This window comes from Amaranthus tricolor, chromosome 3 (assembly GCF_026212465.1).
Source record: "Amaranthus tricolor cultivar Red isolate AtriRed21 chromosome 3, ASM2621246v1, whole genome shotgun sequence".
In the NCBI taxonomy this organism is placed as follows: domain Eukaryota; kingdom Viridiplantae; phylum Streptophyta; class Magnoliopsida; order Caryophyllales; family Amaranthaceae; genus Amaranthus; species Amaranthus tricolor.
The window spans coordinates 7,534,569-7,606,657 of NC_080049.1; the positions used below are offsets into that span (position 1 = coordinate 7,534,569).

Consider the following 72,089-nt stretch of genomic DNA (forward strand, 5'->3'; position numbering starts at 1 on the left):
TTAATTTATAGTGGATTTATTTATATTATGTATCCTTATATATATTTTTCAATTGACGTACGCTTTCGTATATGCTCATTCACCCCTTTAACATTCTTTTATCACCATTGCGAACAAATGTCAGGTCCTTGCAACCTTTTGCGAAACTGTAGCAAAAATGTTGCAGTTCAGATGCAGTTTCTGGCACCTCCTCAATTATTTTACTCTTATAAGTACTAGTAGTCCGAAAGCGCTTTGACCGCGAAACAAGTATTATCGCAATCATATTATAAAATATTTTGAATTTACCATCACTAAAATATAAGTTATGTTGACCGTAAAAGTCAAACCGTGAAATCTGGTTCACGGTCATTACCGCAATCGTGACTGAAACCGTATTTTCATGAATCATTATACTCTTCTTAAGGCCAAATTAATAACAAGTCTTGATCGAATTGATCATATCAGCATAATTGAATATCTTATTATCTTCCTTTTTTTGAGCCAATATTTTCATTTTCTTTTGAAGGTTGACTTCAATAATGGAGAAAACTAAACATGTGCATCAGTGTCAGCAAAACTTGAACATGAATGAAAGGGTCATTTTTTTTTTATTTCAAATAAATATTCAAGTAGATCTCATGCCAGCTTTACTGCAGTTGTTAGAAATCAAAATCATATTTTAATTATTTTCTTTCTTTCTGTGAATGTTAAGAGAAATACATAATTGAGGTGCAATTACAACCCATTTCTGAAGAGCTTTTCTAAAATCTTTTTAGCTCCCAAAATTATGGCTTCAAAACTTGTTATAATTGTGGTTTTGCTCCTTAATATCATTGCTTTTGGCCTTGCTGTCAATGCTGAACGAAGACGAAATACTGTAAGTCTATCTATTTCTTGTCCTTCATGTTTTGTATGAATTATGTTGTGACTACCATTGTTCGAACTTATCTGATGGAATGATGATTTTAACGGGAAATGTTTCAATAGTGTTTGTTTATCTCAAATAAGCCGGATCTCGTAGATTTTTCATATCAGGATCCTTTTCTTAAATTTCCTAATCGTGTTCTTAATCATTAGTTGGTTTTGCCAAAAAACTGATTGAATCCTTACTGATCCACTTGAATTCGAGTTTAAGTCATACATTGCTGTAGATATTAAGTTTCGATATATAAATTCAGTTGATAGATATTGGAATGACTAGTATGATCCTTCATGCCGTGCATGTTAATGTCGTCCTACTCATATAAAGCTAACAAATCTTGAATTTTCGATTTTTTTTAGATCTTTGGTAGTTTTCCCATTGAGTTGGAATTATATAGCCTCATATAATTTGTGTTGTTATTCTTGAAGAACATCAACGAAAAGCTTAAGCCGATGGTTGAAATCTGGTTACTCCGTTTGAACCAAGAGCACCCAATTGTACTTTATAGAGATGCATGCAAATCTATAATACAAAGTTGAGTTCATATATTTAAGATCTCAACAATTGTACTAATTCCTTTTGGCCGCATCAGAGGATCTATATAGGCACTGAGATTATGTGTTTGATATCATTTTACATCTAAAGCTCAGTATTTAATCGATTTATAGTTGTAACAACGTACGTGTGCCCGATTTCTCTTCACAGGCCAAAATAATTTCAGACCGAAACACAAACTACAAGTACTGTCGATATGATTCAGACATTGCGACAGGATATGGACTTGGTGCATTTTTTTGTCTTATGGGGAGCCAAATACTTGTTATGACTGCCAGCCGATGCTTATGCTGTGGGAAGGGTCTGAACCCTGGAGGATCTAGGGCTTGTGCCATTACTCTTTTCATTTTCTGCTGGTAGTATATGTTATCCTAAACACACATCCTAGATTGCATTGTATATATATACGACACTACAAGAAAAATGACTTTGGGCAACAAATTTCCTATACTTGAAAACGTTGCCCATAGTATGAATTGACGCGCCCTATCGCCGTCGCCCAAAGTATAGGCGTCATTTTTTATATTATGTGGGCTTGTGTGACGTTCCCTATTTCCGTCGCCCAAACCGTACCTGGGGGCCACACTTTCAGGGGCGCCCAAAATGGCACCCTGGGCGACACACTAAGACGTTGCCCATATCAGTTATTACTCGCAGACATTCTTGTGTACGATAAGCTGACATTAGGCCATTACTGCAGGCTGTGTTTTATCATTGCTGAAGTGTGCTTATTAGCGGGTTCAGCAAGGAACGCGTACCACACAAAATACAAGGTCATCATCGGAAACAATAAGCTATCTTGTGAAACGTTAAGGAAAGGAGTCTTTGCAACAGGAGCTGCTTTTACTTTCTTCACAACCATTTTCTCTGAATTCTACTATGTTTCTTACTCAAAGGCAAGACAATGAGCCATGATTCAGTATAAAGATATTCATATAAAGAGTACATCATGGCCTTTTGGGGTTAGCAATAGCTTTGATGTGATGTTATACCTAGTCTTGCCTTGTATCATGGCTTTAGGAGTAAGCTGTGCAGAGATATCTTGTATAGAATATATTCTACATTTGTATTCAAACTTTATATCAGTTGGTTATGCAAGTTTATTTCATTTGTTTGTTGACTGTTAAATGGAGAAGACTATGTTGGGCAAATACTTCCTCTGTTGTTCTGGAATAGCATCATTTGACTCGAATATGTGATTGCTTTCTGAGATAAATAGTGCTATATCAAAGAGGCAAAAGGGAGTATTTGTGTTATTGTTTTGATTGCTTACCTACAATGACTTGACATTTTATGGATTAGAAACAATAAAAATTTTAAGTCTTTTATAATTAGAATATGTGTTCAAGGGAGGGGAGAGGAGGAGGGTTAGGGTTAAGATGGGGGAAGTCAAAAAGACTTGAATCGGTATTTATCCGACTTTAAAAATGAATTAACGTTGAAGCAAAAATCAATGTGCATACAAGATTAATTTCACCCAATCCAAAGCACCTGACTCAAAACGATCTGATGACGCAAATAAATATAAAACACCTTTAGAGAACGCTGGGAAGGGGAAGACAATGGGTGGAGGTGGGCTTTTTTTCGGAAAAAAAATTAAATTTCACGAACTTTCAATTTCATTCCTTCCTCCTAAAAATTTCTCTGAATTCACTCTCTTATCTCATTATGTTTTTCAGTTAAAATTCTAATTTCTTGCAATTGGAGATTCTGGATACAAGAATTTGACCACATAAATTACATCTACAAGTATTTTCAATCATCATATTTCGTTTTTTTCAAGGTTCGCACGACATGTATGACTTGGCGTATGTAAAGTTGCAAAAACATATTTTGGTCGACTTGATCTAGGTTGAGTCACAAATTTTTGCAACTCCTCCTATATTTTTTGAGTTCGTTAAATAGTTTTATGTTCCACAAAATGTTTAGAAGAATTCTTAGGGCAAAATTGTCAAAAAGAATGACAACGTAGTAAAAAAGATGGAGACATATAATAATGTCAAAAAAAATTCTTTCATATGAAGATTGAGGTTGAACATTAAATTTGCTCAATAAATTAAAGTTACTTAAATGAATTTATAAACAATATCCGTGAAGTTGGAGCTATACATCAATTTTTCAAAGGTTAATGACGATAAATTCTAAGTAATTCTAAAATTCAATTGTACACTGTGAATTATGATTTATCTAAATATAATTTGTAAGGAATTGATTTTTCTGACTAAATCATTTTTCTTCTGAATCTAAATAAAATTTTATCCAATTAAGTTTAAATAAAAGGAATTAATTTTACTCAAAATTTTTGAAGTATGAGAGTAACAATCATTTGTTGAATTGAAGTAAAATGAATAGAATTAAAAAGAGAACTCCAAGGGATGAAAAAAACTCTTTAAGTTTTTAAACCCTTTTTTATACCATAATTTAACAAGTATAAGGATGAAAGTTCAAATTACACTTTGGTTTGGCTTAACAATTTGTTTTGTTTTCCCAAACACAACCAAAAAATTATGGGTCCACTTATGTGGGCAGAATGAGGGACTAATTTTAATTTTTTTTAATTATTTTTAAATTGTGGGTCGGGTCGGAGGTCGCATCCATATGGCTGCCTGCCGTATAGGAGACTTATTAGAAGATGTATCGATTTATGGGCCCTTTTCTGTACTAATTTTAGACTTCTTACTAACTTTAGTTGTTTTGTAATTATTTTTAATTGTTGGTCGGGTCGGAGGTCGCACCCATATGGCTGTCTGCCGCATAGGAGACTTATAAGGAGATGTATTGATTTATAGGCCTTTTTCTGTATTAATTTTAGACTTCTAACTAAGTTTAAGTTTTTTGTAATTATTTTTAAATTGTGGGTCGGATCGAAGGTTGCAACTATATAGGCGCCGCATAAGAGACTTATCACGAGATATATTGACTTAGGGGCACCTTTCCTTACTAAGTTTACTTGTAACCCTGAGCGATTGCCCCTTAGACCTATCCCAGAACCAGGCGTGCAATCGAATTCACCAAAATCCATAGTTCAAATGTCCATATATAATACCAAATTCACCTATTGAGTAACATAGAATTCATAAGACACCAAAATACTTAAAAAACTGAATGATATCTCAAAAAAAAAATTCAAAAGATAAGAGGGATTAAAATTAAGAATTCACATATAAAGGAATTTAGTAAAATCGAAAAAACAAGTAAAATAAAAAATTAAATATAATATCAATAATAAAATTAAACATAATAAAAAAATCAAAAATCATTTATCTTTGAAATAAAATACAGAAGAAAAGATTGAAGCAACGAGCAACATCATATCTGAAAGTTGATAGGAGGTCGAATACTCTTTAAGGGGGTGTGAATAGAGAGTATGTCCGTTTAAAATTTTTTTCTGGAAGGTTAGCTCAAGAGATTGATTGACCTTTCAAAACTGTTTTCTGGGACAGTTTTAGGTCGATTTGTAAAACTATAACGTATGTGCGGAAAATAAACTTAAACAATACACACGATATGTTAACGAGGTTCGATTCTAAACAACATACTCTCGCCTATAGGTTCTCTTCCAACCCATAGGATTCAACGCCTTTTATTAATAGACTTTAAGACAACTAGAAGATCTCTCTATCTTCTCTCACCACGTTCTTCCCCTTGAAGAACGTCTTACAACTCCCTTAATAAAAGCAAATCCGAATCTCACAATAGAGATTACAAAGTTGAACACTTTGAAAAGTATTCTAAGTTAGGCATATTAATTTATGAAAATTCTAACTCTTTTTTTTTAACACTTAATCCTATTACAAATTGTAAGAGCATCACAATAGAGATTAAAAAGTTGAACACTTTGAAAAGTATTCTAAGTTAGGCATATTAATTTATGAAAATTCTAACTCTTTTTTTTTAACACTTAATCCTATTACAAATTGTAAGAGCTAGATGAACTAAGAATTACAACTCTTTTTGAATACTTAGAGAATACTAGATCTTATTTCAACAAGAAAAAATTGTAAGAAGAGGTGCAATCTTAATTCTTGAACGAAGCCTTGTATTTATATATGTCACGCCTCAACATATCCTTGAAGAGCAAGAAAGCTTCATCCGTCAATTTCGTTGATCTGGATAATCTATGTCAGTCTTCAAAATCTTGAGCTTTAACTTAAACTGACGTTGCACTGACAGCTCATATAATTTCGTCATTGTGTGTTGTAACTTATTATTATCAACCAATGTTGAAACTCTTTAATTAACATATCTTAACAACTTATTTAAATTCAAATATAAACCGTGTACTATTAATAACAAAACTTGTGTAGCTTGTACTTTAACACTCAATCATCTAAATATCTTAAACACACATTTTAAATTCAAATTTAAATTTAATAACAAATTTAACATAAAAGATAAAGCACATAATGTATTCAAACGTTTAAAATAAAACGTGTAATAATATATTCAAATATTCAAACATACTTTATTTTTAATTCAAACTTAATTTCAATATATTTTGACCTATTAAAATATTTCAAAGTTAATTTTAATAAACTTTGACCTATTAAAATATTTCAAATGATAATCACTAAAATAACCTTATCTTAAACATAATTATCTTAAAAGCATTTAAACTTATTTCAAAACTTATAAATTCAACCTTAAGATAAACTTAAGTCATTTAAACGTATTTCAATATCTCGGACTTAAAATATATATTAATTATTCACTTTATATTTAATGTGATTTTGGACCGTCTTAAACAACTAAATATAATTACTTAATTTATTGTTTAATTAATATGTGTTTTGAATTATCATCATTTAAAAGAGTTGAGTCTTCAATATCAACAATGAGCTTGTAAAAACATGAAATTAACCAGCCACTTAACCTAAATTACTTGAATTTAATGCGAAAGCTTAATATTTATATTGGGCTACTACCTCTATATTATTAATTACTATCTGCTATACATTTATCAAGAATTTAACTATCAAGAAATTGGATTAATTACAAGTATTATAGAATTTAAAACAATTTAAAATCATAAATTTAATTCGATAGAATTTGTTTGTAAATTTGATGATTCAAAAATTTTAAACTAACTTAAAAGTCAACCTACAAATTTGAAATCAATTAATTCAAAACAATAAACAACCAATAGCACAAGCACCATACATTTCAAAACTAAATCACATCGTGGGTGGGTTCTTTCCTCAATCAATATGAAACAATTGTTAAAACTTAGAGAGATAAGGAGATAGTAGAATGAGTAAAAGTTAGAAGATAGAGATGTTTTTACTCATTGGTGTGATTTTAACATTGGTGAACTTTCATATTTATAGGCAAGTTCATCTATATTTACATTGAATGCATTCACATTAGGGTAAATTCATTCATTACCTTTCACACTATATTCATTAATTACCTTTCACACTATAACTCAACACTCCCCCTTGAATGCATTCTAATTATGTAAAAAAAGAGTAAAATATTATTACAATATTTCTATTTAATACTGCCTCGTTAAAAACCTTGTCAGGAAAAACCCAATGGGATAAAAACCTGAACGAAGGGAAAAAGAGTGCAGTAAATGTGATTCTCCCCTGAGTTAAACAGATATCTCGTAGATGACACATTCCAATTTTATATACAAGTTGCTCAAATCTCTTTGATGGAAGGGACTTTGTGAATAGATCTGCAAGATTTTCACTTGATTGAATTTGTTTGACTTTTACTATTTTGTACTTCTAGAGGTCATATGCAAAGAAAAGTTTTGGTGCTATGTGTTTGGTTCTATCCCCTTTTATGAAGCCTTCACTAACTTGTTCAATGCAACCGGTATTATCTTCAAAAATTACAGTTGGAGAATTTATTATCGAGTTTATCCCACATTCTTCTTGAATGTGACCAATTACTGACCTTAACCAAACACATTCTCTACTTGTTTCATAAAGGGCGATCAATTCTGCATGGTTTGATGATGTAGCTGTCAGTGTCTGTTTCATGGATCTCCAAGATATTGCGGTACCTCCATATGTGAATACATATCCATTTTGTGATTTAGCCTTATGGGGATCTGATAAGTATCCAGCATCTGCATATCCAACAAGAGTAGCATCTTGCTTTGATCTATAAAATAGTCCAAGATCTTTAGTTCCTCGAAGGTAGCGCAACAAATGTTTTATTCCACTCCAATGTCTCTTTGTTGGTGAATTGCTATATCTAGCTAATAAATTAACAGGGAAAGCAATATCAGGTCTTGTATTATTAGCTAGATACATCAGAGCTCCAATTGCGCTTAAATATAGCACTTCAGGGCCAAGAATCTCCTCATCTTCTTCACAAGGTCGAAATGGATCATCTTTTGGTTTTAATGATCGCACTATCATTGGAGAGCTCATCGGATGAGCTTTGTTCATATGAAATCTTTTTAGGACCTTTTCTGTATAGTTGGATTGGTGCACAAAGATTCCACCCCTTAAGTGCTCCATTTTTAATCCAAGGCAAAACTTTATTTTCCCAAGATCTTTCATTTCAAATTCTTTCATCAAATATTTTGCAGTTTGTTCAAGCTCTTTGGGAGTTCCAATGATATTTAAATCATCAACATAAACTGCAATTATAGAAAATCCTTATTGAGTCCGTTTCATAAATACACAAGGACTAATTTGATCATTTGTGAATCCTTCTTTCAGGAGATATTCACTAAGACGGTTATACCACATTCTTCTAGATTGTTTTAGTCCATAAAGTGACCTTTTCAGCTTTATAGAAAACATTTCTCGTAATTGGTGGTTTTCTGGCAACTTAAGTCCTTCAGGGACTTTCATATAAATGTTTGTATCAACTGAACCATATAAATATGCGGTCACAACATCCATAAGTCGCATTTGCAAACTATTTGAGACAGTTAGACTTATCAAGAATCTTAGTGTAGTCACATCTACTACTGGAGAATACGTTTCTTCATAATCAATCCCTAGTCTTTGGGAAAAACCTTGTGCTACAAGTCGTGCCTTATATCTAACCACTTCATCTTTTTCATTTCTTTTTCTTACAAACACCCATTTATAGTCGACCGGTTTTATACCATTTGGTGTTTGGGTAATTTGTCCAAAAACTTCTCGTTTTTCAAGTGACTTTAATGCTGCTTGAATAGCATCTTTCCATTTTGGCCAATCATTCCTACGCCGACATTCTTGTATCGTTCTTGGTTCTATATCATTTTCATCAAGTGTTATTTCGGTGGCGATTGAATGAGCAAGTGCTTCATTAACAATAACACTCTTTCGATTTATTTGCCTTTTAGTTGAAATGTAATTAATCGAAATTTCATTGTTATCTTTAATATCATTATTTTCTTCTTCTTTGAGATTTTCATCCTCATCTCCAAAACTTATTTCGTTATAATTCATTGAAGAAGTAATATTGATAACATTTGCCATTTCATTCAACCTTTTGGATTTTCTTTGTTTCAAATCCTTTGAACTTCCACGCTTCCGGCGTGCAATAGATTCATTTTCAATGGCTTTGTTATCAGTGGGAATTTCAATTCGTGCCGGAACATTTGCGGTAGGAATATATGATTTTGTCACTTGCTTTGTTTCTACAAATGCATCAGGTAATCTGTTTGCAGTATATTGATTATGGACAATTTTTCTAACTTCTTATTCAGAAGCATTTGTTTTTGGATCATATATTTTCAAATGCATTGCATTCCATGTGAGATCTATTTCCTTCTTATTTGGGTCCACTTTCTCTCCCCCTAAGGATGGGAGTACTGTCTCATTAAAATGACAATCTGCAAATCTAGCATTAAATAAATCACCAGTCATTGATTCTAAATATTTGATAATTGATGGGCATTCAAATCCAACATAAATTCCCATCCTTCTTTGTGGACCCATTTTTGTACGTTGGGGTGGCGCAATAGGGACATATACTGCACATCCAAATATTTTCAAGTGTGATATATTTGGTTCTCGACCATGCACTAATTGCTGTGATGAATATTTATGATAAGCACTTGGTCTCATTCTTATCAATGACGATGCATATATTATTGCATGGCCCCACGCAGATGACGGCAATTTCGACCTCATTAATAATGGTCTTGCTATTAATTGGAGTCTTTTAATCGATGATTCAGCCAGACCATTTTGAGTATGAACATGAGCTACTAGATGTTCTACGTCAATTCCAATTAACGTGCAATAATCATTAAAAGTTTGAGATGTAAATTCTCCGGCTTTGTCAAGCCTTATTCGCTTAACTGTATAATCTGAAAATTGATTTCTTAATCGAATGATTTGAGCAAGTAATTTCGCAAATGCCACATTTCTAGTTTGTAGGAGACTTACATGTAACCATCGTGTTGAGGCATCAATCAATACCATAAAATATCTAAATGGCCCGGAAGCAGGATTAATTGGCTCACATATATCTCCATGAATTCTTTCTAGAAATTTACGAGTTTCAGTAGCAATTTTATTTAAAGATGGTCTAATTATCAAATTTCCTTGTGAGCTTGCAGAACATGATAATTCATTTGGTTGGGGAATTCTCGTTTTCTTCATTGGATGTCCAATTGAATTTTCAATAATTTTTCGCATCATTCCCACACCAGGATGACCTAATCGGTCATGCCATAAATTCATCATTTCTTTATTATCTAACTTCTGGTTAGACACCATGTTTATCTCAACCGGTTTTATATTAATGCGATATAATCCCGATGATTATGCTGGTAATTTTTCATAAATGCTTTTCTTGCCGCATTTTTCAGATGTGATGCATAAATATTCAGTATGATTTTCGATCATTGTTTCTAAATGATAACCATTTTGGCGTACATCTTTAAAACTTATGAGATTTCGTCGAGATTTACTCGAATATAAAGCATCATTAATTACTAGTTTTGTCCCATTATGAAGTATTATTTGAGCTTTTCCATATCCTTCTATTAGTGTAGTAGTTCCAGAGATTGTGGTGACATCTGCTTTCACCATCTTCAACTCAGAAAAGTATTCTTTGTGCTTTAGGATGGTGTGAGTTGTTCCATTATATAGGAGCATTGATATTTGAATCCATTTTCAAACTGATCCATATCTTCATATTAAATAAATAGATAGTTAAAATAAAATTTCATTAACGTTAGATGATATCAATACATAAAAAGGAGATTGTATATAAAAACGAAATACAATTAAATAAGCACCACAATATTGTTAAGAAAAATTCAAATATCTTCGTCATATTCTTTATCATTTTCATCGCCATCTAAATAGAAGTCTGAAAGGTTAAGATTAGACATTAACGTGCTTGCTTTATTATAAGGATCGACATTAGGCATTGAGGTGCTTGCTTCATTAAAGTTTGCTTCCACACCTTTTTCCCTTTTTATTTTGGGAAGCTAGATACAGCTCCACCAAATGTTTGGCAGTACGACATGTACGTGCCCAATGCCCTGTCATGCCACATTTGTAACAAATACTTTCTTTTCCTTCTTGATGGCTATTTTTATTGTGATATCCAACTTGTTTTCCCCTTCGAGAATTATTATTGTAATGACCATTTTGATAATTTTGGGGAAAGTGGCCTCTACCGAATCCTTGAAACTTTCTACCATGTCCATTAAAATTTCCACAACCTTGTCCTCGTCCTCTTCCTCGAAAATTTCCGCGTCCTCTACCACGGTTATTATAATTTCCACGGCTTTTATTTTCAACAGCATGTGCTTCAGGCACATGTGTATTAGTAGAGTGTGTCTCACGGATAGCTTGAGATCCAATAGGTCTCATATTATGATTTTTCCAGACAAGATCATTATGTTGTTCAGCCAGTGAGAGTACTACACTCAGATCTGAATATCTTTTGAAATTTCTTTCCCTATATTGTTGTTGCAGAATAATGTTTGATGGATGAAAAGTAGATAATGTGAGTTCAATCATTTCTGCATCAGTCACCGGTTGCTCACAATATTTCAACATTGACGCAATTCAGTATAATGTTGAATTGTACTCATTGAGAGTCTTAAAATCAGAAAATCTTAAATTCTTCCACTCATGGCTAGCTTGTGGAAGAAGCACCCTTTTGTGGTGATCAAATCTTTCAACAAGAGAGTCCCACAATGTTTTGGGATCTTTTATGAATAAATATTCAGATTTAAGGCTATCATGAATATGATGCCTCAAGAGGACTAAGGCTTTGGCCTTTTCTTGATTTGTAGCTACCTTTATTTTGGTAGCTTGAGTTCCATCTATTTGATATTTTTCTTTTACTTCCAATACAGTATGTTCAAGTCCTTGAGCTTCTAAGTTCATGATGGCATCTTCTTTCCATTCTAAGAATTTTTGTCCAGTTAAGTCTAATATGTTGAATAGTCTTTTGGTAATTTTTGTCATACTTGTTACATAATATATAATTGTTTTGTAAGTATATGACAATGCAATAATTCTTATATTTTCATAATAATAAACCATTAGAAAAAATTATGATGTTTTAATTTCATAATCTTCTCCCCTTGGTTTATTATTATGAATTTGTTGTAGATAATAAATTTAGGATTTAATAAAGAACAAGAGAAATAATAATAATAATAATAATAATAATAATAATAATAATAATAAGGAGAAGAACGAAAAAAAAAATTAAAGACAATAAATGCTAAGGAGAGTAAGAAAATAGTATTTACATAATATAATAATAATAATTTATCATACAAAATGCACTAACAAACAAAAGAAAATATAACAAAGAAAATCATGTGCATTTTGTTTCTTCTTCTTCAAAATAAATTACTTCTTCATAATTATTATAATTCCTAATACTATAAGAAGGACCACCAAACCCATAATTAAGGAGATATATAATTTGAGTTTGACAAAATTTTCTTCAAATCTAAAAGTATGGGAGGAGGAAGAAGATGGATTGTTTTTGTAATGGTGGTACATTGTCGGTGGAAGGAAGAAGGAGAAGGAGGGTTTTTGATGTAAAGAGTAAAGTTGAAAGGATAAGGGGTATGTGGTAAAAAAAATTGAGGTAATCCAATTTTAAAGAGGGTTATCCCAAATTGTACAATATACCGTATTATTTTTGTATACTTAAAAGAAATACGTAAAGTAAAAGGTAAATAAAAAAATGCACATGGATATAAATGCAAATACTGCAAAAAAAAAAATGCACATATAAATATACGAGAATAAAAAATAATACTAACCGTCCATTTAGGCGGTAAAAGAAAAACAATTAGCCAGCCATATAGGCGATTTAAAGAATAACAAAAGAAATAAATAATACTAACCGTCTATTTAGGCGGTAAAAAAAAAGTTAACCAGCCATATAGGCGGTATAAAATAAAATAATAACAAAAGCAATAAAGTGTCCTTGTCATCCGTAAAGGTGACGTATTGTCCAATAAATTATTTTATGGGTCATTTAAATTTATCTTGCAACGTTTAGTACTTGTTTCACCTTCATCATCTTTGGTTCTTTTATTACTTGGTGAGGGTTTATTTTCAGTTGATGTTGTTGGGGCATTATTAGTTGGTTGTTTTGATGAATTATTTGTTGGTCGTACCGGTGGAATATTAGTCGGTGGAACTAGTGAATTATTAGCTGGTCGTACATGTGAATTACAAGTTGGTGGTACTGGTGGACCAATAGTACTGGGATTATTATGTCGGAGCTGATTTAAATCAGTCCTTGCTGGGTTTGTAGTGAAGGGTATGAAATTATGCTCAATTATAAAATATAAAAATGTGTTGGAAACACCTTGGATGATGATGTTGATACCATTTGATTGCTGGTCCATTTGTGGATACCGATGAAGAAAAATGCTTAATTAGGTTTTAAAAATATTACTTTCTTGATTATTAAGGGTAGAGCTGGTGCTGATAACGTGTTAAAAATTAGAGAGATAAGGAGAAAGTAAAATGAATAAAAGTTAGAAGATAGAGATGTTTTTACTCATTAGTGTGATTTTTACATTAGTGAACTTCTATATTTATACGCAAGTTCATCTATATTTACATTGAATGCATTCACATTAGGGTAAATTCATTAATTACCTTTCACACTATATTCATTAATTATCTTTTACACTATATCTCAACAACAATTACATTGTTGATTGCTAATATTTGTGCTTTCAGTCATGTAATTTATTTTTTTATTTTTTATCTTTTTAGATAGCGCGTCCCACAACTATTGAGCTGATTTTATATGGTCCGCTATCAATAACAATAAACGATTTTTTACCGAAAATTCCGATTCAAAGACACTTATTTAAAAGATCTTTTTTTGAATTACAAGTTTTATGTTTAATGCTTTTGCAAAATACAACCTTGATATTTTTTTTGCATATTACAACCTCTAAAGTAGCCTTTTAACCAGTATTCAAGCCAAGTGACCGGTTCCGTACAAATTTAATTGTTGACCACAATTTTTTTACCTTTGACTTTTTTTTGTTTTATTTTTATTTTTGTGAGTTTTTTTTTTTTTCTCAATTAATTCCTTTCTTCTTCATTCAACCTATTGGATCTGATTCAAGGACAAGTTCTCCAAGTCCTCCATTGTTCATCCATCTTCATTAATAAATATTTCTAAATTACTCCCTTTCTCAAGGAACCCTAAATTCCCAATTGAAAGCACTAGTGACTTCATTTGTTTCTGGTAGTTTGGTAAGTATTAATTCTACAAATTTCGGCATTAAAATGTTCTAATTTCACCAATTAAGGGAATGGAACATTTTTGGATAAATTCTGTTTAGGGGTGAATCAAAGAACCCAAAAAGAAGGTAGATGTGCATTGATATTAATTTGGTAATTAATTTTTCCATGAGAACTTACAGATTGAGATATAATGCGCTCAAGAACAAGTTGAGAAGTTGCAGAAGAAACAAAAGAAAGGAGGGAATGAGATAGCGCTTTCGAGAGTTGAAGAGCTGGTAAACTCCATGATCTTGACAGAAATTCCATGGGACGTAACCTGGGACTTTCAGGCAGTTTATTCATACTTCTGTTAAGATTTTCTTTTTCACTTATTAACATTGGGTTAGTAATTGTATCCTCCATTTTTTCAGAGAGGCTTAGCTTAGCTTAGCTTGCTGAATGCTGATCTCTTAGTCTCTCACTAGTGTTTAGTGTTTTCTTGGTGACTTGAATAAACAGAGGTTGGTTCCTTTAACCTTTCACAAAATCCAATTTCCAAAATTTTTTTTGAAAGTATAAATTTTTTTATCTTGGTGGGTTTTTTTTTTTTTGATAAATGGGAGAAAAATAAGAACAAGTAAAAATAGTTGAAGATTCAAAGAATTCTTCTGTTAAGGTTGAAAGAGCGAAAACTGAAGAAACCCAAGAAAATAAAATGGGTATTGCTGATTCTGTTGTTAGAAGATTCATTGGATTCTTTTCTTGTTCATCTTCCAATTCCTTCCGCTTCTTTGTGTTCTTTGTTATGTTTTTGGTAAAAAGATTGTTTCTTTGAAGATTATACGATGTTTTATCAATTCGATGTACAATTTGATTTGGTTGTTGATTTTTTTGATTTGATATGGGTTATTGGGTTAAATCCATGGATAAGAGAAATCATCCGAACCCGCTGCAGCAATCGATGGACTTTGAGTTGTTTCTGTAAAAAGAGGAAGGTGATTGGGATTGAAGAGGAGAAAGAGGAGGGGTTTTGGATTTAAGTTTTGTTGGGGTTTACCATTTACCAATGGTGGTTTTAAAAGTATATGGGTTAATGGGTTAAATGATACTCCTTATGTCTAAAAGTCCTATTTGACTTTTTACGAATTTTAAGGTGAGTTAAAATGAGACCCTTAGGATAAGAGAGAGTGATGTTATGAGTTTTTAAAAACTTAATTAGGGAATTAATGATTTCCTCCAAATTTGAATGTATTTGTTGGAATATTAAAATGGTGAATATTTTTCACCTTTAAAAGTGGATAATTTTTTTAGTAGCCGAAAATTACATAATTCGGGTTAATTACCTAAAATACATACGTCTTACAATTACAATACACAGCTAGTCCGAAAAAAAAAATTACATAGTTCAATTACTTAATCTCGACCAGCCTTCTCAAATCTTCAATAGCCTAAGTGTAGTTCAAATCTTTGTTGATCATGTGGGTGCGGATTTTTTTCCGATCTTCGACTTTAGATTTTCAACGTTAACCAAAAAAAATCGATGCATTAACTTCTCATAAATTGTCACGGTATGGTAAACAACCAAAATTTCATTTTTGTATTAAAATCATCATTGCATGATCCCGTTGTAAATCAAAAATCAAATTGGATGTCTAAAAAAATACAGAGATCAAGCGCCAAAATAAAAACAGAAACCCAAACAGCAAACACAAAACAGATCAAGCGTCAAAATGAAAACAGAAACCCAAACAATAAACACAAAATGAATATAGGCGCCAAAATGAAACAGAAACCCAAACAACAAACACAAAATGAATATAGGTGCCAAAATGAAAACAGAAACCCAAACAGCAAATACAAAATAAAAACAGAAACACAACAACATTTTAACATTGGCGCCATTAATGAAAATAGCACACAAGGGGGACTATGTCATAAATACTCAGTGACTCAATGACATTAATTACACCCACAAGCAACAAAAAATGGCAGGAATCAAGAATTTGTCCAGCCAACAAAAAACACAAATCATGCAAAAATTATTGACCAAATTAAATAAAAATGGAAAACCGATACTTGGTACAATTAATGAAATTGCAACAGAGTACGAAGTGCCTAGGAAAACAATCACGAGATTATGGCAGGAAGTTCAGAAGTAAAGGGAAAACAACAACACAGCCATCAATCTCAACAACAAGAGGATTGGGAGACAAGCTGTAATAACTCGTATTTAGCTTGAAAAAGGATTGATAGACTACTCATATCAACATGGTGCATCTTCTTTTCATGGGAGCTCATTTGCTAAGAACTCCATAGTTAAGCGTGCTTGGTATGGAGCAATCTTAGGATGGGTGACCTCTTGGGAAGTATTCTCGGGTGCGTACGAGTGAGGCCAAAGTGCACTGGAAAGACTTGTGTTGGTTTGATGAGGAGAAGTTCAAGTCCATCAAATTTGAACTCAAAAGGGACTCAACATTCAGTGGCAAAGCAAATGAAAGTTTCACAGTCAACTATATGCAGGTGGAAGAAGGATAGAATAATTAGAAAGCATACAAACGCAATTAAACCCACACTGAATGATAACAACAAACTACACAGGTTAAGTTTTGCATTATCTAAGTTGTAATATGATGAAAACAATGATTCTTTCCAATTTAAACCACATACTAACATTGTTCACATTGATGAAAAACATTTTTATCTAACCCGAGAATCACAGACTTACTATCTGGCATTAGGTGAAGTAGAACCACATCGTGAATGTCAATCCAAACGATTCATCCCAAAAATAATGTTTATGTTTGCTGTTGCAAATCCAATTTATTTAACTAATGGTGATGTGTTTTTTGATGGTAAGATAAGGATATGGCCTTTTATTACTCAAGAGCTTGCCAAAAGGAACTCAAAGAATAGATTGAAGGGGGGAATTGCAGACCAAACCAATACAGTCAATAACCAAAGAGCACATGAGATCAATGCTCATCACTAATGTCCTGCCCACAATAAGAGCTAAGTGGCCACACGGAATGTCAAAGCATATTTTCATTCAACAAAATAATGCAAAGCCACACATAGCACATAATGACAAATTCATAGAGGAGGCAATGAAAGATGATTTCTTTATATAACTTGTACAACAACCACCAAATTCACCTGACATGAATGTACTAGACCTAGGTTTTTTAGGTCAATTCAGGCTTTGCAATAATAGAAAGCAGCCTACAATGTACCATAATTACTAAGTGCTGTGAACAATGCCTTTGACAATTTAAGTGCACAATGTTTGAGATTTGTATTCATTACATTACAAGCTTGCATGATTGAAACCATGAAAAGGCAAGGGGTATTGACTACCACATCCCACACATGAACAAAAAAAAGACTGCTAGGGAGGGGACATTGCCTGACTATCTTAGTGTGGACAAACAACTAGTGGTTGAACCTCTTCAACATTTATTCATAAGAATCGGTTTAGAGAAAATGAACCAATTAGTTGACATGATAGGGTATGAAGGGGTCTTAATGAAGCCCAAAATAATGATGCACAATAGTAATACCACAGAACTGGAACCAGAAACTAACAATATCACTTAATTTTTTGTAAAGGAAGGGCAATAGGAAGCACAAACAGAACAAGAACCAATGAACAGCAAATGCAAAACCCAAAACAACAGAAAGGAAAAACCACTTACCATGTGAAGCGTAAAACTCATGTATTTTTTGGACAAATTTTTGAGATCTTGAAAACGGGATATAAACAACAAGTTTAAAAATTTTGATGTTGTTTAAAATGAAACATTTGTACTCATTTTTACAGTAATGAAAAAAATGGTTATTTGTTACAAAACTCTCAGATTATTATTAGTGTGAAATCATTAAGCAAAAAACGAACATCTTTGCGCTTAAAGTTTAGGAAAACAATCCAAACCCTTAGTCCTTTGTTCGTTTTTTTAGTAAAAAATAAATGTGCTCTCAAAAAATAAATCATTGAGCAAATGAAAAATGCATCGACAAACCCTAAATCAGAAAAATCATTATCAGCCATAACACACCTACAGGAACAGAAACATACTCGAAAATGGCCCAAGTTTGTCAAGCCAATCTTCATCCTCACAATCAGTGTTAGAGAAAACAACATCAAGAGAAGAGTACTCACGATCTGGATAAAGATCAGGCTCAGGAGTGTAAATGGGTTCACCTTCAGAGTCTAGTTCTCTACCCCATTTTGGATCTGTTTCAACTGAAGAGTTTAATAGAGGTGATTTGGGGATTTTGAGAGGGGAAACATCAGATGAAATTAGCTTCTCCAAAGGTGAGTTAATGGCGGTTTTAGGGTTCTTGAGAGGTGAGGTTGTTGGAGTCTTAGGGTTTTCCATGAACACAGCTAAGAGAGAGAAGACAACGAAGAACAGAAGGGGTAGAAGAGATTAGAAGGAGAGAACAAAAGTGACCCAAATACACGAAGAAGAAAGCAGGAAACCCAGATCTAGGGTTTGAAGAACAATGGAGGATTAGCTTGAGAAAGAAGATGACGAGGAAGATAAAGGGAAATGGGTAAACAGGCATGGGGTGAGTAGGTTAGGGTTTAAAAAGGGAGGGAGTGATTAAATAGGGTTTAGATTAGGATTGTTTAATTGATTGTTTACGGAAAAAAGAGAGTAAATTAGTTGAGTTTAATAAGGGTATAAATGTAAATAAATTAAGTGAAGTAAGGGTATAAGGGTAAAAAATCTATGCCAAAAATGAAAATGGGACATTTAGAGTGACTTGACCCTAAATGGAAATGGGACATTTATGAATAGGAGGGAGTAGAAAAGAAGAAATTAAATGAGATAAAAAAAAAAAATTAAAACTCAAAAAAAAAAAAACCAAAAACAAAGAGTCAAAGGTAAAAATGTGGTCAACGGTTAAAATTATACGGAACCGATCACTTGGCTTGAATATTAGTCAAAAGTGTAGGACTAAAAAATATCAGTAAAATATTTTATTTTATATTTTATATTATTCTGATTTAAGTTCTTTAATCATAATATTCTGTAATATTTAGTTTCTTTATTAGATGATCAAATGATGTATAAATAGAGGTGTTCCTCTCATTGAATAATTAATACAAATCTAGTTTCACCATATTAAACCCAAACCGAATTTCACACTATGAATTTCTTCATGGTATCAGAGCCAATAGTGTTTTCCGGGGACCGGTGATCAGCCACAACATTCATCATTAACCAGAAAAATCAAAACCAAACTAAACTAAAAAAAACCAGTTTAAAATCAAACCAGAAAAAAAAAAACCCTTAGAAGATAATTTCTTTGGAACAAATGTTCCAAAGTATCCAAACATATAACCAAAAAATCCATACTTAGCCAAATGTTTCTGAAAAATTGAATTTTACAAATTACACCAAGTGGTGTAATGAAATTAAACAAGAAATAGCAGATTGGTGGCGGCTCAATCATAACATTGCCGCCCATTCAAAAAATAAAAGATTCTTAATGGAAACAAAACAATGCACAAATGATGTTATGGATACTTTACACCCTTGACACCACCATTGTCAATGCTGTTAAAAACCATACTACTAGTGCCCATGAATTGTACCTTTCTTGGGCCTATCACTGACGAAAGAGGAAGCGAAAAAAGAGAAGAAAATCGGTCAGAATCTCAACGTTCATCATTCCGGCGAAGTGATGAGTTTAAGAACGAAAAACTCGCCTCCAAAGCTCCGGTGAGTCACCGGAACGGTGGCAACATTGCTTTCGTCATTCCTTATCAAGAAAACCAACAAATAAGCATTCCAAATCCAAACCCCCAAAATCAGAAACCATCAACTAAAATGCAAGATTCAAAACCAAATCCAGAGAACCAAAATCAAAGATAACAAAAATCATGCACAAAAAAGAAGAACAATTCCAAAAGGACACAGATCTTGCCGAAAAAAAAAAATCAAAAAATCGAGATCTCAACAACCAAAATAGACACACAAAAACCAAAAGAGAAAGCAGCCCCCCAGCCGGTGGTGATCGGCACCATGGTACCGACACAACAGACCGGCGACATGGTCTCTGAAAAAGGGGACATTATCCGGCAAGGGGAAAGAGAGGGAGAGAGAAATCAGATGATGTTGGGGGCGAGAAGGAGAAACTAGTAATTTGGGGCAAGAGAGAGAAAATCGAAAATGGGGAAGGGGAAAGAGTAAAGTTTCCATAAATAAAATTATTTATAAAGAAGCTATGTTTGAAAACCCTAAAACCCCAAAAGAATCCTAACCCGCGTGCCCTCATTTGGGTCACCTAAGGATTCGCGTGGGTGGATCCATTTCCAAGCCAAGTATTTCACCCATTTTAAATCTCAGTCTTGTTCATCTAATCATTTTAAATCATATACTCGTTTTCCTATCCAAACTTAAAAATTTAAAAACAATTATGACAAATTTGCCGAAAAAATTATCAAAATGTTCTATGTAAAATCAAAAGATCAACTAGCACATTATCTGATCAAGACAATTGGCGCAAAAGCATTGAAGCATATTTTTTGGCAAGTTCGGTCTCGATGATCTCAAGACCAATCTTGAGGTGGAGTGTAGGAAAGAAGAATATCAGTAAAATATTTTATTTTATATTTTATATTTTTCTGATTTAGTTTTCTTAATCTTAATATTCCGTAATATTTAGTTTCCTTATTAGATGATCAAATAATGTATAAATAGAGGTGTTTTTTTCATTGAATAATTAATACAAATTCAGTATTCACCAGATTAAATCCAAACCGAATTCCGCACTATAAATTTCTTCAAAAAGGCTACTTTGAAGACTGTAATTTGTAGAAAGAAAAATATCAAAGATATAATTCGTAAAAGTATCAAACAACACATTAAAAATATAATTCGCAATTAATTCTATTTTGAAAAAATAATTTTTTCAACGCTTACTTTTTTTAAAAAAAGTTTTTAGTTTTTTTTTGAAATTTTACGAGAAAACTCGTCAATTCCTCTTCTTTTCTCTACTTGGACCACGCTTTCTTCTCCCATTTCCCATTCACAACTTTGTCCTTTATTTTTTTCGGTATAAGTAGATACAATTTCTTTTTCAATTTTTTTCTCTGCAACTCCTTTGCCCTCACTATCAAGTTGGTTTGTGTTACTAAATTTGTTGGATGTGCTGAAAAAAAAAAAATCAAAATCTAATTCTGAATTGAAATCAATTCTCTTCTCGTTCATTCATGTAAGTCCAATTGTTTTTTTCTTTTAATTTAGGTTTGTTTTATTCACTTTCTATTTCTTTTTTTTTACATTGATGCTTGAATTTGTTGCAGTCAATTGAATTTAGCATCTTTGTGATTCTGATTGGTTTTTGCGGTGTTAATAATTTGATTTTGATTAATGTTTATGTGCAATGGAGGGCTAATCATGTGACAAATGTTTTTATGAGACTGATTTATTATGGAAGCCACTGAATAAAAGCAGTTAAAGCCTTTTAGAATCTGGATAATGGAGTAGAACTTACAATGGAAAAAAGATTGTTTTCATTTTACTCTAATCCTTTGTTTCATACTTGCATTTACTGATTCTTCTTTCTCCGTTTCTGATTTCTCCTATTTCCTATTTTCCTTAACCTAATGACACGGCAGCCAGCACAGCAGAGCGTCTCATCTTTCGGCAGTCCCGCAGTCGGCAGCCACCAGCCAGCAACCTAATAAGACAGGCTGCCGGCACGGCGCATAGTGGCACAGCCAGAAACCTATTCTTCTCGTCTTCTCTTGATGATCTCTTCCCCGTACCCCGCAAACCACAAACCACAGACTATAATCTGAAGTTTAGGTAAATAAATTTATTTTTCTTCTTTAGTTTTTTTTCCCATTCCCCCTTTCCCCAATCCACGTTCTCTTCTTTTTCGCTGCCAACCTTCTCTCCTTTGGGCTCAACGGAATCCGGCCAGTCACTGCCCTTTTCTTTCTTACCTTTTTCTCCCCGGCGGCGGCTCTCTTCTCTGCAGGTGTTTTTTGTGGTGGGTTTTCAAGAGTTGGAAGATTTCAGCACTTTCAACTAAAATCCAGATCAAGAATTGGGTGTTTTTCTTGTTTCTGCTTCGAAAAATTTAAATTTCTAAGTATTTTTCAATTCTGCAGGTGTTTGTGAGGTGGGTTCATAAAATTGGAATCCTTCAGCAGTTTCAGTTGAAGTCCAGATCAGGAATTGGGTGATTTTTCTATTTATGCTTCTCAAATTGACAATTTTAGGTATTTTTCTTAGCCCTCCATTGAGGTTTTCCATTTACTGCTTTTGTATTGTGGTATGGCTTAAATTTGAAAATTATTTTGGGAATTGGTTGGGTGCTTTATTGTTCGATTGGGGTTGTGAAATTCCTGCCTTGTATTGAATTCTTAACTTCTTTAGATCATATGTTATGCTGTGTAATTAAGTATGAAACTTCTTACTCTAGTATTGAATCCTTAAATTAGGGCTTCTGAAAAATTATGGCTTTTAAAAATTAGGTTTTTTTTTAATTTTTTTAAGGAAAAATTGCCCAAAATAATCCAACTTTTGTCTGATTTTCCTACAATAATCCCAAGTATTGATTAACCATGAATAATGTCGTCTATTGATACTTGTTTCCAATGGCATTCAAGCATGTTAAAGAACCGGCTGCGGCAGGTCATTTGTTGACCTTCTTCTTCATCCAAGCATTTTCTTCTTCACATGATATTTCCTTCATTAAAATCAGTTTACCTTCTCCATTAAAAATCATTCTTTCCCTCAGTTACCTTCTTCTCCATTTTAAACAATTATTAATCCAATCCAATATGAAAAATTAGTGTGTATACAATGTACAGAATAAAATCAGTGTATATTCCAAAATGTACCGAACAGTGTATATAATGAAAAGATACTGATCTGTATGCCTATTTCACAGATGAAAATTAAGGGAGCAGGTATAGGAGCCCAAGCTTTTAGGATCAATGAATTTGTGAAATTGTTAGGCAATGGTGCATCTGACGAACCAAGTCAAATGTTGATGTTAGAATGCAAAAAATCAATCTATAAAAATTAATGTATATGAAAAATAATCAAATGTTGGTGTTCAAGTGCAAAAAATCAGTGAATAAGCAAAAAAAATCAATGTACAAATCTGTACAAATGCTACTGATGTATAAAATTAGTGTAAATAATCAGTCTATAAAATCTGGGAATATGCAACCAGTTCCATTTTCATGTATATGTAAAAAAAATCAGTCTATAAAAATCAGTTGTGAAGGAGGAAGGAGATGAAGAGTTAGGTGAGAGAGAGAGTAAATTTCAATGAAGTAAAAAAAAATTAATTCACTTCATAACCGGTGACAGGTGAAGTCACATTGCCACCGGAAACAACTATCAATAGGTGGGATTATACATGGTTAATCAATACTTGGGTTTATTGTAGGGAAATTAGACAAAGGTTGGATTATTCTAGGTTTTTTTTTTTTGATTTATTTTGGTTAAGTTTTTTATTTGTTCATCTGTTTAGCCATTGTGATTAATTAGTTATTTGGTTTGACAGTTTAATAATTATATTATAGTAGTATTATTCAAATTTTACTACATTAATTAGTTATTTAGTTTGATAGTTCAATTGTGAATTCGTGATTAATAATTTTATTTACAGTTCAAATGGATAGGTATTTCAAAAAATTATCTTATGGATCTTCTTATGACTCTAGTAATTCAAGGTTCGGAAATTCACCCACTCTCCTAGAGGACACTCGACATACCCCTTATTCTCCTCGAAAAAGTAGAATTGACGTAAGTGTTCTTCCCTCTGATTCTACCGATAGATTGCTAAATTCAAATAATGATGTAAATGATTGTGGTGATGTAAGAAGGGCTTATATTCAAAGAGGTCCTTATCAACCCCGAAAACATGCTTATCCCCAAACTATATTGTCTCGAAATGCACATCGGTTTAGCGAGTCTTGGTATGATAAGTACTTGGTTAGAATATAGTATTAAAAATGATGCTTGTTATTGCTTGTGTTGTTATTTGTTTGCAAATTGCTACTGAAAGTGAAACTTCAAGTCTCCATGGATGGGATTCATTCACTAGTAATAATTTTAGGACTTGGAATATTATCAAATGATTTGATAAACATATTGGGGGTCCAAATTGTATTCACAATCAGTGTGTGAAAAGACGTGAAGATCTAATGATGTAAAAGCAATCCATACCAGTTGCTTTACAAAAACATTCTGAACAAGTTAAAGTTGAGTATAGAATTCGTTTGAATGCATTTGTGGTTATTGCTAGATTACTTTTGTATTATGGATTACCTTTTTCGAGTTCATGAATCATCCATTAGGAAAGGTACTTTTCTTACTTTCTTGGAGTTTTATGCCAAAAAGAATGGATGTGTTGGTAGTGTAGTTTTAAAAATTTTCCTGGTAATAATTAATTGATATCCCCTCCAATCCTAAAAGATATTGCCAATGCTTGTAATAAACAGACCATTAACGTTATTCTTAAGGAACTTGGGGACGATTATTTTGCTATCTTAGTCGATGAATCCCGTGACTTCTCTTGTAAGCAACAAATGGCTCTTGTTTTGAGATATGTTGATAAAAGGGGTTTTGTAATTAAGCGTTTAGTTGGGCTTGCTCATGTAACTAGCATTACTGTCGAGTCACTCAAAGAAACAATTTATTCTATGTTTGCTCAATTGTTTTTGAGTCTATCTGGTATAAGGGGCTAGCAACATGCAAGGTCATATTAATGGGCTAAGGACTTTAATCTAGGTTCATCGTCACATTATGTGCACTGTTTTGCTCACCAACTTCAATTGACTCTTGTTAAGGTTGCACAAAGCATGTTGATACCGAGTGTCTTATTGGTTTGATTAACCTTGCATTGAATACTATTGGTGTTTCCTATAAACGTAGATATGCGTTTCAACAAAAACATGTCGAGATAGTTGAAAAAGCCTTATATGAAGGTGAGCTATTACCTGAAAAGGCTTTATATCAAGAAGTTGGTCTTTAAAGACTTAAGGATACTCGTTGGGGTTCTCATTTCAAAACTTTCTGCAATGTCGTTTATATGTTCTCTTCAATAGTTGATGTGCTTTATGCTCTTGTTGTTTTGGAGATGATGATAAGCTAAAACTCTAGTTATTTTGGACGACATACAAACTTTTGAATTTGCTTTCATGATCCATATGATTAAAGTAGTATTGGGGATTGCTTATCCACTAAGTCTATCTTTGCAAAGAAGAGATCAAGATATTGTAAATATCTACTACTTGTGCAGTTGTTTTCGAACGTATCTGTTAATACTTGTGCAATTGTTCTTGAATATGATTGAATTTATTTTGCTTATGAACGTATCTATTTTTTTCTTTTGATTTCGACCCATTATGTTGATGGAAACATCTACTATTTATGCAGTTGTGCTTGAATATCATTGAATTTTTTGGATATGGCTAGGCCCTTTGACTAATTATGAACCCTTTTACTTTTCATTCAACTCTCTTTGATCTTTGTTGTCACTTTATGTCTAAGTTTGATGCCTCATATTATGTGCTAATGTGCTATAGTTTCTTTTTGTTTATTTAAAGTTTAAATTGAGTCTTTGGTTTATTTTTGATAACTGATGCTTGAATTGATTCATTTGTAAATGGAAAAAGAAAAAGCTCAATACAGAGTTAATACATGAAAAAATATTTTTTGTTTCATTTTTTGAGTAGTATTTTTGTAATATTTTCTATTGTTACATTTAAAAGGGCCTGAATTTTCTATTTCGGCTAGGGCCCCATGAACTCATAAACGGCTCTATTCGATCGATATTGGTTTTTTAATAACTTATAATTGATCAATTTGGTAATGCATGGCACATTTGAACTATTTAACAGTTTTGAATTCAATAATAGCTTATAATTGGTTATTTTAGTATTGCATAAGGCATTTGAGCTATTTGACTACATGTGAATTCAATTGGTATTGGTTCTTTGATATCTTATAGTTGATGAATTTGTTATTGCATAGGACATTTGAACTCTTGATCACTTGTGAAATCAATCGGTATTGGTTCTTGAATAGCTTACTATGATGGTGCCCTCCTTCCCTTCTACAACTGAGTTGAATGTGCAATCCGAGGAAAATGGGGAAACTGATACTAAAACTGACGTGTTAGTTGAAATAAGTAGTGCAATTGTACCAGAAGAACCTTCAGAAGATGAGTCGGAAGAGGAAGATGTGGATTTCAATCCCTTTCTAAAGGAGAGCCTTTCTGAAGCTTCTTCAAGCTTGAGCTCAGAAGCGGAAGGGTTTGATACTGATGTTATCAATAGCCGTGGTGTAAATGTAATACCTGTGGATAAGAATTTACCAGGGACGCGACCCTTTGATGCCGTTGATGAGGGAGAATGTGGTGGTAACTCTACTAAAGATTTTGTTTTAGTTGTGGAACAAGAAAATGAGAAGGTTCTAGATGATGAGGATAGGTTGAATAGTGGGACAAATGTCATTGAGGATGTCGTGGAGGAAGGAGGGAAAGTTGTTAGTTCTAGGGATGAACCTGCGAGTGATTTGAATGATGAAGACGCTATATGTAAACGAACCAGGGCTCGATATTCTCTTGCCAGTTTTACCCTTGATGAGTTGGAGACTTTTTTGCAAGAAACTGATGATGAAGATGATAATCAAAACGTTGATGAGGAAGAAGAGTATAGGAAATTTCTTCATGCAGTTTTGAATGGAAAAAGTGGGGACAATGAAGGGAATATTGAGGGTAATGATGATGACGACGATGAAGATAATGATGCAGATTTTGAGATTGAAATTGAAGAAGCTCTTGAGAGTGATGTTGATGATTGTATAGAGGTGTCTGTTAAGGAAGCTAAATTTGATAGAGCTGGTCGGCGACCTGAGACCAGGCAAAAGGGACGCCAAAAGGCTAATGCCCAAAATAAGGTCACAAAGCAGGGAAAGCAGCCCTTGCGTCCGCTAGTGCCTGTCATGTCCACTGCAACTGGTGCATCTGTTCCTTGTCTTGTTCCTAGGTCTCTAGCACTCCAGACTACTTTGCACTTTCCCTCATATGTACAAGACTGTTCTTTGATTGGATTTAAGGATCATCAAATTGGACAACTATATTGCCTAATATATGAACATGTACAGCTCCTTGTCCAAGTATATTCTCTCTGTGCTCTTGAACCATCCCGGCAGCACATTGCGTCTCAAATGAAGGGCCTACTGGCTGAGCTTCTACACAAACGCGACCTAGTATTAGCTTGGAGAAAGGACCCATATCCCACTTCTTGTTTTCTTCCCTCATATACCATCCCATCTGTTTCAGTTGAAAATAAGAAAAATTTATCAGTAGGGGATTCTGGTGCATCAACTGATTATGGTCAGGTACACTCTCCCTAAACAAGTAGTTGATGTCAAGGATTTAGCTATTGTTTTATGATAGAATGTTGAAAATGCAGTGAACTGAATTTGATTGCTTTTTTCAGGGTTCTCAATGGTTGCCATCTGTTGGTAGTTCTGTGCTATCAGTTTTGGATGTTTCACCACTGAAGTTTGTAGGAAAATATATTGATGATGTTTCTAATGGTAAGCAACGAATTTTTCTTTCTGAACAGCTTTTTGATGATTGGTTTAAATATTTTTTGTTCATTTGTTGTTGTTTCAATATTGATTTCCTTTTTCCCCTTTTTTTAGCTGTACAAGAGCATCAAAGACGTTGTCTAGAAACTACTAATGTCTACCTCGAAAAACAACCTCTTTTCCCTCTTCCTATTAGTTCGTTTCCTGAAGCAGATTGCAGTATTTCTAAATCAAACGATCCATCTAGGAATACTAGTGTAGCATCACCAATTAATAAAGTTCCTAAGAAGACATTGGCTGCTACCCTTGTTGAAAATACCAAGAAACAATCTGTTGCCTCGGTACCCCTGGAGATTGCAAAACTGGCTCAGGCCTTCTGTTCATTATTTAATCCAGCATTATTCCCTCATAAGCCACCCTCCTCAGCTGTTGCTAATCGGGTGCTTTTCACAGATGCTGAAGACGTGTAAGTCTCTTCCTTTTATGGTTTGTAAACTTGGATGGAAATTTTGGTATTTTTGGGTAGTTTTCGGTTGCTTTTACTTGCTCACCTCACTTCTCAAGTCTATATTTTTTTTTACCAATGTGGTTATAGTTTTATTAGTTATTGACATATTGTTTTGGCTATCTTCATTGTGCTTTCCTCTGTTATATTTTTCTTAAGACCATATATAGCATTGAACTCAAAGGCCTATTGCTCTTTCTTACATGATAGAAGGTGATAATAATGTGGCCATTTTCTTTGGTTTTTGGGCTCTTACATCTAGGTTGCTCGCTATGGGAATAATGGAATACAATAATGATTGGAAAGCTATTCGACAACGTTTTTTGCCTTGCAAATTAGAGCATCAGGTAATGACATATTACTTGTTTAGTAACACTTTGTGGTTGCTTTTTTGTGTTATAGTGCTTGTGGTATATCTTCATTGCCAATGTTTGCTATCAAAGATCAATCTGAAATTTGCGTACAATCGACCCATCAAATCTTGCTTAGGTAGAATCCACTTGGTGGCATGGGGTTAAATAGAATGTTGTTGTCTGTTAGGACTTCCATCATGCTTTACTCTAGCACTTGTGATGCCTTAGTGTAGTGATTGGTTCATCTTTTACATTGTTAATTATCAAGAGGATTGGTGAATCCATGTGGCTTCACTTATAAATTTGCAGTTATATATGTGGTAAATTATTTTAAAATTTTAATGATTAATTTTTCACAAGAACATATATATCGGTGAAGATCTAATTCTCATAGGATTCAGTGTGAGGCTGTGAGCTACACAAAAGAATTGCGATCGCAATATTATGTGATTGAGGTGTGCCAGTAGATCAAAGGAAAAATTCTACACTACTACTTGAGTCAAAATATTGTGCTTTTAGAAGAAGGTAGTAGAGATCCGTATGTTAAGATGAATGAATGAACATATCATAGATAAAATTAAATAAAGAAATTAAATGGAATTTGAATTCTCATATATTAGAGACCAAGTAGCTGAAGTTCATTGGGTCATGTGCAAAGAAGACCTGTTAATAAGTTGGAACTTTTAGGATTTAAGGAATGGAAGAGGTAGACCAAAGATGACTTAGATTACAATAGTGACATATGACATGAAAAATTGGGATAGCTAGGAATGACTAAAGTAAAATAATATATGTGGTTGATCATTAGAATTGATTTTATTAGTTGTAAATTAATATTAGATGATACCGAGTATAGTATAATCTTTATAATCGATGATCCTTCATGTTGATTAGTTTTTGGTCCTTATATTTAACGCCATATGTTGGGATCTTGGCTTTGATTTTTTTTTTATTTTTTATTTTTTTTTGTGAATGAGTTTTTGTATGAATACTTTTTTGGAAAGCTGTTGCTACTATATGCTTGCCTTCCACTGTATCGATGTGATGCTTTTGTGATTTGTCCATTTAGGTGTTATAATTTTTTTTGATTAGTTGTGATAATGTTGTCTGAATTGGTTTGGACTTGAGATGTTTAACCTTGAGTTTCTCCCTTGGTGTTTAATCAACCTGTTTGACTGACCATAAGATTAAGCTAATATTTGACAACTATGTCCATACTGGTTGTTAGGACATTAGAATCAAATAGAGCAACTTCACAGTCCGTAAGGACTTCTTATACCATCTACTTCTTTTGTGGTCTTTACAAGGACAATTTTGTCTTGTATTCTGTTGATACTTCCATGCTTCATAATTTATGTATTTTATATGCTCTAAGCAAAATAGACTATGTATTAACTTTAAGGTTTCTTATCTGGAAAAAAGGCTGGGAAATTTTGATGTATTGGTTTTGGCTCACCAGAAATTTTTTCTGATACCCGTTGATGTGGTAATTTGTATACAGCATATTTTAGCAGAGGGGTTTTAGTTGCTGTTGTTTGTGGTAACAATTGTGGTTGCCGGGGGAGAGAGCACATGCAGTGATGTTTAGTCTGCTACTTCTTTCTATGTGTTGTTTATTCTCTCTGTACTCCAGTATTAGCTGCAATTGCTGCCAGTATATATATGTTTGAATCTACTGCAAAATTCTTTTAAGGAGAAATTACCTAGAATAATTTAATCTTTTTATGATTTTCCTACAATAATCCAACCTATTGATTAACCATAAATAATCCCAATTTTGAAGGGTATTTTCCTAGAGTAAACCCGGTTACCAGATGACTTACTATAGCAAGTTTTATTTTAAAAAAATAAAGATAAATTAAAAATAAAATGTAGAAAAAAATGTTTAAAAAAATTATGAGTTTTTTTTATTATTCGGAAAATTTTATGTAAATTTTCAAATTTTTTTTTCTAGTTTTACATTAATTTTCAATTTACTTTTTTGGTGAATTACCTACTATAGCAAGTCATCGGGTTACCCAAGTTTACTCTAAGCGAATACCCCTAAAGTTGGGATTATTCATGGTTAATCAATAGGTGAGATTATTGTAGGAAAATCATCAAAATCTTGGATTATTCTACCTAAATAATCATATTGTCTTGTTTTTCTATATAAATATCATATTTGCCTGCATTTAGTTGTTTTATCTTATTGGAAGTCTTTGTGGAACAGCGTTAACTGTTTCTTTTTGTGCTATTTTGTACTGTACTTGCTTCCTTTTTCCTCTTACATGTAAATCATGTACACCTATACAATATGATTTTTTTTAAGAGCTTTGCCAAGGATTCCTTGTGCTTGTTAGGTGTTTTTGTTACATTTTGCTTTCTCATTTGATGATTTGTATTTTTTTATTATCTTACCTTTTTTTTTTTTCTCGTTGTAGATTGTATAAATACTAATGCTAAAGAAGGTAAAATTTATGCTGTGTTTAAAGTTGTTAAAATCGAGATTCTACTTGGAATCGTTCAAACCTATAGAATTGAATCGTAGGATTGTAAGATTCTACAATAAACTTAAAATTTGTTATCTAGTTATAATTATTCATCTAAAAAGTTTAAGTTTATTAATTAAATTTTCATTCACTTCATTTTTAAGAATGAAATAGAAAACAATTTAATAATTAGTTTAAATATTCATACCAACAAAGAAATTTATTTTTTAAAATTTATGGTGATGGATTGTCAAAATCGTAAGAAAAATTAATAAAAGATGGTTCATAAGCAGATTGCTTAAAATTAAGAAAAGTTTGTAAAATTCAATCGTTAAATCGTAGGATTGTAGAATCATGTTATGATTTAACCTCCACAAATTTTATTTTAATTAGATTCGTAAGATTTTACCAATTTACGATTCTACCTATGATTTGAATTGCTCAATTGTTTTTAGATCGTAAAATAGTAGAATCGTAGATTAAAATTGTGATTTTAATAACAATAGTTGTTTTACATCTTTATGTATGTCACAGATCTTTGTGAGGGCAAAAAATCGATGCTCGTCTAAGGCACCTGAAAATCCAATAAAGGTATTGACTTTGTTTATATATATTTGTTCCAATTCTACTTTTTAAAGTCCTGTCCAGCTTTTGGTATCCTTTTTAACACGTGTTAAACATAGATTCATTTTGAGGCATGACGATATGTTTCCTTTGTAATTTCACTTCTCACCGCTCCCCTCTAAAGTTGTTAAAGTTAAACCCATACACTAGCTTCGCTCTCCAGTTAATGTTTTAATGCTCATTGTAAGCGTGTTTTACAGGTTATTTTTGAGAGATCTCTAGGTGTGACTTGTGAGGCATGCACAGGTGCCTAGTGCAAGCTTTGTGACCAATGCTATGCATTTATTTTGATAGGGAAAATAAACTGCCTAATTACAATTGCTGCGAAACTCGTACAAGGGAACACAGGAAACAGTTTCATGTACTCAAACCTTATGCAGTTCTTAACAAAACAAGTCTTAAGGGGGTGTTTGGCACAAAGGAATGGGATTTGTGAGGCTTTAAAATGAGATTTTTAAGATGAAACTTTTAAGATAAAAAAGACGTATCCCTTTTTTATTATGTTAGGGCCTTGGATGAAAGTGATAAGAATCAAAGTCTCAACTCAAATACCACTCTCTCCCAAGATATTTTTCTTGGGGACTTTCACAACTTTTAGTCCCATTCCCCATTCCCATTCCCTTTAAACAAACAAAGACTTGAGACTTTTTTTTACCCCAAAGTCTTATTCCCTCTTTGAAATCCCATGTGCCAAACACCCCCTAAATTCTATCACGCTTCTCAATATTGCTAAGCAATCGCTTTCATAGATTTCTGCGGTACCCCACGTATGTTCAACAAGTTAGAATCTCCTTTTTCCTATGTAAAATAATTTGGTGGAAGTAAAGAATCTCCTTTTTTGGTATTGATCCCCACAATCCTCTTGTAATTTCATCCTTAAATTCATTATCTTTTTTAAACTCATCTTCTTATATCTTTGATCTACTTGTCATTTGTCTTATTAACTAACAACAAATTAATATTTACTCTAGATATAGAATTTAAATGGCACAAGGGGGCAAAAATCCTTATCTCAATTATTTTTTCCCTAAAGTTCTATTATTATTTTCCTATCCATTCAATGCTAACAACAGGTGTTTTCATGCCTCTTCACTGAATCTTCATCAAATTGTTAGGGGGATTATTCCTGGTAGTATGTATAGTATTTGCACAAGGTTTATCGTCTTTTAATGAAAACTAGGTCGTCATTGGTTTGCATTTGGTGTTTTTAGCTTTTGTATCTGTTATGTGGTCTCCTCACTTTTTAGGTTTAGCATGCAACTTTATGCAATTTCCTAATTAAAAAAGAGAAACTTTAAAAAGAGGATAATATTATTTATAGCTCTCTAAGGGTTATTTAGTCTTATAATACTTTCACATAGCCCTTGGGCAACATATATCATTACTCATGCTCTCTTGGTGATATCTGTTGCCTCTTGGTTGTCTGGAAATTTTCACAACTATCCAGAATTTATTGTTTGAAAAGTGATTTCTCAACTTGTGGTCATTATACAATTCATCCCATTGCGTTTTTCTCTATTTATGTGTGCTTTGTTATAGTGCCATATTCATGCACAAACCAAGGTGCTTGACGTAACGGGCAAGGAATTTTTTTCTAATTGAATACACCAATCAGGCAAGAGCAACACAATGTGCAAGAACGCTTCATAGTTTATCTGGGTCCAATAGCCTTTACTGGAGATGGATACTCCCCAGATCTTAAAAAGTGCTTATGAAGGACTCTTTAGCAAAAGTTTGAAATAGAGCATTAGACATAGAGTAAAAAATAAGGTCGCATCACCGTATTACAATTATATCATAAGCCGCATTGACTACAAAAGCATCCGTATTGACCAGATATCCATTTTGCACCACGTCATACTTTATGACTATGGTATTAGGTCCGTTTCCCAGAAACAATCAGAAATATATATTGGAAGACCTGTGCAACCGATGGCTCAACTTAGTTATTTTAAATGCTGAAATCTAGATAAAAGCTTGAAGCTTTACTTTCTGACTTTGTGTAACCACAAGATTGGCCAATGGGGAATGATTAAGACTGATGGGTGAAAATAAATTATATGGAGAAAGCACAAAACCTTGTTGATAAGACTATTTATGTCGGCTCAAGGCCCAAGCACTCATGTGAGCACTAAACACGTTCAATATAGGTGATAACTTTTATTTTATTTCAAGCATAATTTTAATTTGGTGAGGATCAGGTGAAAAGTTCTCCATTTTTTAAGTCACTCTGCCATTACTACTTTTCCAAGTCATTCACTTTTGGATATTCGTGGGCATTCAACTTTCCTGAAAATAAAAAGCTGTGCTTGTTATAAAGGAGTTGCCAGTTTCCTTGTATTTATAATTTCAGTGTCAAATTTATTCTCATTTGTAAAATACTGAAGTGTTTTTATTCAATTTTCCCCCTTAATCTTTTGGTTGGCTCATTCAGAGCGTACGAAAGATGAAAACATCTCCCCTCACAGAGGAAGAGAAGGCTCTTATTCAGAAGGTAAGTAATGTACTTTTGGATTCCTTTCCCTTTTAATATATTTCATTAATAAATTCTCTTCAAATTAAAAGCTTCATTGACTTCTGTGTACCTTATTCAATTCCTTGTACTCTAAATGACCCTAGGGCCTCAAGATGTTCAAACTCGACTGGACATCAGTTTGGAGAGCTGTGGTTCCATATAGGGATCCCAATCTACTTCCCCGGCAGTGGCGCATTGCTATTGGAACCCAGAAGTCGTATAAAGCTGATTCAGCTAAGAGGGAGAGGCATCGAATATATGAGTTAAAAAGGAGAAGAGCCAAAGCAACAGCTATGAATAACTCTATTACTGGATCTGAGAAAGAGGTAATTTGCTTGCACATGAACTCCCTCTCTATCGCTGTTTCTTTGATATGGAAGGAGAGAAGCACCACTCTCTTTTTAAATTTGAACACTTATATCTGCTGAATGAGTAAAATACTGGCAAGAATTGATGTCAGCTTGTGCCAGTTAGCAATGCGAGATTGTTGTTATATATAATTAGTTACATATTTCAGTACACCGAACCACGGAAGCGATGATTTTAATATAATAACCACACCTAGTACATCGAATAACTGAATTTGGGTGCATGTGTATTCGTTTCGGATTTCATTTCATTGTATTGATGTTTTTACTGCTAAAATATTGTTTGATAGAACACAAAGCAGTGAGACTCTTTATGCAAACATACTTCCTGACATGATGATTTTCTGGTTGCCAGAATGACAGCGGAGAGGACTATATGGACAATGAGAATGAAGCATTTGTTCATGAAGCCTTTTTGGCAGACTGGAGACCCCCTTATTCTGGACTGGATCCTCCTGAAGTTCCTTCTGCAAGTCTTAAGCCAGGATTTCTATCTAATGATTTACGTGTCGCTAGATCCTGTGGTGTCCTGAACGGGGCAGATACTTATGGAAACCTAGAATGTCATTCTGACAAAGGTCACATGCATGGAGTGTCAACTGCTTCTGGAGATCCTCTTCTAATACATCGCGGGACTTCTCATCCTTACTTGACTTCTGGCTATCCACCAGCTGTCTCTTCTTCTAATGCATTTAAGGATTCACTGTTACTCTCAAAAAAGACTGGAAAGTCTAGTAGTTCCAATTTAGTTAAATTAGCACCAGAATTACCCCCTGTCAAGCTTCCTCCAGCAGTTCGTATCATATCCCAGGCTTCTCTTAGAAATTCACAGCCTGGAAGCTCTACTGAGGTTGGAGCTACTGGTCCAGGGCCTGAAAAGACGTTACGTGACCCAACAGGCTTCGACTGCTCTGCAAATATGATAAAACCTGTGCAAGGTAAGAGTAAGATCTCTATTTCTACTTCTGCAACTTTAATCTCTAAAAAGGATGGGCTCATGAACGATAGATTTTTCGCTGAAGAAAGAGTTTCTGATTTGGATCCTCACATGCACCCTTTACTGTATCGAACCACCGACGAGGGTCATTTACCTTGCTTCCCAGTTAACAGTCCAATGAAGATGCCTACTTTTAGCTTCTTTCCAGCTGCACAACATCAGATGAATGTGACTCTCCTTCAACAACCTTGTTCTGGTGGCCAATCTTTAATTGCAAAAGAAGATACTTCAGCTTCTATTAGTCTAGATTTTCACCCCCTATTACAAAGAGAAAAATTTGGTGCCAACTCAGATGCTGGTTTATCTGGCTCCTTGCTGAATACAAATCTTGAGCTCTCCAGAGATGGGTATGGAGAGGATATTGTTTATCATGCTGGTGCAACTGCAGCTCGAATGGCAGCTGCTACTAGACCAACGAGTCACACTGCTAATGGAAATGGTTTGGACTTAGATATTCAATTAAGCTCTGCATCTAAAAGGAGGAAAGTGTCAAGTGCTGAAGGGCCTGAAAGAGGTCTTTCATTTCCATCTATAAGTGGAACTAAAGTTGTTGAAAATGTGGAAGAGATAAGTGGCATGCACCATGAATTGTCACCACTAGCTGAGCTTGTAGATCTTGCTGTTAGGGAGCATTCAGATGTAGCTCTTCCGTGCAATTCTGATTCTCTTTCATATTATAAGCTTGATGGCATTACTGGTGTGTGTATCAGTGATAATGTTGGTGATCATCCTCTTGCTGAAATAGTAATGGAACAGGAAGAATTAAGTGATTCTGATGAAGAAATGGAGGATGTAGAATTTGAGCGTGAAGAGATGACTGATTCTGATGAAGAGGAATCAGGTGCTGAGCAGAATGTTGACTTGCATAGAAAGGTGATATTTTATTTCTGTCAAGCTGTTGCTTTGTTATGCCTTTCTTTTGTTTAGTTATGTGCTTGGTTAAGCATTTTCTTATAGGTTGATCTGATCACCTGCTTCCCTCACCAAAACAAACCTAGAAAAATGTTTGTTACTTCAGAATATCACCTTCCAAAAATAGTTTCCATGCTGCTTCCTATTGTACTTGACTTTGCTAAATAAACTTTTATTGTAGCTGTTTCCTTTCAATCCTTATCCAATGTTTCCTTCCAAGTGTGACTTTCTGAGTTATCTGATCATGACGTACAAATATTAGACATGACGAAATAGCAAGTGTAATTTTTTCCTGGGTACTTTGTTATTCCATACTTGAGGATTTGAACTTCTGGATCTTGCTTTCTTCTGGGCAAAGGTCACCTATGTGCCATGATTTTTTGCACAGAATAATATATATGACCAAGCCATTGTTCGAATGATTTGTCCCTGTATGATTTACGTTAAAACTTGACCTTTCTAAACGATTGATCCGGGTTCTGTCATTTTATCTATCTGCCTTGGTTTGCAGCACTGCAAATGAAGGGTACTTTTTTTCCTTGCCACTATATACTAATATCTTTCTGGTGAAGTGTTGACATTCATATCAACCCTTAAGAGTCCCGAAACCTGAAGTGATGCCTGATAAAAGAAGGGTGAACTGTGAACATCCACAAGAATCCGATACATGTTTTCCATTATAATTTTATCTGCAACCCCCATGTAAAAGTTGCGGGATAAAGCTCTTTTGCAATGTATTTTGGAGTATACTATACCTTGCCTTGTTATGTGCTTATTTTGTCGTCAACTGGTTATGTTAAATCCTTTTATAGGATAACCTAACCTTGAACGTTCCGGCTTTTTTTCTTAGTTATTTTGAATTTGTTGAATCAGGAACAGTCAGACACTGTTGGCAATGATTGTCAAAATCAGCTTTCAAAGTCACTTGCATCTGGAGTTTCTGAAGGGACTCAGCTTCAGAGAAAAGGAAACAACTCTGGATCAACTTTGAAAGGGACAGGTAAAGGCCACTCGAAAGGTTCCTGGCTAAGTTTAAATTCCCGTGGTTCTCATCACAAATCACCAGCCAGAACGAAGAAGACAGAGAGTTGTGAAGGGGTTTCAGTTCCATCATATCCTAACCGATATTGTAAAAAGGGAAATTCGGGTTCTAAAGATGTGTCAACTGAGCAAAACGCTGATATTTCCGAGGAAGGTCCCTTTTCCCACCTATCTAGGAAGTCAAGAAAGCCTGCCTCAAAAGGTTCATCCCCGTCAAGAGTAGATGTGCCTATTGGAAACACCTGTTGTACAGAGAAAGATGGAAAATTTTGAAATGGGACGAAGGAAAGAGGTGCTTTTGCTCTCATGTATATACCAACTAGCAACTTGAATGTTTTGACGTGGTGGAAACAACATCCTTCGGAATAACATCGAAGGCTCTTCTGAGGCACTCTTCTATGCCTCTTCACGAGCAATCTAATTTTTTGAACGATGTGAGCAAGTCTAAGTACGAGTAAGCCTTCCTTTGTTTTATTATTTTTTTTTTGGGGAGGTTCGTCATCTTGCGAACATCAATGAAAAAAAGGATGGGGTTGGGTTAAAGGTTGAGATTTCATAGAACTGTAGAAGGTGCAATTTTATTATAGATAATTTGTACAGTAATCTGTTATATCATTCTTTATTTCATTCCGTGAGTAGTATCTTTGAGCGTTGCTTGTGTAAATATGATGTACTTAATCTAGATGGCTCAAAGGTGCGTAGTACGGGACTTTTGAGTGTCTGAATAAGTAAATTGCATCCGAGTGCACGTAGAGGTAGATGCAATCAAGAATGAATGGGCGGACGGCGGACCCTCTGACACCCGTAAATGACCTAACCGAAATTTAAAACAAAATAATCTTGTAAAGAAGATTGCACTAGGAATCTAACCTTGGAGGCTTGGATCTTTGGTAAATTTGTAAAGAAGAGTGCATTGTTATAAAACCATTCAAATCTACGAAAAATTTGAAATATATAATAAAAAAATATAAAAAAATCATATAACAAGTAACCTTTACAAATATTTTCTAAAATAAACACATTTATCTTAGACTTATGTTTTGGTATTGTTCGCTGTTAGTAATAGCAGACAATAATTAAAACTCAATAAAAGGCAAAGAATTTGTTCACTGTTACTAACAGCGAACAATAACTTTGACTTTTTTTTACCTTCAGTCATTGTTCCTGTTAATAATAGCGAACTGATGCGTGGTAAAATTAGCTTCTTCCTCTTTCCTCATTTACGCCAATTTTACTAAACCCTAAAAAATCAATCGACACTGCCTCCCTTATTTTCCTCCAATAAAAGAGCTTCAAACCTTCAATTAGTTCCTTCCTCTTCCAATCCAACACTAGTAAAGTGGTCTAACATATATTTGGAGTTGTCTAAGGTATATATTTCTTTGATTTTTTGTTTTTTTATTTGAAAATTAGGATTTTATATAATTTTCAATATTCTTTTCGAATGCAAGTTACTATCTCTGCAATCACTACTCCTTTAGGTCATACCAGGTCGATTAAGGTAATGTATAAGTGATTTTTTACTTATTGTGCAATTTTTTTGAGTTTGGTTGTTGATTATAAGCTATTATGTGTTATTTAGGGTTTAATGTACTTAATTGATTATGTATATTGATTATATTGAATTAATTTAGGGTTTAATGTACTTATAATTATGGATATTAATTATATTGAATTAGTTTAGTTTAATATACTTAATTGATTATGTATATTGATTATATTGAATTAGTTTAGTTTAATGTACTTAATTAATTATTTGTATTGATTATATTGAATTAGTTTAGTTTAATGTACTTAATTGATTATGTATATTGATTATATTGAATTAGTTTAGGTTAATGTACTTAATTGATTATGTATATTAATTATGGAATTAGTTTAGGTTAATGTACTTAATTGATTATGTATATTGATTATATTAAATTACTTTAGGTAAATGTAGTTAATTGATAATATTGATTTAGTTTAGGTAAATGTACTTTATTTATTACGTATATTGATTATATTGTATATAAATTGTAGGCTTATCTACTTAGTTGATTATGTACAATGATTTAGTTTAGGTAAATGTGCTTAATTTTTAATTTTATTCGTGAATGTATTTATAGAACATAATCACAACGTCTATTTCAACTTTATAACTTTTATTTTTCAATTTAACAACGGTTAGTTCAAGGCATTAAACAAAAAATCAACAAAAGTCAAGCTAAGTGTTCGATGTTACTAACAGCGAACAAAGGAGGCCTGGTCAAAACAGGTCAAACATTTATTCGTTGTTACTAACAGCGAACAGAGTTTTGACCTGTTTTGACCAGGCCCTGCCTTTGTTAGCTGCTAGTAACAGCGAACTAATCCCTTGACTTTCGTTGATTTTCTTTCTTTGTTCGCTGTTATTAACAACGAATATGTCCAAGCCTCAAGTCTGGAAAAAAAGTGTTTATTTTGGAAATTATGTTGAAACTTTGCTTATTTTTTGACTTTTTTTATATGAAATTATGTATTTAGTTCAAATTTTCCAAATCTACTGAGCATGTAGATACATTCTTAATTCTTTAAATAAAATTGCAAACATTATTTTTTTTACATATATATTAATAATTTTTCTATTGAGTTATTTTTATCGATTGTGCTCTTGTCGAGCTAAGGTATTGGGTCCGCCACTGCAAGAATGCCTTTTAACTTAATTTAACGCACTTCATAAAGTATACAAAGTTATTTAAACTATCAATTTTTCAATACATATTCTAAAAAGTTAAGTAACTAGTAGATAAAAATAGAAGAAAAACTACCTAAAATAATCTAATTTTTTATTGATTTTTCTACAATTATCTCAACTTTTAATTAATCAAAATACAATTATACAACTAATACACTTAATGATTACAGGAATATAATTCCATAAGAAATGAATTATAACAAAAAATGATTCACAATTATTATCAAGTCATTTAGAAAGGTTTTTCAGCATACTTTATTTTCTTTTAGATTTTTTGTGAGCTCGTTGATTAATTTTAAGAATGATTTTCAAATAAGGTTTGAGTGAGTTTGTTTTTAATATAAACATGGATTATTACATTACTAATTATAACAATAACCCAACAACATTAACAACCATAACAACAACAACAACAATTGTAACAAGTTTTCCAAATTTTGGCACGATCCAACGGCAAATGACCTTATTGTTGATGTGTACATGTGTTGGTGTTAGTCGTATGATTGATTATGTAAATGTATTAGTCGTATGATTTATTCACTTGGACTTTATTCGATCAAATGACAATATGCATATACTATAACAGTAATTCATACGGTAATGAGGTGATATGATTGTCAAATTGTAAAATATTATAAAGATCGATTTTTTGAGATCGTCAATGTGTATTGGAACCACCGATGTTATCAGATCTTAAATATGCCTTTGACCATTAAAACCATCAAGACACAATATCAATGATATAAGTCACATTAACAACAATAAAATTAAAACAACAACATCTAAACATAAAAACACCAACACCAACATCTAACACTATTACTCAAAACAACAGTACAAATAGTAACAACAACGCTAACAAAAATAACAACAATAATAGCTGCTCCAACAACTATGTTGAGTCATTGATTATAATTGCATTGCTTGATGAAAGTCAAATTGATTAATAAATTACATTTTTGTAAGTTAAATAAAGTTATAATAAAAGGGATAAATTAGTTTAATTATTAGTAAGATAAATAAAAAATAGAAAAAAAAGTTATTTACATATTCGGATATGTTAGTTAGATTTTTAATCCGTATTTGGTAGGTGCAAAGTCAGAAATTATATTAAGTTGAATATGTCCTAAACAGTTAAGTTAGATATTTCATTTTAAGGTTTAAGTTATTTTGAATATAGTAACCGATAATATTTAGGTTATTACTTTTGTATTTTTTGTTTTTTATTTTTTAGATTCTATTTTTAAGGAAATATAATCTAAACGTCTTTAGATTTCTTTGACAATAAGTAGTTGTTTGAAATTGAAGTTATAAATAGAAGCTACAACGTGAAGAAGAAACACACAACTCTCTCGAATCCACAAGCATGCAATTGCTTTGAGAGAAAATTTAAGAATTTATTCCATGTGATAATTTTGAAGTTTTGAATTTTTCACGTGGTAATTAAAATTTTTAAAAGATCTACGCAGTAATCCTGAGATTTACTAAATTGTTCAATTGTGACCTTTTTGTACATAAACGCTAGCAAACGTTAATTTTGAAGCTTTAAGGCTGTTGTACGTATATTTATGCGACTCACCATTTTAAATGCCATCAGTCTTAACCTTTTCTCCCAAAACATAAACCATAACTCTACCATCTTTGAATTTGAGGGAAAAAGTATGAGTTGGATGAAAGATGATAGAGTTAGGGTTTATGTTTTGGGGGAAAAAGTTAAAACTGATGACATTTGAAATGATGAGTCATATAAATATGCGTATACTAGCCTTAAAGCTTCGAGATTAATGTTTGCTAACGTTTTATGTACAAAAAGGTTATAGTGAAACAATTTGGTAAACCTCGAAATTACCGCGTAGATTTTTTAAAAGTTTTGGTTACCACATGGAAAATCCAAAATCTCAGGGTTACCACGTGAAATTTCCGTTTATTTTTTATTTAGTAGTTGTTTTTTATCAAGTCTATTACTTTCAAGCATCCGATTTCATTTTATTCATGAGTTATTGGAGTGGTAGATCGAAAAACTTTATCTTTAAAGTATCTAAGATCACTATCTTCTCTACATTTGTTTTTGAGATTTAACTTACTTTTTGAAAGTTAAATTTTATCTCTTTAGTTCAAATAAGTGCAATGTCCCTTTTGGGATTTATTGGTGTCGTAAGTGAAAAGAATAATAAAATGGACATACTCTATTCAACTCTCCCTTATAGATTATTAATACCATGGAATTCCAAACGATTATCCAATTTGTATAAGAGCCTTGACTCATTATTTCAAAATGATGTAACAACCTCTCTGAAATTTATCATATGAGAGATGCCTCTATGTATGTATATGTTTTCAATAGACCTTTTTACTTCAATGGTGATAACTTCGCACACTGGAGCAAAATGATGAAAATATTCTCTCTACAACGAGATACTCAGTTATAAGATATTGTCAAGCAAGATCTTTACGTTCCAAAGGAAAAAAACTAGAAGGTGTTGAAGTGCCTAAGCTCAAATCTGAATTAACTCAACCAAATCATGAATATTCTTCAAAATATTACAATGTTTTTGATCGTATTTATCGTGCTCTTAGTCACACTGAATATAGTTGTATATCAACATGCAAAACAACAAAAGAAATATGAGACAAGCTCGTGTCACTTATGTAGGTTTTGGTCAAGTTAGATGAAAACAAGCACTTACATTTGTAAATATGAATTAGTTCAAATGCATCCTGAAATGAAAGCCTTAAGAGATTATCTTTATGATTAACAAGATGAAAATAAGATGAAAACAAGAACTCATAATTGGATTCAACAATACAAGTATAAATAAACCTCCCCTATCTTGAGAACAATCCTCTCAAGATCACACATACAAATTCAATGAAGAACACTTTCAAGTTTCTACAAAGAATAAGCCCTCTCACAATATGTGTATTTGTAGTGAGTTTAATTATATAAATGATGCCTCATTTTATAGTGAAAGAATACATCATTCTAGAATCCCTTCATAACTCACCATAAACTCACGTTTACATCACCCAATTAACTATGAAATTAAACATAGTAATAAACAACAAAGTAATGCGCACATTCAATATCCGACTGTAGCAAAAATGCTCGTTGGACTGCCCCTAACCAGTTGCGTGTTCGAGCTCATCACCTGCTTATTCGAGCAGCAGTTGCTGCTGGCTCTTGCTGCTCTTTGTCTTAACTACTCGAATGAGGCACTATAGTGCTCGAACGAGCAGTCCCTTGCTGCACCCACTGACTTCATTTTACTTGTCTCGAGCGAGCAACCTCATTCCCATGCCTTGCATCATTCAAGGCATGGTTCCTACATACTTAGTGAAGCCTCAAATGTCCTACATCGAGCACCTCATTGATCGTTCCAACCTCAATTCATTTACACTCGACACATCCTCATCTTTCCTTTCCAAAGTATAAGACAACGCATGTTCGATTAAGTGTTCAAAGTTAACGTCATTGTTACGAATATTGTTACTTGCACTAACACATCCAAATAAATGTATAAAACAAATGTCAAAAAGATTCAATATTATCATAAACAACCTGAACTTATTAGGCTAAACATTTACTAATGAAGAAAAAGTCAAAAATGTTCTTCAATGTCTACCAAGAAAAAAGGGGTTGTAAAGTTACTATTATAGAAGAAGTTAAAGATCTTGCAACATTATCTTATGATGATCTTATTGAAAAATCATTTCCACATGAATAAATTTAAGAAAATGTCAAATACCTTTCTCATATTCAAATATGGCTCTAAAAGTAAAGAGAGTACAACTCTACTGTTGATGAAGAGGAAGACAACGATGACGAATTAACGTTGAATATATTCTAGCATTATTAACAATAAGTCTTATTTAGTTCTTAAAGAAGAAAATCTTTCTCGAACAAAAAGGACTCTAAAAAAAATTTCATAGGCAACAAATTTAATTCAATAAAGAAAGGTTCCAATTATAATCACTATGAATGTGAATCATCATATCATCTTATCAAAGACGGTCTAAAGATGAAACATTGATTTAACTACAAGAAGAGAGTTGTGGTTGCTTTATGGAGTGATTTCGACTCTAGGATGAATCTAAATTTGATAATAATAAGATGGCAAACATATGTTTGATGGCAAACAAGGACACACAAGATTCCAAAGTTTCAATTATGGTAATGATAAAATATTTAGTCTCAAGGCCTAAGTTTTTTTTTAATGGTATTTTATATAATTTCTTTATAAATGAAGAAAACTGAGAAATAATTTATTCAAACAATAAAAACTCTCGAAACTTTTGAGTCAGCAACTAAACAACGTCAAGACAAATTAATCAACTCTTGTACGTCAAGCTAATACGACATTGATGGTTGAGATATTCTGTTACAATTATTTAATTTACATTTTATTATAATTTATAACCGAGCATTTATTCTAGAGCTAAGACTTTAAAGTTGTTGCTACTATGATTTTAATCATACTAGTACTAGGAGGGATGATATCAAATCAAAGTGTCAATTTAGTAGTACTCTCCTATCATAGGAGTGATCCCAAACTACAAAGATAAAAACTAGAGTATAATAAAAACAAAAAAGTAATAAGAAATATCCAACATAGAAGGAAAGTAGACCAAACCAAACCAACCAACCAACACAAACACAACTTAAGAGACTTCTCATATAAACTAAACTAAACTAAACAAATACATGTGTACTTGTACTTCAACTTACAATTAACAACTAGAAACACCACTTCAAAACCACCCCTCTTTTCCCCAAATCGATTGAATTTGCACTCCCCCAATTGTCAATTCTAATCCCTTGGGGCTTCCTTTCTCTCTCATCAGATCTAAGATTTTCTCAATTTTGTTTTCCCTAAATCTCTTTTTCTCTCTATTTGATCCCATTTTCCCCCAATTTCGACAATCAAAAACCTAAAAATTCTAGAAACAGTACAGAGTGAGAGAAAATGATGGGAGAGGAAGAGAACTGAAACCCATTTTAGTTCTCTTTCTCTCTCTACGTGGGTATTTTTCCATTTTTTCCGGAAATGCTCTTACCATGAGCAAAACCGCCATTATTACTGAAGACGAGGAAGAAGAAGAAAAAATTTCATACTTACAACATTGCCTACAAGAAGAGGAAGAAGAAACTTTTTATGAATCACTTGATCGGATCCTTTCTTCTTCTAATTCTTCTACTTCTAATTCTGAAGATGATAACGATGTCAATTTGCCCTCTCCTTCGCCTCGCCGCCATAGGAATCATATCCATCATGGAAAGTCTTGTAAATTCCCAATGCCGGCTCAAAACTACGACGTTTGGGTTTCCTCTGAGTCGTTCTGTCTTTCCTCTATTGAGCAGCGTCGTGATCGCCTCCTTCGTGCGCTTGGGCTTGCATCTGACCCCTCTTTATCTCGTCGAGGAGTGAACAATTTGCGATCTGTGTCGTTTGATCATCATTTTTTGGTCGGGGAGACAGTTGATCAAGTGGGTAAATCGCTCCAGGAAGATGGTATTGGTGGAGGTATAAACAGGTCTAAATCTGATCAATGTAATTCCTGTTCTTCTACTTGTTGTTCTTCTTCATCGATTCTTTGTAGTCGTTGTGTTTCTGATAATAATACTGTAAATAGAGATATTAAAAACAGTTATAATAAGCATAATGTTGTTGATGTTGGTAATAAAGTCAAGATTAAGGAGGTTAATTGTAATGGGGTTTTTGTTGATGATAATTTGGTGAACAATGGGTGTATTGAGTCGGGTTTAGGTGGTTCGAGTGATGAGATTTTGGAGGGGAGAAATGGTGGACAACAAGGGATTAATGAGATTGAGGGCGAATGTGGTGGTGGGAAAGAGATTATTGAGAGTGAAAAGGTGTGTACTATTAAGAATCTCGACACGGGGAAAGAGTTTGTGGTTAAGGAGGTTAGAGAAGATGGGATGTGGAATAAGCTTAAGGAGGTTGGGACCGGGAGGAATTTGACTATGGAGGAGTTTGAGATGTGTGTCGGACATTCTCCGATTGTTCAAGAGTTGATGAGACGCCAAAATGTGGAGGATCAACTCAATAGTATTAAGGATGATGGGGAATCTAAGGGGGATAGCGAGGGTGGATCTAAGTCAAAGAAGAAAGTTAGCTGGTTTAAAAGTATTAAAAATGTGGCTAGTAGTGTTGCCGGGTACAAAGAGAGGCGTAGCAGTGATGATAGAGATACCTCATCGGAGAAAGGTGGTCGTAGGTCTAGCTCTGCCACTGATGATAGTCAAGATACATCATTCCATGGGCCGGAGAGAGTTCGGGTTCGACAGTGTGGTAAATCAGTCAAGGATCTCACGGCATTGTATAAGAGCCAGGAAATTCAGGCCCATAATGGTTCCATTTGGACTATTAAGTTTAGCTTAGATGGAAGGTACCTTGCAAGTGCTGGTGAGGATTGTGTCATTCATGTTTGGCAAGTGCTGGAATCTGAGAGGAAGGGTGAGCTTTTGATGGATAGGCCAGATGATGCAAATTTGAGTCTTTGTATCTTAGGAAATGGATCACCTGAACCAAATTCTCTTTCCTCTAGCCTGGATAATTTAGTGGAGAAAAGGAGGAGGGGCAGGCCATCTATCAGCCGGAAATCTGTTAGCTTGGATCATATTGTAATTCCCGAGGTTGTTTTTGGGCTGTCAGAGAAACCTATCTGTTCATTTGAGGGGCATTTAGATGACGTGCTTGACCTCTCGTGGTCGAAATCTCAGGTTAGTAATGTTGGATAAACCTTTACTTTTCTCCTCTCCATATCATACTATTTCTCTGTTTGCTTTACCTTAAATGATGAGTGCTCTTACTTCCTAGTATGTGTATTTAGGTGCTTTTCTTTTGTCAAGAATATGGAAAGCCCATTTAACCATGGGGTTCAATTGGTGGTGTCAAAAAATTCTTGATTGTTTTTACTCTTGTTTTTAGTTTTTGCTAGAATTATATTTTACATTTTGAACTTTCCATGTTATTCATGGTGCTAAATGATGCTGTATTGCTACACTTGTAAAATCATTATTTTACTACCTGTCCTCAACTCTTGTTTAATAGTCATTTCTATGATGATGAGAATGAGGTCGTTTGTGATGTGCTCTCAATGCTTTGAGATAGAGCTTGTTTAGCATTTTCTTGAAGTTCTAATATTTGTAAATTCAAAACGAATAACTTGAAGATAGAGGTTGATTAGCATTTTTTTGAAGTTTTGATATTAGGAAATTAGAAATGAATATTATAAGTGTTTTACATTTTGTTTTGTCCGTTATCGATTGAGCCAAGGATTTGTATTTGTTTGGTTTCTAATTACTTTTTTTTAATTAGGTTTCTAATCACTACTTAAATGTACTATAGTAAAATGACTCATTAAATAATACTCCATTGCAGTACTTGCAATAAATTCAAATTAGCCTCTTTCTCCTGGCAAGTGAATATTTTTCAAAAATTACGTGACACTAGAAATACGCGTTTTAACAGAATCAGAAAAGTAACATGATTCAGTTAATTATCAATTAGGGTTTAGAATTATCACTTTGGGGCCTGGGGGTGGTTTTTTTTTAAATAATATTTTCAGTGGTTGGGGGCTCACTCTATTGGACTTTTCTGATTGAGGAATTAACTTACAGTTGGAATTATTGTGTGAGCAATTAGAAGATCCAGCTACGGGTTTGATTAGGAAGATGGTCAAAAGTTTGGAGTATTGTTAATGTGTTCAAATAAAATAATCTAATAGCAGAAACCCTAGTGTCGTTATTCGGGTTTCATCGCTTGGAGACACTACTCATACTTTGCAATATTTTAGGCTTTGTAGTATTTTCATTTGAAATTACGGTTTGGCTTTTTCATTGTGATTTTTTTACTCCCTCTTATTCTAATCAAATGTTCCATTTGATTTGGCACAAACTTTAAGATAGAGGGGAGGGGGACCACATAGGAGGAGTGAATAAGGAAAAGAGTGAGGGAAAACGTGATAATTTAATGGCAATCGTGTAAATAGTTGGATTTCATGAGGGCATAAAATAAGGGAAAAAGGTTACTAAATAACAAAGTGAGACATTTGATGTAAATATGCCAAAAGAGGAAGTAAAACATTTGATTAGAATAGATAGGAGTATGTTTTATGTCATATAAAATCGACTCTACTATACTTCTGAATTTGGTGATAATCGTAATTATAGTTTAATATTTGAATTTGGCTTTATTAGCATAATTTCAAAGCTTTGCAAATGCATTGTGTTGTGATAAAGGTAATTTTGCAAAATAATAGTACACGTAGGATTTGAGATTGTTTATAGCTTTTAGTTTATATTTATTAGCTATACATTTGATTAAAGGACCATTTTCCTTTATATCCATTTACTATTGAACATTGAGTTGATCTTTTAGCAACATGCTATCGTTATGCAGTAAGGTCGATTTTTCCCCCCTCATTGATGATACTTGTTGATTATGTTTATATGAATCCTTATTCTTGGTATATGTAGTTACTACATGTATGTTGGAAGAGCATAAGGTAGAAATTGGTTTCCTTAGGCTGCTTTTATATTATGTTTTCAGCTTCTGCTTTCATCCTCGATGGATAAGACGGTGCGCTTGTGGAAATTGTCCAGCAAAACTTGTTTGAAGGTGTTTTCCCACAGTGACTATGGTTAGAATATTACTATATTTATTGTTCCTTAAACTTGATTTTTTGCAGTATCAGTGATGATATTATCTCTTGCTGATTATCACTGTTTGCCTTATTGTGATGTATTGTATAATTGTTTTTGGGTTTGTCCAGTAACTTGCATCCAGTTCAACCCCGTTGATGATAAATATTTTATAAGTGGATCTCTAGATGCGAAGGTTCGCATATGGAGCATTCCTGATCGTCAAGTTGTTGATTGGAATGATCTGCATGAGATGGTCACTGCTGCCTGCTACACCCCGGATGGTCAGGTACGCTGGAATGTAGTAAAAAAATGCTTTTGATATCTTTGCAAATCCTCTATGGAGTTTTTATACTATGGTTTACTTCTTGAAGGGTGCATTAGTTGGTTCATACAAGGGAAGCTGCCGCTTATACAACACATCTGGTATGTTTTTGGGGCTGTCTCTCTTGTGCTTATTTGTTTGGTTGTATGATTTGCATTTACCGACTTTTATACTCGCCAAACTTTCTATTGTTGCAGAAAACAAGTTGCAACCGAAGTGTGTGATCAACCTGCAAAACAAGAAGAAGAAATCCCACCTCAAAAAGATCACTGGGTTTCAGGTGAGGAGTTTAAAATCTAATCTCTTTCTCTATAGTTATGAAATTTTAGCCTTATTGTAGTATAATCATTTCATCATATTCCTAACTGTATTCCTACTTGCTTTCCATGTGCTGAAATTGCTCCCTTCTGTTTATCAGTTCGCTCCAGGGAGTTTTACCGAAGTTCTTATAACATCCGCAGATTCAAGAGTTCGGGTTGTTGATGGCTTGGATCTGTTTCACAAGTTTAAAGGTACATGCTATAGTGATTATGTGTTTGATTTCTTTGCGGTTAATGATATGCAATTCTTACTCTGATGGAATTGGTTATTGTTTTCATTATTTATGCGAGTTTAAATGTCTTCTTATTTAAACTGGCTCTTGTGTCTTTCTATCGAATTTCTTGCATTAGTTTTAGTCATTAGATCTTTGATTTCCATCTTTTGTGCATGAGAAGGCAATCATCAAAGTCATAGTGATTATTGGCTTTGATTGTAACTTGAGAGTTTGTTCATTGATAACTTTCAATGGGCTAGAAGTGAATGGGTGAATGATTGAGTATCTGTTTCATCTGCCAAAGAATGCTTTGAGTTTGTGGTGTTAATACCTCACCAAACTTGTTATATGTCTTTTTCAAACTCAATGGTAAAGTTGGATTGTGTTCGTCAAGTTACTGAGGCTAGTCTATATATTATATACACTGGACCGAGGATTGTTATAATAACTCAAAATTGATGGAACTAACTTGTTTACTGGGACACGTTTGGCCTAATAGAGGGTTAGTGTAGGATCCATGTTGAGGTTTTTTAAGTAGTGCTTTTAATTGATTTTTGTTTGTGTCCTACTAATTTGATTGATAGGTAATAGTTACTTGTTTCACTCAAGTTTCTATAAGCCTTTGAGCAACTGTTCCTTTTTTGATTGGTTTCGATGATGATACATATACGAGTGATGCCTATTGCATGAATTGTTTCTAAAGGCTTACAGCGGAAATGCTGATGATGAAGATGTCTATGCTATTTAGTTTCAGACAGCGGCGCTCAATAATTTTCTGATTCATATGACCATCAGAATTGACATTTTACCTGAACGTTTTTGATTTATTACGTAACAATTGTTGTGTGAATCATAAACCATATATTGTATGTAGCTCAAGTAACATTGGGATTGGGAAGTATGCATTTTCTCTGGGAAGACAGTTTTTCGAGTGATAAATCTAGGAGGTATGTTGTGCCACTCAGAGTCGCAGAGTTCCCATATGTCTCATTGGACATATGTAGTAATTCACTGAGTATTTGCATCAATTGTTGTACAACTTTAGTTCTCTTTGGATGTGTGGTTGCTAGAAATTTTGATGCTTTCTATGAGTAGTAACGGTCCGCTTGGCAGGCATATGTGACATATTGACCGATTAATGGAGGATATGATGTTTTTTAATTGTTTTTTGAGCCATTGGTTGTTGAGATTGACTTTTGATTTCACTTCATTCTTTTGGCATTTCCTTCCATTATGGTAAATCATTTTGTGAAGCCAACCTTGGTTGGTGGGTTTCTTTTGCTTGTGTTTGATGCTTCAGACAAAAGCTATTCTTTTAAGAAATTGCTGAAGGATTGTTGGTCATGTGCTATTGTGCTATATCTAAAATAATTCTTTCTGTGAAATGAAAACCCTATTTTCCCATTGGTGTTTGAGGTGTGGATTCAATCTAATTTTCTTTTCAAAATAGGGTTCCGCAATACCAACAGTCAAATTTCAGCTGCCCTCACTGCCAATGGCAAGTATGTGGTGTGTGCGAGTGAGGATTCCCACGTGTATGTCTGGAAACATGAAGGTGAGTCCCGGCCTAATAGAAGCAAGGGAGTTACCGTCACTCGTTCATATGAACATTTCCACTGCCAAGATGTATCTGTGGCCACGCCATGGCCTGGAATGGCTGAAATGTGGGGATCACAAGATTTATGCTCTGAGGATCTAAATGGAGTGCACCATCATATGGATGAGGCCTCAACAGCCAACCACCCCCCAACACCAGTGGAGGAGTTCAATGGTAACGACAGCTCTCCTTCTGCATCCGGTTGCAGTAATAGTCCTTTTCGTGGCACAATATCTAGTGCACCCAACAGCTATTTCTTTGATAGAATCTCGTCAACATGGCCAGAAGAAAAGCTACTTCTAGCCACCAAAATTCGAAGTCCACGTGTTAGTTTAGACTACTCCAACGGAGTGCTACAAAACCGTGCTGCTTGGGGAATGGTGATTGTTACCGCTGGTCTCAAAGGGGAAATCAGAACTTTCCAGAACTTCGGATTGCCAGTTCGGATATAGGTATGTTTTTTTGTTCGCCCGTGTTGTCATACCGTGTACAGAGATTTGTAATATTTGTGAGCATTTGTTCTTGCTTGCTTGTAACTTGTGGTCGGATGAGGCAAGAAAAAGCTCATCCGACTTCCAAGCATCGAGGAAGAAGTACAGATTTATTGGGGGAATGGGGAAGAAAAAAATATAAAGAAAGAGGAAAAAAAAAATGTTACACCCAGAATTTAGAAAGTGATGGATTTTATTTATGTAATCCAAATCAAAAAAAAATGTAAGAGTTATGCCACAAAGCTTATTTATTGAGTTATAAATGAATTGATTCATATTGATACATAGTCCTACAATTACAAAGTATCCATGTGCATATGTGTACTTGTATGTTGAGATTCCTTGCCTTCTCCTTAGTCTCTAGTTTCTACTGTAGCATGTGAAATGACATCCTGTAATCATAATTATTTGTGCAAATTGTCAGTAATCATTCTGCTTATGTTATTAGAGGAAACTTCATTCCTCCTCCTCCTCCTGCTGCTCTGATTTCTTAGTGTATTACTCGTGAATTTGTTATAAAAATGATATTTTCTCTTATAATATTGAAGTACTTCCTCTGTTTCGAAATGCTCGCTACATTATGGTTATTGGCATTTATTCGTGATCCAAGCTTATTTTATATATTGCGGCTAATATATAAGCAAAAATATAGGCAAGTAGGATCTTATTATAGTGTGTTAAATGTTACAAGGAAAAACACATGCAACATGTAATTTGGTGAAGACATTATTTTGGTAAATGAGACTCGGAAGAGGATAAATATAGAGTTAGAACAATGGATACAAGAGTTGGATTCATAAGGGTTTAAATTTAAATGGAGTACGACGGAATACATAAAGTGTAACTTTAGTACAAATCAAATTACTAGATAAAAAATAAAGCTTGAAGAGAAAAAAATTGCCCTAAATGGTTGCTTGAAATACCTTCGGTCCATATTTTAGAGTAGTCAAAACATCCAACAAGATGTGCCTCGTAGAATCAATTGTTAGTGACGTGGAGAGCCATGTTAATATATTATATGATAACCATAGAATTAATTAAGGGAAATTTTCACCAAATAACCATTAGACCAACTACACCGATGAAACTTTGATTTGTTTGGACATAAATTTAGGTGAATTTTTTTAGTTTAACATAAATATTTTTGAGTTGTAACTTACTATTATTTTGCCAAAATATAATAACAAATAAAAACAATTATATGGTATATTTAGCATTATTTTTGACCCAGAACCAAACCTATTTAAGGGTTCAGAGAGAGGATTTGGGTCGAGTCTGAGTCTGAAGACCCTGGACTGAGAGCCAAACCTATTTATTTTGATGGACCCAACACTGAACCCGAATTTGCTGGGTCTCAAAAAATTGGACCCAAATGCTAAAAGTAGGGACTAGTTGGGCGGGTTTTATAAGGTCTTGGATTCATGACTAGGAGCCAGGCCTAAGTGAATAAGGCCGGGCTGAATAAGGGCCTTTAAAATTTCATATGAGCTTTATTTAGCTGACTCGAATCGTTTTCATAAATAGAAATTATTTTTATCCCCAATGATCAATTTATAATAATTAATATGATCTCACCGTAAGACATGCCTCAAAGTTGAATTAAATAGCCTAATGATAGAAATTTTTAGCTTATAGACTTCTTGTTTTGAGGCCGTCTCACTGTGAGACGATCTCTCAGAAGAATAGCTTTGAAATTTGTTTGTAATAATTAAGTTGTAGAAACGTTAATAATCCTCATTGACATTGTTCTTTATAATAATTGTAAATGCCTCGTTTTCAGCTCTTATTAGGCTCTTTTATAGTCCGCTCCATTTAAATTGTAGTAATTCCGTTTTTGGCCAGACCCATTTACAACCCGGCTCATACAAAGCCCTTATAATAACGGGCTAGATAAGAGCTCAAAATGAGTGCCGAACCCTTAAATACCTCTACCATGACCATTCCTAATATTTAGAACTGATAAATTGATTCACGTAAATATGACATTATTGTGGTTGTTAAATATATCAAGGATGAAGATTGATAACAAAGTGAAAACCAACAATCTTACTAAGCAAGTAATGGGAGAGGGTTTTATTCACTATCATGCTTTGATGGAATTATTGGAGGAATTAATACTCAAGAGTAATGCTTTGTGCCACTAGTCGACCTTAAAACATTCCAATCTTTCCTTTGGTTTATATTGTCTTCATGAAAATCCACTTATTGCTAAAGCATAATTACTATGACATTTATACAGAAGAATTACAAAGAAAATAAAGATAATTTGTCATAATAAAATCATTCTCATCATTAATTGTCTTCTATAAAAAATAAAAAGTAAATAATAAATTAAAAAAAAAAAAAAACATTGTAAGAGGTTAACCTATGATAATAACAAATAACGTAACTGTGTGGATGACAATCAAATAAAGAATATGAATTGTAATCAAAATAGTAACGAGACTAATTTGGTAGTGGTGAGAATATGAAAAAATAGAATCAATTAGAGTTTCTCTAATACATTCTATTATATATACTCTTCAAATTAGATCCAAAGAATCTTTTCTTTCTTTGTGGTTCACTTGTCCATAATTTTCTACTGATTTTAGGAGGAAAATTTATTGACAATTTTAATGTTATGCTTGTTTATTTCTACTTCTAATCATTTTTTATAATATGAGTCAATGTTTCTTTAATGTAGCCTCAAAATAGGTATTTTGATCTTTATTTATAAGAAATATTTTCCTTTAAAAATAAAAATTATGTATATATATATATATATATATATATATATATATATATATATATATGTGTGTGTGTCAACTCGCCTGACCAATCGTTTTGAAAAGTTATGTTGTAATAAAAATTTGTGAACAAAAAAGCTTTTTTATGATCAATTTTTCATTATAATTGGAATAACATGATACATTTTATAATCTAAAAGATAAATTATTCTAGTTCAATTATTTAATACCAGTAATCAAAGAGGTCGTTATTTCATTTTATACACCAAATTCCAACAATAGAGGGGAAATATCTTGTAAGAATAGCAACAGTAATACAAGAATTGGCTTTAGCCCATACTCTAGTCCCTTTCATGTTTATTATAACTTGGGAGCCCAAAACACTTTATCACCTCAAATTGAAAACCAATGGCAGCTAGTTAATTATCATGCTCACATGGTCACATGTTTGGTATTTTTCATTATTCAATCTACACATACAAATGAGGTTAAAATAAAGAAAATTTGACTCAATTTTCCTATTTAAATTACCCTAGTACAAATCATCATTATTATACTTAGTGTATTCCACTCATAAAAAACTATGACCAGGATCTGGGGAGGTAAGAACGACGGCGGCTGATACTCACAGAGGAGAGCGTGATCAAAAAGTCTATCGGCTCGAAAAAGGTCTTCAAAAACTCCAGTACAAATGATGTGAAAATAATAAATAATTAAAAGTGATAAAAATATATTTTATATATATAGAAAATTGAAAAAAAAATGTGAGTGAGTTGAAGAAATATGTTAGATGTGTAATTGAAAATTAAAGCTAAAATTTTAGCCATTATCAAGAATAGCAATTGAGCATTTTCAAAAAAAAATCTAAAAGAAATAAGATAAGGTTAATTCTTTAGAAAAAGAGTACTTTCTTGTGATGTTATTCCTATTGGTTGATAATCACGAATACAAAAGTTAACTCAGAATATCATATCGATCGTGGATTAAGTACTTCAAATTGATTTAATATTGGAAAATATCGAGTCTTTTTTAAATTTTACATAATTGTAAATATATTTTAAAAAAATATATTTTAAAAACAGATCAAATTAAATTTAACGGATTTATTTTGAAAATCTGTTATTAAAGTATTACAAAGAATGGCTCGTCAGTACTCAAAGCCATAACGTAAAGTCTGGACCCACACACAATCTTTTAAAATTTTGATACTTTCTTAGTTTCAATTTAAAAGTTGGAGAAAACTTGTGGTGGAAATCTAAAGCTCATATTTTGATTGGGCATTGAGTAATAAAGTGGCAGATGTATATTCCTGTAAATTATGTTATCCGCATATTATCTTCAAAGTTCAAACCCCACTTCACCTTTTCATATTTGTCCAAAAACTTCCTATATATTTGGCCTTGCCATATCTAACACTATCTTAAATATCACTTCATTATACTCAAACTTGACACATCAAAAAATACACATAAAAATGCCACTTCAGGCTGCATCTTTGCTTCCTTCTGCATTATCCATCCCAAAGGAGGTGAACTTCATTATGTGTGTACAGTGTATTGTTAATTTAACCGGAGAAAATTATCGATAAAAAATTAAACTTTTCTAGCTTGATCTACTGAAATTAAACTTATCTATTGTTTATTTCTAAATTAATCCATTTATTAAGTATATTTGCTAAAAACAAACTCACATACATATTCATAATCATCTTCAAACCTTGTTTGTAAGTCAAACAATTAAAAATAAACAATAATTGAATATATTTTCAACAATTATACTAAATAAGTGAATTTATTTAAAAATTAACAATAGTTAATTTTATTTTGATCGGAACGAGTAAAGATTAATTTACTTTTCATAATTTTGCTATTTAAAAAATTCTCATAATTAATTGAATGTTGGATTTTTGTAGGTGAAGTCGAATGCTTGCCTCAAGGACTCGAACTTGTTTGGGGTCTCTCTTTTCGACTATGTTAAACTTGATTTCAGTTCCTCTGATTTAAGGTGCAAGGTATAATATCTGACTACTTTTTCGTCCCACATATTTTACGTCATTTTAGATTACGACGTAAAATTTTTTCATTCAAATAAATTGAGTAGGACAAAGCAATGATGTTCTGAGGACTTTTAGTTTTTTGGAAAAATTAACGTAAATAATACAATCTTTTGTAATTTCCATACAATAAAGATAACTTTTGATTAACCATGAATAATACTAATTTAGGGGTTTTTTTTCCTAGAATAATATCAACTTTAGTTTGTTAGCTAATTTACCAATTTTTTTTTGTTATATAATCTCCTATAGTTTAATTTTTTAACATGTTAGGGATATTTTAGGAAAACACTCTCTAAGTTGATATTATTCATGGTTAATCAAAAGTTACTATATTATTATAGAAAAATTAACAAAAGATTGTATTATTCGTCATAATTTTTCCTTATTTTTTCTAATGCTTTTGTGAGTGCATGACTACTCAACTTTAAGAAAAAGTCTACCTTTGAGAATACTAAGAAAACTCTACCTTTGAGAATACTAGCTACTTCCTCTTTTCATTTAGATGGTTTACAGTAACATATATCTATTAGCTGCAAAATATTAGCAATAAAACTAATCAATTAGATCCTAAATGTATCTTTAATTTCACCCCATAAAAAGATATCGACTACATAAACTAATATAATCTAATTTAAGTGATTGTTGATATAAATTCTCCTTTTCCTAACATTTTTATCACCTAATAGTGCTCATTTATTTGCCACATTCTAAATAAAAATGATAATAATAATTCGTATATAGCACAAATATCTATTTTGTTGATGGAATAATGGAAGTTTTAAAAATACGACACTTACCCAACATTAAAGGGTGTATTACTAAAAATAGTATTTAGTCGAAATTTACAATGTACACGTCAATTAGCTTAACTATCGCTATTATTATTATTATTATTATTATTATTATTATTTTGGGCTATATATTGCACTGCAAAAACTTGGAAAACCATGAAATAATTTTGTCTAAATGGCAGAGAGAATGCAATGTGACAAGAAAAACAATCAGACCAATCAGGGCACGAACTACTGCAGTAGCAACACCAGGTGTAACAAAATCAATGTCAGACCAAAAGAAAACACTAAGAAAAGGCAGTGTTATAGTAACTGGTGCATCCTCTGGTCTAGGCCTTGCAGCTGCCAAAGCACTGGCCGAGACTGGAAAGTGGCACGTAATTATGGCGTGCAGGGACTTCCTTAAGGCCGAAAGAGCAGCCAAATCTGCTGGTATGTCCAAAGAGAATTACACCATAATGCACCTTGATCTTGCCTCTCTTGACAGTGTGAGGCAGTTTGTGAACAACTTTAGGCAATCAGGAAGGCCCCTTGATGTTTTGGTTTGCAATGCTGCTGTTTATCTTCCTACTGCTCGAGAACCTGCCTATACTGCTGATGGGTTTGAGCTCAGTGTTGGGACTAACCATCTCGGCCATTTCTTGCTCTCAAGGTTGTTGCTCGAGGACTTGAACAAGTCCGACTATCCTTCTAAAAGGGTAATCATAGTTGGATCTATAACAGGTAACTTACACAAATCTGTCATTTAATATACTTCATATTGTTAGTGATCGATACAGTATTATGACATACTTCATATTGTTGGTGATCGATAGAGTATTCAGATCTATAACAGGTAACTTGACTAATTTGTTTGCTTTTGGTTTGTTTGCCGGTCAAACAGTAAAAAAATGTGTTTAAATGACTTTTAAGTCATTTGAAAAGTTGACTGAATACATTAGCAGGTCAAATAAACAAACAACCATTTGCCAAACAAACTTATTGAATTGGAAAATTTGTATAAAATTTACATGATGTTAATAAAATAATTAACTACCATTTGTATAAATTGAATCTCTTAGGTAACACAAACACATTGGCTGGGAAAGTGCCTCCAAAAGCGAACCTAGGAGACTTGAGGGGACTCGGAGGTGGATTGAATGGCTTAAACAGCTCTCCCATGATCGACGGAGGAGACTTTGACGGTGCCAAAGCGTACAAGGACAGCAAAGTCTGCAACATGCTCACAATGCAAGAATTCCATCGTCAATACCATGAAGAGACCGGTATCACATTTGCCTCTCTATACCCTGGCTGCATTGCCTCAACAGGACTGTTCAGAGAACATATCCCTTTATTTAGGCTTCTTTTCCCTCCTTTCCAAAAGTTCATCACAAAGGGCTTTGTCTCTGAAGATGAAGCTGGAAGAAGACTTGCCCAAGTAAGATCATTAGACTATATGGCTAATTACTGTCAAAGAACCAACTCAACCAAAAGTATAAGATGATGGTTGAATAACCAGGATATGTTATACTCTAACACGTCCCCTCACATAAGAGCCCTTTGGCTAGAAGTGTAGATGCAAGTATGCAACACAAGCTCTCCTCATACATGGCACTCAATATTTCACTTTAAATAAAGGGTGGTTGAGTTTCGAACCCGTGGCCTCTTGTCACGCTGGCTTCAAAGAACCAACTCAACCAAAAGCTTAAACTGATGGTTGACGTCCCAGGATATTTTATATATACTCTAACAATTACTTATACATTTTGATTATTATACAATCACGGGAAACTTTCATTCACTTAGTTCATAACCTTTTTTGGTTGTTGTATGATTCAGGTTGTGAGTGACCCAAGTTTAACAAAATCAGGTGTATATTGGAGTTGGAACAAGGATTCGGCCTCATTCGAGAATCAGCTTTCTCAAGAAGCCAGTGATCCGGAAAAGGCCAAGAGAGTCTGGGAGATTAGTGAAAAACTAGTTGGTTTAGCTTAGTATCTTAAGGAAATATCACAAATTTTATCACAGAATTGTGCAAATGTGAGAGAAGTTAGCATCCAAATTTCTGGGGTTTTAGATAGGCCTGATATGATTGTGATTTTGCGCAGTTTGTAAGTAGTTTTCTTTTTCGGATTCGTAATAAAAACCTTCTAATCCCTTTGATAAATTGAAGATGTCCCTCAAATTGAATATAGGACAAAAAAGCAACATAGTCTTCAATAGTGCCACACAAGAATGAATAGAAAGCTATGGCATGCCCGCAATGTTGCCATTCATATCCCAATTTCTACAAGAACATGTCTTCCTTTCCAAATCAAATATACTCTTGTTGTTGATTATGTTTTCGAATGGTTGGAGACCATGCCACCAAGACCAATGATGCACGAGTCATAACCAAGTTCTTCAAAAAAATAATTTTTCCATGCATAGGTTCTCTTTGAGTACTCCTAAGTGATAATGAGACTCATTTTGTTAAGCAGATTTTTGAGACCCATTTTTAGAAAGTATGGGTCCAATATGGACTTATTTTGCCTTATCATCCTAAAACCAATGGAGAAGTTGAGGTTTACAATTGCAAGCTAAAAATCATTCTTAAAAAATAGTGCACAAGTCTCAAAAGTATTCGTGATCTTAATAGCTTGATGAACAACTTAAAGAACCCTATTGTGATTACACCTTTTCGTTTGATCAATGAGTAGCAATGTCATCTTCTAGTGGAACTTTAACACAAAGTTCACAGGGCAATTAGATATCTTAAATTTGATTTAAAAACTACGGATAAGAAGAGACTCCTTTATATAAATGAGCTTGGTGAGATTTGTATGTGATAAAACAAACATACTAGGGTCTAAAGTTTCAATCTTTATCCTTAGAATACATCCAAGACCAATGGCAAGGGTGTTCAATGCAAGTAAACAACACTTCAATAATAAGCAATGAGAAACAATAAGAAAGAAAGCAAAATCAAAGACTCAACATTTACGAGGTTCACCCCAATGTGGGCTACGCCCTCGATGGTGGTTAGCTTGCTTGATTATGTGAAGAAACAATGGAGTTCTCGAGAACTCTTACAATGAAGTATTACACTTGGAGAAGATAAAGAAGATGGATTTGTGTTTTTCTAGGGTTTGAATCAACATTGAAGTGAGTGTATGAGACTCTTATTTATAGTAGTAGTCGTATACCAATGATTGGGCAAAGGCCCACATTAAAACATTCCCGTAAAACTTATCGCGCAAGAAAACAGAGTGCATTTTGTACCCTCGCTCGACCGGTCGAGCGAAATGGCCTTGGTCGAGCGGTTTTGTATTCCAGTCGAGCGGCAGATCAGAATGCTCACTAATCTGGTCGAGCCAACTGGCTCGATCAAGCATGCCACAATGTGGGTCGAGCAGCTCATCAGAAAGCCCATAATGACTCCCACATCATCATACACATACATACACACACCACCAACCTCATCATACACCATTGGTGCACTCAAAGCCACACCAAAACTCCAACAATCTCCACCTTGACTTGAGTTCACCAAGATCACACACTACCTCCAAGACACTCCAACTACACACTACAAACAATCAAACAAGTAACACACCACATAAATGTCCCTTAGGGGCTTCACATCAAGCAAGCTTCTAAACCAATCAAGTTCACACATAGAGTGCACTTGTCAGTCGGCAACGGCTTCGTCATCATGTCGGCCGGATTATCATCAGTGCTTATGTTTGCTAAGTGCACTCTTTTGTGCCCAACTTCATCTCGGATGAAGTTATATTTGATGTCGATGTGCTTGGTTCTTCGATGAAAAGTGTTTTGATTTATTGCCAAATGAATGGCACTTTCATTATCACAATGAACACGCACCAAGGTCATCTCAGGGCACATCTCACCAACCAACCCTTTAAGCCACTTTGCCTCTTTAAATGACTCGATAGCTATAATACTCTGCTTCGGTGGTGGACATGGCGACCTCACTTTAGAGCAACGATTGCCAACTCACCGCCGTTTCACCCAATGTAAAAACATTTCCCGAGGTAGATTTTCTAGTATCCAAGTCACCCGCATAGTTGGAATCACAATACCCAATCAACCCACTTGAATTTTTCCCAAACTTGAAACAAACATTTGAGGTTCCCTTCAAGTACCTTAACAACCACTTTAGCACTTCCCAATGACCCTTACCCAGATTTGACATATATCGGCTCACCATGCTAACTGCTTGAGCAATATCGGGCCTAGAGCAAACCACGGCATACATAATGCTACCAACTGCGCAAGTGTAAGGAATTTCATCCATTTGTTCTTCTTCTTCTTTTGTTTGAGGACATAGCTTCTTAGATAGCTTGAAATGAGAAGCTAGAGGCATAGATACACTCTTTGCATTGCCCATGGAGAATTTTCTTAATACCTTCTCAATGTACCTCCTTTGACTAAGGTACAAGATGCCTTTTGCCCTATCCCTCAATATCTCTATTCCAAGTATCTTCTTGGCTTCACCAAGATCTTTCATGTCGAACTCACTTGAAAGTAACACCTTCAAATTCTCCACCTCAAACAAATCTCTACATGATATAAGCATGTCATCAACATAAAGGATCAAATATATAGTAGACCCACTATCAAGCTTCTTAAGATAGACACAACTATCATAGGAGCTCCTTGTAAAATCATGTGAAAGCATAAACGAATCAAATTTCTTGTACCATTGTCTAGGCGATTGTTTTAGGCCATACAATAACTTCTTCAAACGGCACACATGACTTTCTTTACCTTTAACTTCAAAACCCTCCGGTTGCTTCATAAAGATCTCTTCCTCCAACTCTCCATGTAAGAAAGCGGTCTTCACATCCAATTGATGTAACTCAAGACCCTCCATAGCTACAATAGCTAACAAAGTCCTAATGGAAGAATGCTTCACAACTGGTAAGAAAACCTCATGAAAATCTATCCTCTCACCTTGAGTGAACCCCTTTGCCACAACTCTTGCTTTGTATACCGGAGCACTTGTGCTAGTTGATCCCTCTTTCTTCTTGAAAACCCATTTACACCCCACAACTTTCTTGTTTCTAGGTGCTTCAACGATAACCCAAGTCTTGTTCTTTGCAAGAGACTCCATCTCTTACTTCATAGCTAGTAGCCACTTGCTTGAGTCGTTTGAGGCCATAGCCTCCTTGTAAGAATTTGGATCATTCACACTCTCCACCTCACTAACAATAGTGAGGGCATAGGCCACATAGTCACACTCCTCTATGTACCTTCTTTGGGGTATAATTTTCATCTTTACTCTTTAAGTGGGCAAGACAGTTTCTTTTCCATGTCAAGCATCATCATCAGTTTCATCAATATTGGGAGGCTCCACATCCTCTTGAGTGTCATCGAATGTAGCTACATTGTTAGTAAGAGTGCTCTTCACAGTAGAAGTAACCAATGCATTCTCATCAAAAACTACATCCCTAGAAGTAATGATCTTTTTAGTCTTCTCACACCACACCCTGTATCCCTTTACACCCAAACCATAGCCCATGAAAATACATTTTCTAGCTCTAGGTTCAAGTTTTCCCTCACTCACATGAATATAGGCAGGACAACCAAATACTCCAAAATAAGAATAATCAACCGGTGAATTATACCATACCTCCTATGGGGACTTGAAGTTCAATGCGGTGTGTGGAGATCGGTTCACTAAGTAGCATGCCGTAGAAACGGCTTCGGCCCAAAACCTCTTGCTCAACTTAGCTTGTGCGATCATACTCCTAGCCCTTTCCAACAATGTCTTGTTCATCCTTTCGGCTACACCATTTTGTTGAGGCCTTCCAACACATGTTCTATGCCTCACTATACCTTCCTTGGTGCAATATTGAAGAAACTTCTTATCAAAAAACTCAAGACCATTAGCCGTTCTCAATGTCTTGATGCTCTTCCCGGTTTTCTTCTCAATCATGGTCTTCCAGTCAACGAAGACATCAAATACATCATCTTTGTGCTTGATGAAATGGTACCAAACCTTCCTTGAGTAGTTGTACCCACCAAGTGAGGTCTTCCTAGAAGGCCCCCAACGATCGGAATGAATATAATCAAGGATTCCCTTGGTGTTGTGGATAGCTGGTTTGAAAATCACTCTCTTATGCTTCCTATACACACAATGTTCGCAAAAGCCAAGATTTCTAAGTTTCTTTCCTCCAAACGAGCCTTGCTTGCTCAACTCATGCATACCACTCTCACTCATATGACCTAACCTCAAGTGCCACAATTTGGTCTCTTCATCGAACATGATACTTGTGGCGACATTCACGGAGCCGGAGATCGTAGAACCCTCTAGAGTATACAAACTCCCATTCATTTTCCCCTTCATCACAATTGGTGACCCTCTTATGACCTTCAACACTCCACCTTGACAAGCAATCTTACAACCATTCTTGTCTAAAGTACCCAATGAAATCAAGTTTTTCTTCAACCCGGGAACATGCCTAACATGGGACAAAGTTCTCACCATACCATCAAACATTTTTATTTGAATACTCCCAACACCAAAAATATTGCAAGTTGCATTATTGCCCATAGTGACATTCCCTCCATCTACCTTTTCATAGGTAGTGAATAATCCCTTGTTGGGTGTCATATGGAAAAAACACCCGGAATCAAGAATCCATTCATTCTCACCCTTATACTCATGTGTGGCAACCAAAACGCCACCATCATCACTAGCATTCGCATAGCTAGCCTCGACACTACTAGAGCCTTCCTTAGACCTCTCCTCATGATTGGAATGCTTCTTTTTCCACTTCCAACAATCTTTCTTGATGTGACCTTTGAGCTTGCAACAGTTGCAAGTTTTGTTCTTGTTTGAACTTCTAGACTTTGACCTACTTTTACCCTTGCTATCACTACCATAAGTAGAACCCTTATCATTGGCTCTACCTCTCACATACAAACCGTCATTTAAGGTACTAGATGACTTACTTGAAAATTGTGTATCTATCAAGTCCTTTTGGGTCAAGGTATTTTTAACATCATCACTACTCAAATTGTCTGTACCATAGAGCAAGGTCTCCCTAAATGCATGTAAGAAGGTGGTAATGAACACAACAATAAATGGCCAAATCCTCATCATCAAGTTTAACATCAATATTTTGCAAGTCCATGACAATGAAATAAAATTCATCAAGATGGGGTTTAAGGGGTTTACCTTCCTCCGATCGGAGATCGTAGAGTCTACTCTTCAAGAGTAGCCGGTTGGTCACGCTCTTTGCCATATAAAGAGACTTCAACTTCTCCCATATCCTTTTAGAGGTAGTCTCCTTCAGAACTTCTCTCAAAACTTCATTTGAGAGAGATAGTTGGATAGCCGATAGAGACTTAGCATCCATTTCTTCCCATTTTGCATCACTTACTCTAATAGGTTTCTTGTCTTCACCTTTAAGGGCCTTGTGCACCCCATTTTGTATCAAGATTGCTTTCATCTTAACTTGCCACAAGCCAAAGTTTACACTCCTATCAAACTTCTCAATATCCAGCTTCATTGAAGACATGTTTCCACAAGTTTTGCACTCTTAAACACTCCCAAACACCAACAAAAAGCCTTAAGCTCTGATAGTAATTGATAAAACAAACACACTAGGGTCTAAAGTTTCAATCTTTATCCCTAGAATACACCCAAGACCAATGGCAAGGGTGTTCAATGCAAGTAAATAACACTTCTATAATAAGCAATGAGAAACAATAAGAAAGAAAGCAAAATCAAAGACTCAACATTTACGAGGTTCACCCCAATGTGGGCTACGTCCTCGGTGGTCGTTAGCTTGCTTGATTATGTGAAGAAACAATGGACTTCTCGAGAACTCTTACAATGAAGTATTACACTTGGAGAAGATAAAGAAGATGGGTTGGTGTTTTTCTAGGGTTTGAATCAACAGTGAAGTGAGTGTATGAGACTCTTATTTATAGTAGTAGCCGTATAACAATGATTGGGCAAAGGCCCACATTAAAACATTCCCGTAAAACTTATCGCGCAAGAAAACAGAGTGCATTCTGGACCCTCGCTCGACCGGTCGAGCGAAATGGCCTTGGTCGAGCGGTTTTGTATTCCAGTCGAGCGGCAGATCAGAATGCTCACTGATCTGGTCGAGCCAACTGGCTCGGTCGAGCATGCCACAGTGTGGGTCGAGCGGCTCATCAGAATGCCCATAATGACTCCCACATCATCATACACACACATGCACACACCACCAACCTCATCATACACCATTGGTACATTCAAAGTCACACCAAAACTCCAACAGTATGGATGCTTATGAAAGTGTTTTTTTTACAAAAAAAAGATCGAAAAGTGGCACAATAAATGTATTATCAAGTGTGAGTTTACGGTGAAGAACAAGTTTTAATATACAACTCACGTATGAAACTTTACTTGATAAGTTAGAGATTTAAGTGGTCAGAACCCTAAATTGTCACAAAGACGTTTCCATATGATTCAGTTGAGGTTAAAGGTCCTCACAACACGTTTAAAATGTGTGGGCAGAGAGTGAACACTACTTTGTAGGTGAGCCAATTGAAATCATGGATGTAATGTTCGTCAATACTGATTTCCCTTCATCTTATCGTGAGTCGAACTATAATCATTAAACAAGCGCTTTACAGGAGACAACTCATATTTTTAATAGTGTATTTTCACTTTTTTATTATAATGTATTTTCACTTGAAGTTTTTTTTTCGTATTCTTTATATAATAGTTTTTTGGGAAACAAGTTGCGATTTTATAAAATTGAGAAGTATATTTACAGCCTTGAAAACAAAGAACTCCATTTGTCCTATTTAATTTGCACTTCTTTTATAGAGATATAAATATTAATTTATAATGTGCAAACAAGACAAATAATAAGTGGAGTAAGGAGAGAGAATAGATTTATGAACGAGAATAAAAGAAAATTATAAAAACTATTATAAAAAAAATTAATACTGGACAACCTAAATGGAACAACCCAAAACACTAGTTTTGTGCATATTTAATGAGACAAAAGAAGCATAGAGTAGAGTATAAATATATTGTCTCTGTCTCTATGATTTAGCATTATTTTTTATTTGAAATTATTCATTTTATATTGCGTTATATTTTCATTTGGATAAGGTCCACTATTTATTTTAAAATTTAATTCATACATTATAATCTTATAATTTAACCCATATAATTTATCATCTCTCTTTATTTATTACTTCTACTGTACATCTTCTTAGAAAATACTATATTTTTCTTTGATAATATCATATAGTACAAATGTTGAAGTGACCATAGTTCCCATCCTTGTTTACGAGAGTTAGGATTATCTTCATTACTTAAAATGTAATTAAGGATTTATTACTCAATCTAATGGCTATAAATATTTGATGGAATTTTAATAGAGAAATTTTGATATTTTATTTTTTATTCTAACATAGATGTTGAAATCCTAACATAAATAATTGACAAAAAGCAAAGGAGAAGATCATAGTACCTTTAAGAGTAATGCTCTAATCAGTTACAGAAGACGACATAGGTTCCATGTACAACACGATCAATTAATTAATTGAAAGTTATCATAAATCACAGGAAAAGCTAAAGATGACAGACATGAATGTTAACCCATGATGCCATGATGGAAATTGGAAATTGGAAATATATTTGACTTTATGGTCCTTTTTGTCATCACGCCCAAGCTTAAAATTATTAATAAGCATGAATTAAATTAATGAAAATGGCATACATGATTGCTACTCACAATGTTTCAGGATGTTGGTTATACCCAAACCCGGATGCGTTGCTACACACGTATAATTTTTTAGAACTTGATATTTATAAATACACTTTATAAAAAATATATAAATATATATATTAAAATTTTATACATCGAGATAAATCTAATAAGAACATATAAATATATTTTAGCTTCTTTATATCCATAAAAAATCATATTTAAATTTCTTTTTTCATGTACAAATATTCAAAACTAACAAATAATATGAAAAGATGGGAGCAGAAGGATGGTTGTTTATGCCTTGCAACTAAGCAAAATTTCATCTGGTAAATCTCATGTTTTTACTTCTTCCATGTGACTTTTTTATCCTCGCCCACTCTCCTTGGTGGGGCATGTGTATAATACTTTGAACATTTCACAATATTTGCTTACATATGATTTTTTATGCAATTTAATATTTTATTTTGATAATTTTTATATTGAATTATGCACATGTAAAAATTATAAAAAGTTAATATTATGAAAGTATACGATTAGACGATTCAAACAAGATCTCATTTGATTGTATTTTTTCTTACACATTAATCACAATATATAAAATAAGCTTGAACAATGAATAGTATCATCTATACTTAGTGCTTACCATATGTAGCGACTATTTCATAATGGAGGAAGCATGTCCCCTACCCACCTCCCTCCGAGACTCTAACTTGTGCATGATACTGGGTTAATTACTACAAAAAATTACATCTACCTACACTTATTAATCCACGCTTAATTAAGTGTGGTAAGATATTTGTATTTTGCCACGTTATTAAGTGTGTGTGGGGAAAAACATACCTTACACAAATATATCAAATTGGGGTTAATCTTACCCACACTTATTAAGTGTGGCTATTGGCTATAAGTATAATTGTTCACGCTTATAACCGTGGGTAAGCCTAATTAAAACAATGTTTTAAAAAAACTCAAATGTTAGGCGCGGTATTACTTAATATACCATAACCCTTCATCTTCCTCCATTCTTTCCCTGCTAATGGCGCTTCATACCCATTTTTGCCCTAGTTTTCGTTGTTTCACGCCTCGGAATTCTTCATCATTTTTATATTTATTTTTTTCGTTTTTGTTTGAATTTTGTTTCCTTTACCGTAATTCAAAATGTGTATATGATTTTGATTTGGATTTCTAAGGTTGTATTGTACGTAATAAAATGTTCATTTGTTTTGATTTTGATTCGTGATGTTTCTTTGTAATCGAAAATTTGATTTGTATCTCTTTCATTTGTAATAGGATTTTGTTTTTTTATGTGGTATTGTGATGTTGTGTTGTTGATCTGCTGTTGATCTGTTGTTGATTGATTTGCCTAGTTGTGTTAAATTAGCCAAATTAGATGTTGCTTTCCTGCATATGCGTCAATATTCTGAATAAATTTGATTATTGTTACCTAATTTTTGTATGAATTTATTGTTACTTGTGTTGTTAAGCTATTAATTGTGCTAAATTAGCCAAATTGATTAATCTGTTTCTAATTGATTGTTGCAATACTCGATTAGATTATGGTTACCTAATTTTCTGTATGAATTTATGATCGGCCCAAAATGACCTTAATGTTGTTGATTTATTTTAAAGGGTCTGTACTTGAAGCTGAATTTGAGTTTAGGAAACTAATCAAGTAAGTTAATGTTATGTTTGGGAATGATGATTTTATTTGAAAATTTGAAATTAGTTTAAATTAATTGTTTGGCAAATTAAAAAGTTTTCAAATTTGATTTTGGATCAAATTCCACCATTGTATTTAAAGTAGTCAAAGTTGAAAATTTGAAAATGACCACCCAAACTTTGTCATTCTCAAATTCTTCATTTATGATTTCGTAATTGAAATCCACAATTTGAAATGAAATACTTGTTCCCAAACACTATATAATAGAATTTTGTCATCAAGATTTAACCATTTAGTTGAATTAACACCAAAATAAAACATTTGATAAATGACTTTTAAATCAAAATTAAACAGTTTTCCTAATAACTTTTTTAATGATTTTTTCATTAGCTTTTGTCTTGTAATCTACTTATTCTCTAATTAAAAGACGACAACAATAATTAATTTTTTATCAAATTTTTATTAGCAAATGACTTAAAAAGCTGACTTAATAAATCGATCAACTATTTGTAAAATAAGCTGAAAGTTTTATGACTTTGTGTGCTTAGTATACGGCCCATTTTGTAATCATCCCAACCCTTGCCGTATTTTCACATTTAAAACCACAAAAAATACGATAATTATAAAACAAAAAAGGGAAAATTGTTGAAAACTACCTAGAAAACCATTACTTTTGTGAAAAACTACTTAAAGAAAAAAAAATTTTCTCAAAAAATACCTAAAAAATTTATTTTGTTTGTCAAAAGAGACCTACTAACAGAACAATTGGGATTTCTGTTAGTTTTCCATGTGCAAGTCACGTGCCCATTAAAAAACTCCATTAAAGCAGTTCTCTCATCCTCTTCCTGATTCAACCAATAAAAACTCTAGGTTCTTCACCATTAAAGGACACTATTATTATTTTGGTCTTTGAAAATCAAGCCTTAATATCCAGCTTCAACACAAACAGTAAGTTTCGAAATTACTTCTCCTCCTTTTTCAATTGCTATTTGAAAATTCCATAGCAGTTCAAAGAAGGTCTTTGAAACAAATTAAAACTTACATGAGGAAAAAAGATTAATAGAAAGGAAGAAGAAGGGTGTTCATGGCAGCGTTGGGAGGATGAAGAATAATGGATTTCTTCAACATTTTAAAACCCTAAGTTTAAGCTAATGTTTCTCTTCTCTATTTGATTTGGAGAAAGTGGGTATCGGAAACCCACATGCTTATTCTAACATTTGCATTTATTTATTTATTTTGTTCAAATTCGAAGATCTAACGGAAATCCAAACGACTCTATTAGTAAGTATTTTTTGACAAACAAAATAAATTTTCTAGGTATTTTTTGACATAAAAATTTATTCTAAGTAGTTACCAACAATTTTCCAAAAAAAATTTTTACAATTTTCAAACATATATCGAATATTAAGAAATTTTTTTTGAAAGGAGAATATTAAGAAATAAGTAATGACGGAGTATAATTTACAACATAACACAATAAATTTCTTTTAACAAATCAGCAGAAATGACAAACTTCATTACATGTTTCCCTTTAGGAAAGATGAGAAAGAGTCCTAATTTAAATGTACAACCTAAGTGCATTCCATTCCCATCACATCACCCTCAAACATAGATGAGATTGATTTATTGTTATGTGATACCATCTTTCACCAAAGCCGAACCCAATCTTTTTATGATTAAGGTTTCGGTATTTTTATGGGTTACAAGTTTTCATTGAAGCCGTTCACATTAGGCAGCTTCGTGCATCTGAGTATCCCACTGTGACCAATTAGCGGCACTACCAGTGCGAGGCATGCTATTGATTCGAGTGAATTTGTCGACTTTAAAATTAGCCCCGCAAATCACACCTTGACTGTCTACCCTCGGCATTGCCTTCACCATGTTCATCGGATGCTCAAAACTCATTAATCCTCCTTCACTGTGGAACATGAACCCTGTTCGTTTCCAACCGAAGCACCAAAAATTGTAGATTTATAAATAATGAAATATTTGTAAATAACACGGAAATTAGAGTGTTGAGATTAAAGAGTTGGAAAAAGAGACTTGAAATAAAAATATTCAAAAAAAAGAAAAAATATAGAAAATAAAATTAATGAATTCATATCTAAAATAAATAAAAAATAAGACATATTCACTAGGACGGACTAAAAATAAAGCAAATTTATTGAAACCAACTGATTATCGTTTTTATTCATCTAAAAGCAAATAAACTACAAAAATAATAAAACGACATATAATTATGGAGGGCAACTCGTCCATGCCTCTCAATTTGCATACCTCTTTATTCTTTTTACTTAGCTTTTTTTTTTTTACTTTTGGCTTTTGACTTACTAGTTGGTCAAACAAATAATAAAAGTGTTTGTTAAATGACTATTCAGCCAGCAGAAAAGCTAGCTATTAAGCTTAAACAAAAAAACTACGCCAATTAGTTTTTTTTGGTTTTTAGCTTATTAAGCCACTTTTTTTTCCTAATAAATAGCCAAGAGCTAATTTCTAAATTTACCAAACAACCTTATAAACAGATGACTTTTCAACTAGCTTAAAAAGCACAAAATAACCAAGATTTTTTTGCTGAATAAACAAGTCTAACAAAAAAGCAATAGTCAATTATCAAACACCCCAACATCAATAGACATACATGTAATTGATTATGACATGTTTAACCAAAGAAAACAAGGCATAGGCAATAAAAAAGAATCAAAGACAGGATAAGGCTTACGCCACAAAGAGTGGAAGAGGTTCATAAAACAACAAAGTAGTGTATTTCTACTAATCAAATCTATTTTCGTTGTTTAAATTTGTAATCGAAAAATAAGGATAAAATCAAAAGGACAGGTGGCATAAGAATAAAAATTCAAAGGCAATACCTGTTGGAAAGGGAGCAAATGATTTAGCACAGCCAGCTTTAATAACCTCCAAATCGTCTGATATTACCACCGACCCATCCAGCGCTATTCCCCAGTATAACTTCACTCCTCCATCCGAACCCTTCATTTTTTTTTTTTTTAATTTACCAATTAACACATCAATATTATCTTCTTACTCTTTAAAACCTTTTTTAATAGATTCACCTTTAAGAGTACGAAACATTCAAGATCCAACATTTTTTTATTTTTCCTTACATATTAAGGATAAAATTACAAAATAAAATTTATTGACTGTTTAATACTCCTTCTATTCACCTTAGGAGTCCTATTTGACTTTTTAGGAATTTTAAGGAAAGTCAAAAGTAAAACCTTAAGGGTACGAAAGAGAGTGGTATTATGGGTTTTTAATGTAAGAGAGGAAAATTAGAATGGATAATGGAGGGTATAATTGAAAATAGGATAAAACTATTAAGGGCATAAAAGTCAAATACTC

General features: G+C 33.5%; 5 protein-coding genes across 13 annotated transcripts in view; 4 read left to right on the plus strand and 1 right to left on the minus strand.

Annotated features, from left to right (window-relative positions):
• The first annotated feature begins 603 nt into the window (after nt 1-603).
• Nucleotides 604-2,637, plus strand: LOC130807328 (uncharacterized). The gene is made up of 3 exons (XM_057672498.1): nt 604-859; nt 1,610-1,815; nt 2,160-2,637. The coding sequence occupies exons 1-3, from the start codon at nt 770-772 to the stop codon at nt 2,365-2,367; spliced, it is 504 nt and encodes a 167-aa protein (XP_057528481.1). The 5' UTR covers nt 604-769; the 3' UTR covers nt 2,368-2,637.
• An 18,473-nt stretch (nt 2,638-21,110) lies between these two features.
• Nucleotides 21,111-38,092, plus strand: LOC130807322 (uncharacterized). Of its 9 annotated transcripts, none has more exons than XM_057672489.1 (13): nt 21,111-21,318; nt 21,725-21,914; nt 22,223-22,333; nt 23,737-23,873; nt 26,106-27,476; nt 27,578-27,677; nt 27,786-28,137; nt 28,439-28,523; nt 31,535-31,591; nt 34,059-34,118; nt 34,244-34,465; nt 34,863-36,377; nt 37,290-38,092. In XM_057672489.1, exons 5-13 carry the CDS (start codon nt 26,166-26,168, stop codon nt 37,728-37,730), a joined length of 4,143 nt encoding a protein of 1,380 aa, XP_057528472.1. In that variant the 5' UTR covers nt 21,111-21,318; nt 21,725-21,914; nt 22,223-22,333; nt 23,737-23,873; nt 26,106-26,165; the 3' UTR covers nt 37,731-38,092. The 9 variants fall into 9 exon arrangements, with proteins under 9 accessions (XP_057528472.1, XP_057528474.1, XP_057528473.1 ...); XM_057672491.1 differs by having other exon boundaries at nt 37,296-38,092; XM_057672490.1 differs by having other exon boundaries at nt 23,792-23,873.
• Nucleotides 38,093-44,797: 6,705 nt separating this feature from the next.
• Nucleotides 44,798-52,089, plus strand: LOC130807323 (uncharacterized). The gene is made up of 7 exons (XM_057672493.1): nt 44,798-46,915; nt 48,747-48,837; nt 48,970-49,127; nt 49,213-49,264; nt 49,361-49,443; nt 49,582-49,675; nt 51,149-52,089. Exons 1-7 carry the CDS (start codon nt 45,230-45,232, stop codon nt 51,745-51,747), a joined length of 2,763 nt encoding a protein of 920 aa, XP_057528476.1. The 5' UTR covers nt 44,798-45,229; the 3' UTR covers nt 51,748-52,089.
• A 3,823-nt stretch (nt 52,090-55,912) lies between these two features.
• Nucleotides 55,913-59,642, plus strand: LOC130807324 (protochlorophyllide reductase, chloroplastic-like). The gene is made up of 5 exons (XM_057672494.1): nt 55,913-56,040; nt 56,425-56,523; nt 57,542-58,082; nt 58,421-58,779; nt 59,181-59,642. The coding sequence occupies exons 1-5, from the start codon at nt 55,987-55,989 to the stop codon at nt 59,334-59,336; spliced, it is 1,209 nt and encodes a 402-aa protein (XP_057528477.1). The 5' UTR covers nt 55,913-55,986; the 3' UTR covers nt 59,337-59,642.
• A 10,547-nt stretch (nt 59,643-70,189) lies between these two features.
• LOC130807326 (stem-specific protein TSJT1-like) overlaps nt 70,190-72,089 on the minus strand; it is a 3,589-nt gene continuing 1,689 nt past the window's right edge. Inside the window, exons 3-4 of the mRNA XM_057672496.1 lie at nt 71,597-71,717; nt 70,190-70,663 (exon numbers count right to left, since the gene is read on the minus strand). Coding sequence (XP_057528479.1) covers nt 70,458-70,663; nt 71,597-71,717 — 327 coding nt within the window. The 3' untranslated portion in view covers nt 70,190-70,457. The remainder of the gene's footprint in view (nt 70,664-71,596; nt 71,718-72,089) is intronic.

Excerpts from the sequence above, each read along its gene's own strand:
- LOC130807322 (XM_057672489.1), top strand. The coding sequence starts at position 26,166 with ATGATGGTGCCCTCCTTCCCTTCTACAACTGAGTTGAATGTGCAATCC. Across the intron at positions 28,138-28,438 it reads TTCACAGATGCTGAAGACGT|GTTGCTCGCTATGGGAATAA; the intron begins GTAAGTCTCTTC and ends TCTTACATCTAG. Across the intron at positions 28,524-31,534 it reads CTTGCAAATTAGAGCATCAG|ATCTTTGTGAGGGCAAAAAA; the intron begins GTAATGACATAT and ends TGTATGTCACAG.
- LOC130807324 (XM_057672494.1), top strand. The coding sequence starts at position 55,987 with ATGCCACTTCAGGCTGCATCTTTGCTTCCTTCTGCATTATCCATCCCA. Across the intron at positions 56,524-57,541 it reads CCTCTGATTTAAGGTGCAAG|AGAGAATGCAATGTGACAAG; the intron begins GTATAATATCTG and ends TCTAAATGGCAG. Across the intron at positions 58,083-58,420 it reads CATAGTTGGATCTATAACAG|GTAACACAAACACATTGGCT; the intron begins GTAACTTACACA and ends TGAATCTCTTAG.
- LOC130807328 (XM_057672498.1), top strand. The coding sequence starts at position 770 with ATGGCTTCAAAACTTGTTATAATTGTGGTTTTGCTCCTTAATATCATT. Across the intron at positions 860-1,609 it reads CTGAACGAAGACGAAATACT|GCCAAAATAATTTCAGACCG; the intron begins GTAAGTCTATCT and ends TTCTCTTCACAG. Across the intron at positions 1,816-2,159 it reads ACTCTTTTCATTTTCTGCTG|GCTGTGTTTTATCATTGCTG; the intron begins GTAGTATATGTT and ends CCATTACTGCAG.
- LOC130807323 (XM_057672493.1), top strand. The coding sequence starts at position 45,230 with ATGAGCAAAACCGCCATTATTACTGAAGACGAGGAAGAAGAAGAAAAA. Across the intron at positions 49,128-49,212 it reads GCTACACCCCGGATGGTCAG|GGTGCATTAGTTGGTTCATA; the intron begins GTACGCTGGAAT and ends TACTTCTTGAAG. Across the intron at positions 49,444-49,581 it reads AAAAGATCACTGGGTTTCAG|TTCGCTCCAGGGAGTTTTAC; the intron begins GTGAGGAGTTTA and ends TCTGTTTATCAG.